General features: G+C 42.5%; 1 protein-coding gene across 1 annotated transcript; it reads right to left on the bottom strand.

Moving 5' to 3' along the window:
• Nucleotides 1-358: 358 nt before the first annotated feature.
• On the bottom strand, nucleotides 359-53,951 carry LOC124595524 (macrophage mannose receptor 1-like). The gene is made up of 6 exons (XM_047134293.1): nucleotides 53,883-53,951; nucleotides 41,554-41,715; nucleotides 32,196-32,226; nucleotides 12,641-12,892; nucleotides 7,617-8,009; nucleotides 359-742 (listed from the first exon to the last, which is right to left on the bottom strand). Exons 2-6 carry the CDS (start codon nucleotides 41,689-41,691, stop codon nucleotides 576-578), a joined length of 981 nt encoding a protein of 326 aa, XP_046990249.1. The 5' UTR covers nucleotides 41,692-41,715; nucleotides 53,883-53,951; the 3' UTR covers nucleotides 359-575.
• Between the last annotated feature and the right edge of the window lie 6,997 nt (nucleotides 53,952-60,948).

Here is a 60,948-nt window from a genome sequence, read left to right as displayed (position 1 = left end):
TATGTTTACTTCGGACATACAAATGTCAATACAACATCTAGAAGTAAAATAACATGTAGGAAACAGCAACAATGTTGAAAACAATTTGCTTAACATAGTGTCAATAAGATCTACGACTTTTATAAAAAACTTTTGATAGTAAAAGTCAAGCTGAAAGAAAATTAATTTTATAGCCTTTTTTGTTGGCAATTAATATCTTTATAGAAATACGGAGTGTTCTATGTGTGTTCGAGAGCGAAAACTATTACTTCTTCTTGAGAAATACACATAATATATCATACATACAATTCGTACTTTAATATTTCGACTTATATTTTATGGAATTAAAGAGGGGCAAAAAATATTAGTAAAAATGAGGTAGCTGATACAGCGGATTATATTTCACACAGTCGTAATATGAACACTGCACGCGATACACAGAGCTAAGAACGTGCTACAGATTACTGAGATATAATTATTCTCATTTCAGCTGTACAACTGTTCCGTCCTTCACTCGGCTTCGCAGCTTTACCGAGATCGGGACGGTCCCTTCTTTTCATTGGTGATATGACCTGTGTTCTGGAAACACCAACTTATTATACGGGCGCAATCTCACAGATGAAGAGGAACTTCTTGTCGCACAGTACGTCATTGTAGTAGCCTCTGCCCGTCAGAGTTAGGCAGTTCTCGGGTTTCCCACCGTCGACGTTGTTCGGCTCGTTAACGCCCCAAACCTGGAACTCCATGTCTTTTAGGTGCCTGCCTGTAAGAAGTAAACGAAGAGTCACAGACTGTAGTAACCACTTCAGTTACTGCACAAAGATGATATCACTAGGATGCTTCGAAAACGATTGTTATCTGAAATTTCATGAATGTACACGATACACACACACACACACAAAGTCAAGAACGGAAAGAAAGAGGAGCAGAGAAGAGCTATGAGACGACACGTATATTCTCACAGTAGCTACAGTCGAGATATTACAAACATCAATCTGCAATGAAATAGCAATTATATCATCACATTTAAAAAAGTATGGAAAAGTTATTCTTAGTAATTATAAAGTATTTAATAAGACAGGCAAGAAAAGCCATCCTGATGTATAACTGCATTAGATGAACTATGGGTGCCATCAGAGTTCTTTTCCCGTATTTCTTAAGTTGCTCTTCTTAGTGATCTTTGCAAATACTTCAAACGTAGCTTACTGTCTACTATCAGCGATGCAAGTAATAAGCTAATATTGGAGGTAATCGACATTATCATATTAAGACAGTATTAATTGCGAGTCGCGATAATGATTGATCGAAAAGCTAAATATTCCTTCTCATTCGCACAGTTACATACGTTATTACTGAAGTTAACTTTGGTCACTGGAGGTATGTTCAGTATTCTATGTAATTTCATACCTCTAAATTTATATAACCTCGATTCAGCAGTTACCTTATGGCCAACATAAGACTTATCATCAGTTTGTAGTATAAACAACAACAAATGTTGGTATGATATTTGTGAAATATTTTGACTAAGTTCGGCCATCTATGTCTGCTTATGTACCAATGAATTTGACACAAGAAATAACACGGAATATTTATACTTGCTCATGAATAATCTTCAACACATACGAATTTACAAGCATTATGAAATGCAAGTTGTCGTTAACATGAACAATGGCCGAAATTACGTACTTAGCGTTAATTATCGACTTAACATTAATTAACTGCTTATACTCCCAAAGAGATGCTTTCCTTAGTCGAATTAGTGACACAACATCAACGGCGTCGCAGAAAGCTTCAGATGTTCAACGAAAATAGATACTTAATAACGTATGGCACAATGTAACCGAAGGTACTCCTCCCCTGTTGAGTCATAATCGCTTTTTATATGTGAATACAATTATTACCGGTGAACTGTAGCGAAAGCCACCTACAGAGCTTGAACGATGTAGTTCATGCAAAATCAGTGTGACAACTAAAAGAATGAGCGCACTGTGGAAGAAGACGCTTGCAATATCCTTGCCGCTTCGATATATCCCGAAGAGATCACAACACGGAGAAGCCATGAAATATTTTTCAGCAGCTTACTGTAATGTGCCGTTGATATTCTCCTCTCCTTGTCATTGTCATGAGAGATGTAGAGACCCAGAGAAGACAGGGCTTATTTTGCCACAAACACACCCGATGACGAAAGGGAACCCGTTTGGAATGTCAGCAGCTTCAGACGAAGTACTACATGCTTTCACGTACGCCTTATTGATGTTAGATGTTTACTGATACCAAAGATCAAAAATTCAAATCTACAGTTACATATATGACATCGTATGTGAGAAAAAGACACAACCTCTTTATATTGTCTTGTATGCTAGTTGTAAAGCTTTTAAAGAATCTGCGAAACTATTAGTAGGATTTACAGTCCCTGTGCTCAAACAAACATACCGACATGCAGAGACGGAAATGCGTCAGAAAATGTAGTAAGAGACTTGAGTTTAAAAAAATCGTGTACTACTCGTGCGTGAATGATTTCATTTCCTGCTCAGGTGGACAGGGCGGTACCACTCTTTTGTAGAACATCAGTTCTACTTTCCCTGACCAGGAAATGACTGTGACAACTGTAATTCCGTTTGGGATAATAAGATGAATTAGAGATTCAGAAATTTCTTGACAAAGGAAACACTCGGATCGTATTATTTCATTGTGGATTTCCATTCCTCGCCGAATAGACAGGACTGCCCATTACAGCTCTTGATCTCTCTCTATCTCTTTTTTGTGTGTTTGTGTGTGTGCGTGTGTGTGTATGTGTGTGTGTGTGTGTGTGTGTGTGTGTGTGTGTGTGTGTGTGTGTGTGTGTGTGTATGAACTTAAAAAACTGAGAGCTAGGCAGTGGACTTACGAAGAAGAACTAATTGAAAAGGAATTTCATACGATGGCCATTACCTTCAAACCAAGTATAAAAACTAAAATTATCGTCAACTCGAAGATTGGCTTTAAGACGACAATGCTTTCCTAGGCGTAGTCATATTGCAGGTGGTACACCGTTATCTTCCTCTGACCTCTGACCTGACTTACGCAGCCAGTTGTAGGAGGAAAATACAGATTAACGTAGGCTTCAAACCACGTCCTGACTGGCAATTTTCCACATTAACTGCCATTTTCACAGATGAAAGATGCGATAAGTGACAAAAATCCTCGATTCACAGGATATCGAACACGAGACGTTTGCATCCGCATTCTGTTTTTTGCCACCATTCTCCTCTACATCTTTGGCATCACATACGTATTGCGTTCGTCGGCCTAGCCTGTGAGGGCTTACACTGATCACTGACAACATTATGACCACCGACCCATTATCGATATAATTCCGTCCAGGCAATGGCAGCGTCACCTGACGAGGAATTACTGCTAGTCAGACACACGCGCGGTGAATTTCCCGCAGTGTGAGTGAACATGCTGCTCTGTGTAGAGCGGGGAAGGGGCACGTTCTACCTGGTGGCCCGGAGGCTGGGCACGAACATTTCGGAAACTGCACGGTTTTTCGACTGTTCCAGGAGTGCTGTGGTGAGTATTTTCAACACATGGTGAAACCGAGATCAAACCACGTCCAAACGTCGTGGGGCTGGGCGGCCGCCCCTCATTATAAATGTCGGACGTCGTAGGCTCGGCAGACTGGTAGAACAGGACAAACAGGACAGGCTGCGAACTGTGGAGGAACTAGCATCAGATTTTAGCGCTGGACAGAGTACGAGTGTGCCTGAACACATAGTGCACTGAATACTCCTAACTACGGGCCTCTGCAGCCGAAGACCCATGCATGTGCCAATGTTAACACCATGACATCGGCAACTACGACCGATATGGGCATATGACCATAGGCAATGCATTTTGACACAATGGCAGAGCGTTGCATGGTGTGATGAATCCTATTACCTTCTTCGTCATGACTATGGGAGGGCGTGAATCCGTCATCTTCCAGGGGAAAAGCTCCTTGACACATATACTGCGGAACGGAGACAAGATGTCAACGGCTCCATTATGCTCTTGGGAACTTACACGTGGACATCCGTGGGTACAGAGGAGCTCATGCAAGACACCACGACGGCCAAGGAGTATCGCAAAGTGGTTGGGTTGCAGACCACGTACACCCCTTAATGACGATCATGTTTCCCGAAGGCAGTGGCATTTTTGAGCAAGGTAATGTGCCATGTCACAAGACCAAGAGTGTGATGGAGTGGTTCGAGGAACACAGTGGCGAGTTCCACTTGATGTGAAGGTCATCCAGAGTGCAAGATCTGAACCCGCTCGAACACATCTGTAATGTTGTAGAACGTGTTGTCAGAGCTCATCGTCCCCCTTCTCGTAATTCACGGAATTAGGTGACTTGTGTGTGCAAATGTGGGGCTAGCTCCCTCCAGCCACCTATCAAGGTCTCATTGCTTCCATGCAGCGACGCGTCGCCGCTGTTATCCATGACAAAGATGGACATACTGGCTATTAGTTAGGTGGTCATAATATTCTAGCGTATCAGTGTACCCTTCATTGGCGTTACCTGTGCAGTTATTCCATCCGTTAAGTCCTTGTATTGCTTAGATATTACGTAATAAATAAAAGTAAAATTTCATCTTTAAAACCTAATGACTCCTAGAAACTCAGAGGTCTCCTTAAAACGGTTGAAAAATAAAAGTTTTCGAGTAAATAAAATATCATTCGAAGATTTATCTTTGAGGTTTCGCTATGAAAATAACACTATATTCCTAAACATTAAGGGGAACTTTCGTTTATTTCCTTCTTTTGCTTGTGCCGTTTTTCCCGCGGATACGCAGGGTCGGCATGGTTATTCGGATATGGCATTGTTAGTTGAAGGGATGGCCGGATGCCCTTCCTGCCGCCACCACGTACACCCCCCCCCCCCCCCCCCCCCCGAAACCTGGACAGCAAGCTACACCGCGATGCAGAGCGCCTCTCTTGCAGAGTCTACCACTTGAGTTTGCTAGCAACTCCGTCACGCTATCACGCTTACCAAATAACCCTGTGACGAAATGCGCCGCTCTTCTTTGCATCTTTTCTATCTCCTCTGTCAACCCGACCTGGTACGGATCCCACACTGATAAGCAATACTGAAGTATAGGTCGAACGAGTGTTTTGTAAGCCACCTGCTATGTTGATGGACTAAATTTTCTAAGGACTCTCCCAATGAATCTCAACCTGACACCCGCCTTACCAACAATTAATTTTATATGATCATTACACTTCAAATCGTTCCGTACGCATACTCGCAGATATTTTACAGAAGTAACTGCTACCAGTGTCTGTTCCGCTATCATATAATCATACAATAAAGGATCCTTCTTTCTGTGTATTCGCAATTCAATACATTTGTCTATGTTAAAGGTCAGTTGCCACTCGGTGCACCAAGTGCCTATCCGCTGCAGATCTTCCTGCATTTCGCTGCAATTTTCTAATGCTGCAACTTCTCTGGTATGATTCTTTCCCAGGAAAGAGTTGTTTGTGTTTTGCATTTCTATCAAACTGTGTCAGACTCGTTCGGGAGCCAAGGTGTGCAAGGCAAACTTTGGACAGACTGTTCTTTTCTTCGAAACACAGTTGGAGAATTCGAACACTTCGCTTATAAATGTTGTTCCGTTGTGATTTTTTACACGACAACGTTGGCACACTGCAGTCACACGTCCACTGCCTGCTCACATCTGAGGGGTGGACCGTGTATTTGTTGTTCATACAGTCGTTAGTTCAAACTGCTGTAGGTACTGCGCTGACGTCTCTTCTGCTACAGGAATAAAATAAATCTCGGAACTATTTGAACAGACGGTGTACAATTCCCTGATCGTAATCTGGAAGATAAACTGATCTAGACGCCGTTCATTACGAGCCATGACTGTTGAGCAAGGCAGACTGGAACGTGGTTTATCGCGCACATCGTTTTCACCGCTATAGAAGTGCCATTTTGGAATCCTCTGCTGCTTCTGCTGCTGCTGCTACACTACACTACTGGCCATTAAAATTGCTACACCAAGAAGATATGCAGATGATAAACGGGTATTCATTGGACAAATATATTATACTAGAACTGACATGTGATTACATTTTCACGCAATTTGGGTGCATAGATCCTGAGAAATCAGTACCCAGAACAATCACCTCTGCCCGTAATAACGGCCTTGATACGTCTGGGCATTGATTCAAACAGAGCTTGGAGGGTGTGTACAGGTACAGCTGCCCATGCAGCTTCAACACGATACCACGGTTCATCAAGAGTAGTGACTGGCGTATCGTGACGAGCGAGTTGCTCGGCCACCAATGACCAGACGTTTTCAATTGGTGAGAGATCTGGAGAACGTGCTGGCCAGTGCAGCCATCGAACATTTTCTGTGTGCAGAAACGCCCGTACAAGACCTGCAACATGCGGTCGTGCATTATCCTGCTGAAATGTAGGGTTTCGCCGGGATCGAATGAAGGGTAGAGCCACGGGTCGTAACACATCCGAAATGTAACGTCCACTGTTCAAAGTGCCATCAATGCGAATAAGAGGTGATCGGGACGTGTAACCAATGGCACCCCATACCATCACGCCGGGTGTTACGCCAGTATGGCAATGACGAATACACGCCTCCAATGTGCGTTCACAGCGAGGTCGCCAAACACGGATGCGATCATCATGATGCTGTAAACAGAAACTGGATTCATCCGAAAAAATGTCGTTTTGCCATTCGTGCACCCAGGTTCGTCGTTCAGTACACTATCGCAACGGTCCTGTCTGTGATGCAGCATCAAGGGTAACCGCAGCCATGGTCTCCGAGCTGATTGTCCATGCTGCTGCAAAACGTCGTCGAACTGTTCGTGCAGATGGTTGTTGTCTTGCAAACGTCCCCATCTATTGACTAGGGGATCGAGACGTGGCTGCACGTCCGTTACAGGCATGCGGATAACACGCCTGTCATCTCATCTGCTAGTGATACGGGACTGTTTGGATCCAGCATGGCGTTCCTTATTACCCTCCTGAACCCACCGATTCCATATTCTCTTAACAGTCATTGGATCTCGACCAACGCGGGCAGCAGTGTCGCTATACGATAAACCGCAATTGCGATAGGCTACAATCCGACCTTTATGAAAGTCGGAAACGTGATGGTACGCATTTCTCCTCCTTACACGAGGCATCACAACAACATTTCACCAGGCAACGCCGGCCAACTGCTGTTTGTGTATGAGCAATCGGTTGGAAACTTTCCTCATGTCAGCACGTTGTAGGTGTAGCCACCGGCGACAACCACGTGTGAATGCTCTGAAAAACTACTCATTTGCATATCAGAGAATCTTATTCCTGTCGGTTAAACTTCGCGCCTGTAGCACGTCATCTTCTTGGTGTAACTATTTTAATGACCAAAAGTGTATGTCCCACGAGAACAAAACCAGCGACCAGATTAGTCCTGCACCGACATAATCTGGCTCGGACAATCAACGTCGACGCTAAACGTAGGAGGCATCGATTCGGGGTGACCTCTATGCGACAGAGGTTTTCATTTTAACATTTGGAGATGTAGATATCAAGAAACGAACAGTGTACGATGTGTGTTTATGGCAATAACTCCGATGCGACAACTTTAACGGACACTGAATGTGGTGCTTACCTGTTTCGGTGACGAAGTCGCCTTCAACAGCTTCATCCGTGAAGCCTATGAAGTAGCCATCATACTTCGGCTCGACGAGTCTCAGCAACGCCTCACCGCGGCGCCACGTGTCAGTGACAGCGAGCGTCGCGTTCTCTGAGTGACACACCTCTGCTGCGTCCGCATATACTCTTTTATCCGTGTGCACCTTGTAGAAGCGCCCTGCGTCCGCCGACCATGTGTAGCCATCGGGAAGGCCCACCGAAAGCCGGCGCTCACACAAGAAAGGCGCTGGATTCTCGCAATTCACGTCGTTCAGCAGTCCGTCGTTGCGGACGTCGACGCAGTCTTCTTCTATACCATTACCGTTGTTGGGCTCATTAGGCTGCCATGGCAGGTACGGCACTGGACGACCTGGTACAGTACAGGGGGTTCAATAAGAAACAGGATTAGGTTAACTATATCGTAAACGGATCGGCACGTACTGCATTAGAACCAGCCAAACTTGGGCACAGTGTAGAGCAAAAAAATAATAACGGTAAAGCGCACATATGGGAAAGTAGCTCATTAAAACTGTAAGTAGAGTCCGTTTTGCAGACAACGCGAAGTAAACATATACATATTGTTTGAAAAATATCGTATTATAGCCTTGAGTTTCAGTAGTTTCAGTAGTCTGGCCATCATCGGGTGCATAAGAATATTCACAGCATCATGTTAGTCAAAATATAATCATACACTACTGGCCGTTAAAATTGCTACACCACGAAGATGCCGTGCTACAGGCGCGAAATTTAACCGACAGGAAGAAGATACTGTGATATGCAATTGGTTAGCTTTTCAGAGCATTCGCACAAGTTTGGCGCCGGTGGAGACACCTTCAACGTGCTGACATGAGGAAAGTTTCCAACTGATTTCTCATAAACAAACAGCAGCTGACTTGCGTTGCCTGGTGAAACGTTGTTGCGGTGCCACGTGTAAAGAGGAGAAATGCGTACTATCACGATTCCGACTTTGTTAAAGGACACATTGTAGCCTACCGCGATTGCGGTTTATCGTATCGCGACATTGTTGCTCGCGTTGGTCGAGATCCAATGACTGTTAGCAGAATATGGAATCCGTGCGTTCGGGAGGGTAATACGGAACGCCGTGCTGGATCCCAACGGCCTCGAATCACTAGCAGTCGACATGACAGGCATCTTATCCGCATGGCTGTAACGGATCGATCCCCGAGGCAACAGATGGAACGTTTGCAACATAACAACCTTCTGCATGAACAGTTCGACGACGTTTGCAGCAGAATGGACTATCAGCTCGGAGATCATGGCTGCAGTTACCCTTGACGCTGCATCACAGACAGGACCGCCTGCGATGGTGTACTCAACGACGAACCTGGGTGCACGATTGGCAAAATGTCATTTTTTCGGATGAATCCAGGTTCTCAAAATATCCACGGGTGTGCTGCCGGTCTATAGTGTCCGACGGGCACAATATTTCGGCGATCAAACATGTCGCCATCATCAGGTGAACTGACGGACTGAGCTCCTGTGAACGTGCCGGCACGGAGATCCGTACGCTATGGCTGCTCAGAGGGAACTGGGTTCGGTCGCGGCGGCGGCCGATTTAAATACCCTCCGCCCGCGGCGTGCTCCCTCCGCCGTCCGCGCCCCGCGCCACGGTCGCGCGGTGGAACAGATTGCGAGCAAACGTATAGTTGTGACGACCACGGCGGACAGAGCCATCACACCGACGTCATCTCAGACGTCGTCGCAATCTGTTCCACCGCGCGACCGTGGCGCGGGGCGCGGACGGCGGAGGGAGCACGCCGCGGGCGGAGGGTATTTAAATCGGCCGCCGCCGCGACCGAACCCAGTTCCCTCTGAGCTGCCATAGCGTACGGATCTCCGTGCCGGCACGTTCACAGGAGCTCAGTCCGTCAGTTCACCTGATGATGGCGACATGTTTGATCGCCGAAATATTGTGCCCGTTGGACACTATAGACCGGCAGCACACCCGTGGATATTTTGATTATCAAATACGCCGGGAGAAACTCAAGAATCACAATCCAGGTTCTGTTTACAGCATCATGATGATCGCATCCGTGTTTGGCGACCTCGCGGTGAACGCACATTGGAGGCGTGTATTCGTCATCGCCATACCCGCGTATCACCCGGCGTGATGGTATGGTGTGCCATTGGTTACACGTCTCGGTCACCTCTTGTTCGCACTGACGACACTTTGAACAGTGGACGTTACATTTCGGATGTGTTACGACCCGTGGCTCTACCCCTTATTCGATCCCAACGAAACCCTACATTTCAGCAGGATAATGCACGACTGCATGTTGTAGGTCCTGTACGGGCCTTTCTGTATACAGAAAATGTTCGATTGCTGCCCTGGCCAGCACATTCTCCAGTTCTCTCACCAATTAAAAACGTCTGGTCAAAGGTGGCCGAGCAACTGGCTCGTCACGATACGCCAGTCACTACTCTTGATGAACTGTGGTATCGTGTTGAAGCTGCATGTGCAGCTGTTCCTGTACACTCCCTCCAAGCTCTGTTTGAATCAATGCCCAGACATATCAAGGCCGTGACTACGGCCAGAGGTGATTGTAATGGGTACTGATTTCTCAGGATCTATGAACCCAAATTGCGTAAAAATGTAATCACATGTCAGTTCTAGTATAATATATTTGTCTAATGAGTACCCTTTTATCATCAGCATTTCTTCTTGGTGTAGCAATTTTAATAGGCAGTAGTGTATATAAATACATCGGATTACAGTTTTGAGATGAATGAGTACACTACCGAGCACAGCTTTCATAGATTTACGACGTATTTTATGTTATCATGTAATGATAGCGTAAAATTCACCGTTTCATCACCTGACAACAACGAATTCATATTTCGCCTAACATGGTGCTGTGAATACTTGTATGAACCTGATGATGATTAGACTACTGAAACTGACCGTGAAAATAAATTATTTATTCAGTAGATCAAGGCTATAATAAGACGTTTTTCAATTACATAAGAGCTGCGGGGCACCAGTTGCTGAAACTGTATTGAGATACATTTACAATGACAGGAATAACGAGTACTGGGACATTTACCATTTGTCTTACAGAAAAAAAATCATTTGGAAAGGAACTCTCTATTCTAAGCCCGGATAAAATTGTGAAAAAATTATAAGGTTTTAATGTACCTTCATTGATGAGGTTGTAAGAAATGAAGCACATGCTCATATTAGACGAAGATGTGCCCGGAAAAAAGTCGTTTCCTTTTCGGTGGTACCATGCCGACATTCCTCTGAAGTGGTTTTGGGCGAGCGAAGAAAAACCCGTATCGAGGTGGTGGTACGAGGATTTGAACCCTGACCCTCCCGAACACCAGCCTCTTGTCTTAGGCAGTGGGCCATCTCGCCCGCAAAAAAACCGTATGAATTATGATCTCTATAGTAGGATTAAGAACAAAAGCCGTTATATTTGTGTTATTTCCCGAAAGGTGTTCGATATGCAGGATGAACATTAATAAAACCGACAAACTGCAGGGATGGATCCCTGGCTAGAAATAACGAATAAACGGCCCATGAACGTGTGTCCGGAAGTGCATCGTTGCCACGGTAAATGGCGCTGACGAATGACAGTTCTTCTGATCACGAGCCGTGTGTTTTTTGCGTACTCCAGGCTCAGTTATTGACGCAGCGTATTGTAGGCAGCCACATCTGGTAAAGGTTGCTTCGTCGGTAAAGAGGGCTGTCGACAGAAATCCCATTATTGTGACAGAAATCCGATATTGCCGGCCGGAGTGGCCGTGCGGTTCTAGGCGCTACAGTCTGGAGCCGAACGACCACTACGGTCGCAGGTTCGAATCCTGCCTCGGGCATGGGTGTGTGTGATGTCCTTATGTTAGTTAGGTTTAATTAGTTCTAAGTTCTAGGTGACTGATGACCTCAGAAGTTAAGTCGCATAGTGCTCAGAGCCATTTGAACCATTTTGAAATCCGATGCTGATGATCCTTGCTCTCATTGCAGATGATAGGTATTGTAGCGGTTGTGATCCAGGATACAAATCATCGTACTTTGGCTCACACTGTGCTGGCGGGCCACTTGCCTGGAACTTGTACTAGTGTTCGTCTCAACATGCTATAGAACCCAATGCTCCATATCTTGTGTACGTATAGTCCTCCCTGGGCGTTTGTCTGTCGGAAAAGAATCATGTTCACAAAAACGCCCAAAAAGGGCTTGAAATGTTGTGTGATTTTGTTGGTGTCTGTGAGGGTACCTACTTGGCCGTACACATACACCCTTTCGACTTGTTCCTGACATGAATATCGGACTATTCTGCTGCTTACAGTACACCGCGTTAGTCACACAGCCAGCAACACACAGGGAACACGCGGTACTTGGTTAGAGGAACTGTCATTCATTAGCTCCACTTACCGTGACAACGACGTATGTTCACAGGACGCATGGTCAAAGGATCTTTTTTCCTCCAGTTCCTGTCGGCTCTATTAATGTTCAACCTATACTCTTTATGAGCTACCCGTATTCAGGAATCTGATAACATCTTTTCAAATCCCAGAAACATTTTCTACACTAGCGAATGGCAAATGGAAATGATCGTGTGGCATTGTTAGCCGGGAGGCCCTATTCGGGGGACTTCGGTCGCCGTATTGCAAGTACATCTTAGGTGAGTCCGCATCGGCGACTTGCGAGTCAATGATGATGAAAATGATAATGAAGGACACACAACACCCAGTCGCCTGCCGGGAATCGAACCCGGGCCTCCTGCGTGGTGGACGGTAACGCTACCGCTACGCTACGGAGGCGGACATTGTAATTCATGTGATGTGACAATCAATTTTGACATGTTACTGAAGTGATCCGCACGGTTAAAAATGTATGGCAGAGTAACTCAGAAATAAAACACAAGAAAATATGAATTTACACCGAAGGAAGCAATGGTTGGATTTTAAGCTAAATGAGTAATTATTGTTTTTAAACATCAAACAAGCCAAATATAGAAATTAAACTATAAGTGATATTACCATCCATTCCTACGAATACGCCCTCGCTCACTCGATCTGAGATTCCAACGTAGGCGTACCATATCCCCTTCTCTTTGGGGAAGATCTGCTTCAGGCCGTCATAGGCGTAGCGGTCCGGTGGCACCGCCAGCTGCGCCCCCTCGTCTTCGCAGAACTTCTTGGCGGCCGCCCACGGTTTGAAGGTGCGGTACAGCCTGATGAGCCCGTAGCCCGGCACGTAGTTGTAGCCCGGTGGGATCTCCGGCACCTCGGCTGCAACAACACGTTCACCCTACTGCACAGAGGTTTACTTTGTTACGGAGAAACTGTCTTATTTGAGGCTGCGACCTTACTCGGAAACGATCAATATTCCACGGGTCTCCTAGTTACCGGATAATTAGCTTTTGAAGGATCCCTACAGCTGAACAAATGGACATTTAACTGGATGAATATTGAGTACGCCACTTAAGTACCTCATATTAGTCTCGGGATTGCTGCCGCATGACGTCGACTTCTTGCCACGGTATTTCGGTTAACAATAATTCAGCCATCTTCAGGTGAGTGTTTTGCAGTGCCACAAACTTGGCAAGAAGTCGACGTCATGCGGCAGCAATCCCCAATATTCTTTACTCTGGAAATGTTTCAAGAATCGCAGATTCGCACCTATCTGTGAAGCATTGCTAGCACAAGCTGATCATTTTAGTACCCCCATAAATCCAGGGATAGGCTCATATCTGGAGAACATAGAGATAGGATATTTCAAAAATTTTGCATAATGATCGTTAAACTAATGGGGAGGTGTACTGTAGACCTGGTTAACGGGAAACTGTAATTCCCATGGACTGCAGAACTGAAAATGTCAACGGATAAGCGCCTATTTCATTGCTCACTCTGAGTGTAGCTACAAAGTAAAGTTACTGCATACAGAAATGTTTCGAAATTCTGTCGTTTTAAATCGATCTCGGTAAGTAATGCGTAACGGTGATGCAAAGCACTTAATGAGGAAGCGATGTCATATGTTTGCGGACCACTGTGGCTTGTTGTTAAGGTGAACGCACGGCTACAAGTCGGCTGCAGCGACTGAAAATCAACCATCAACTAGAAACAAAAGGTAACGTAACGATTTGCGACTCGCTATGGCCACCTGGAAGAAGCCGACAACACTGCAAAGAAGTAAGGGCAGTGGTATCGCTTGCGAGGAATTGGGCTTGAGATGACGTAAGCCGTACTAACTTAACGTTTGCTGAAGACGTACAAGCTCACATCTACCGGCTTACTTGGTAGTTTCGCAGACAACTTCACAACTGATTACATCACAGCTCCTATAACTGAGGTATCTTAATACAAAATCTCAAGAGCCGTCACGTAGGAGGTAACTCGGTAAGTCATTTTTGTTGAAAAGTAAGGAAAGAAAAACATCCAATTCGACAGCAAGGTTAACAATATACGAAATATAACTCAAGAGCTAGTTCATAAACTATGCATCCACCATCTAAACATGCCGAAATTCTGCGCGCACTGATTAAAACATAACGCTTACCCACGGCACACATTAGAGTCAACCGTGCGCGGCCCCACTCTATCGCCTGCTGTGGTTCTGAATGGTGCCGATACAGTGTAATTAGCGCCATGGGCCGTAAGCGTAATGAGACAAAGCTGATCGAAAGAAAATTTATTCTGCGATTACATAATGAGTGCAAATCTTCTTACGAGATTGCTAAAGTAGTCGGTAGACGTAGATCGACGGTTTAGTCGATAATAGATCGATTTTGCTCAACAAAAACATTAAGAAACCAACTACGTTCCCGACGCCCTCACACTTTCACTGATGCATACTCAGACGACTACAGGCAGTAATAGCTGCAAAGGGGAACCCCACTAAAGATTAATTTTTGTAATTGAAATCATATTTTCAGATTGTAAATCAAGAAAAATATGAGTGGACGAATACTTTTTGAAGTAGCCCTTGAATAAACTCTCCATTTTGTCAAATGTGTTATCGCTATGGATGTATTTATTTCTTTGTCCATCAATAACAATGACATACCACGGTTTGTTGCATATGACTGGATGTTCATATTTTATGTTCCCGTCCTTTCACGTGACAAATACTTAGTTCTTTTAAAAAAATTACGACTAGATGACCACTTTTTATACTCACTGTATGTGGTGAGTCCTCTTAACACTGTGTAGTAACTTTGTCATTCGGAAAATTGTTCTTTTATTACTATTAGCATTTCTTTATTTCTATAAATGAGGCGTTCGGTCGTAAAACATGGTAACCAACAAAATGACAACTTACGGGAAATCGGCTGTTAAGTTTTGAGGAAAATATCAAATAGTTTGCTCTAACAAAACTCACATAATTATGTTGCGCAGATATTCTATGTGTACTGAAAAGTAAAATTCGTCTTAGCTGCTCCTCATAACATTTGGTTTGCGAATATAAGAACTAAAATCAGAGGAAAGATGCCCGTAGATACCATATTTTTCATTCACGTATGAGACATTGCTACCTTGTTATCTACCAGATACCATGTTTTACAACAACTGATGTTTACAGTGCAGTGGTGTAACATGATAATCACATTGGAAATAAAATAAAGTAGCCAAAAGTTGCATTACCAATTGTTTTGTTAGTAGTTTTTTGGTACAATAATTTTACATTTAACGCCCAGGAACTAAGCTCGTGTAATATCCGTGATATGCCTTTGGAATATACTTGAACAGGCTGAGGACATCGCGCAATTTTTCCTTATTGACTGGTATTGGTGTGTTATACAGCAGTGGAAGAGGTGCGTTCAATTTCTCCTGAAAATCTTCTGTAAGAGGACGACCTTTCAGCTTCAATGATATTTCTTCACAAAATCCGAAATATGATTTATAAACAATCTGGTTCTTCGCGGACCAACATAAGTTTGACAGACGCAGAAATTACATTCTTGGGTACTCTAAACAGTGCCTTCAGTGAAGAAACTTGAAAGAAATCTCCCTGCTGCATTCTGTACACATTAAAGGGAGGTGAGCGTTGGGCGTTTTTCAAGATCTGTCCCCATTCCTACGGGCAGTACACATACTGAATGTGATGCCTCACATACTGCTCTAGTCGACCGAAATCTCTATCTGAGGGCAACATAGTATGTCCAACTACTGGAAAAATATGTTCAACACGTTTTACACGGCCACTTGCCAATAATTTAAGCCAGAGAGCGACTATTGTCCAGTTTTTATTTTGACCACAGCAGTTATCTGCTATTACTAGCAATTTCTTGAACTGTATGTCATTCACGGTGAAGTGTTTCAATATGCGACTTGCAATTTCATCACTTCCTCTCCTAGCATTAGCCTCGTCCCAGTAATGAAGGTACCCACGTTATTGGAGCAATCATGAATGCTGAGGTTGTAGCAAAACAATTTTCTTTTGTAAAATGCAGGTCCAGTGGATAATTTTGGAATGGGCAACGCCTGTTGGAGATCAAATGTTAGAACAAGGGCTTCTTTGTCCTCTGGGGCAACTTGGCAAAAATATTTGGCCGGCAGCAGCATGTGGGTGGTGTCTCTCGATTTTTTGTCCAATTTCTTGGACTTTACCGTCATTTTTATCGTTTTCGGCTTGTTGCAGTTCAATTCTCATTGAGTCGCAGTCCTTACATGTGTCTGTCTTAGGAGAGTTGAATCCTATATTACATTTTTCCGTAAATATTCTTCTGAACTTGTCTGAAGATACAGGACTGCTACAACTTTCTGAACAGTACTGAGTATATTCTTCAAAACAACGTTTAACTGTGTATTCCATAGACATAAACATCTTATAAGGATTTTTGCACCTGGTGTAGTGACTTTCGTATTTGGGAAGTTTTGATATAAAAGTATGTAAATTTTTTATATCGTCTTCTGAATACTTTTTCTTGTGGTGCCCATGTGCACCTCTTTTATCTGATGATGGAGTATGAGCGCCATTGCTTTTTTTTAAACCAAAATTTCGACTCTCCCCTTACTTTTTTGCAGTCCGTGGATGTTGAGGAAAGCAGTTTTACATACTTCTTTCTTCGAGAGGGACTTCCACTCATTTTCGTACTTCATGCAGTTTTTTTAACATCTGTTAGACCAAATAGATAAGCGTTTTGGATGTTGCAGTTTCCCATTCTATTGAACTCTTCAAACACCGAGTGTCGTTCGTCAGCATCAATCTTTGAAAAACATTTTTTTCTTACAAAGGCAATCTGAGCCTGCTTCTCGAGGTGCTTGTGGATTTCCTTTTCCTCGATAAGACAAATACACTCCTGGAAATTGAAATAAGAACACCGTGAATTGATTGTCCCAGGAAGGGGAAACTTTATTGACACATTCCTGGGGTCAGCTACATCACATGATCACACTGACAGAACCACAGGCACATAGACACAGGCAACAGAGCATGCACAATGTCGGCACTAGTACAGTGTATATCCACCTTTCGCAGCAATGCAGGCTGCTATTCTCCCATGGAGACGATCGTAGAGATGCTGGATGTAGTCCTGTGGAACGGCTTGCCATGCCATTTCCACCTGGCGCCTCAGTTGGACCAGCGTTCGTGCTGGACGTGCAGACCGCGTGAGACGACGCTTCATCCAGTCCCAAACATGCTCAATGGGGGACAGATCCGGAGATCTTGCTGGCCAGGGTAGTTGACTTACACCTTCTAGAGCACGTTGGGTGGCACGGGATACATGCGGACGTGCATTGTCCTGTTGGAACAGCAAGTTCCCTTGCCAGTCTAGGAATGGTAGAACGATGGGTTCGATGACGGTTTGGATGTACCGTGCACTATTCAGTGTCCCCTCGACGATCACCAGTGGTGTACGGCCAGTGTAGGAGATCGCTCCCCACACCATGACACCGGGTGTTGGCCCTGTGTGCCTCGGTCGTATGCAGTCCTGATTGTGGCGCTCACCTGCACGGCGCCAAACACGCATACGACCATCATTGGCACCAAGGCAGAAGCGACTCTCATCGCTGAAGACGACACGTCTCCATTCGTCCCTCCATTCACGCCTGTCGCGACACCACAGGCTGCACGATGTTGGGGCGTGAGCGGAAGACGGCCTAACGGTGTGCGGGACCGTAGCCCAGCTTCATGGAGACGGTTGCGAATGGTCCTCGCCGATACCCTAGGAGCAACAGTGTCCCTAATTTGCTGGGAAGTGGCGGTGCGGTCCCCTACGGCACTGCGTAGGATCCTACGGTCTTGGCGTGCATCCGTGCGTCGCTGCGGTCCGGTCCCAGGTCGACGGGCACGTGCACCTTTCGCCGACCACTGGCGACAACATCGATGTACTGTGGAGACCTCACGCCCCACGTGTTGAGCAATTCGGCGGTACGTCCACCCGGCCTCCCGCATGCCCACTATACGCCCTCGCTCAATGTCCGTCAACTGCACATACGGTTCACGTCCACGCTGTCGCGGCATGCTACCAGTGTTAAAGACTGCGATGGAGCTCCGTATGCCACGGCAAACTGGCTGACACTGACGGCGGCGGTGCACAAATGCTGCGCAGCTAGCGCCATTCGACGGCCAACACCGCGGTTCCTGGTGTGTCCGCTGTGCCGTGCGTGTGATCATTGCTTGTACAGCCCTCTCGCAGTGTCCGGAGCAAGTATGGTGGGTCTGACACACCGGTGTCAATGTGTTCTTTTTTCCATTTCCAGGAGTGTAGCTTTTACCTAAATTTCTTAATTTTTTATTTTTTTTTCCTGTTGGTTTACCCCACGTTTCCTTTTTCTACCTTATTTGTTAGATTTTTCCTGATCATCTACAGTTTCCCTTTGTTCAAGAGGTACCGACGATCCTGCATAACGGACTCTGTTAGGCGGATTAGATTTTCCAGAAGCAGTAGGTGACCTTACAGCCGCATTGTTTTCATCATGACTATTGGTTGTAGACCTACTGGTACATCGATCCGATTCACAATCCTGGTTGATATTGAGTGCGGTCGATTTCTGAAACAAAACAAGGAATACTTGTATCGAAAAGCTCATTATCCTATTTTCTAAAAAAAAGTGCAAGGGATAATAATAAAAATATCGTGTGTCTCCCGATTCTGTTGCTAGTCTATCAACTTGAAGCCACTTGGGAGGTTCCCGTATCCCCAACCTGCAAGAGAAGGGATCTACAGTTCATCGCCTAAGCCGATCCGCGGCTGTATCTGGCGTAATTCGTATCTTATTGAAAACAATCGGTCCGAAGATTAACTGAAAACGCTTCCTCACATTTCTTCTGAAGAGCTGAGTTACACCATGACAACAGAAAAAATCCTGTGTGATTTAACCTAGTGGGTGTAAAACATGGTAAGTCTAGTAGATACCATGGTCACCTTCACACATATTTATAATTTGCGATTCAAAATGAAACCTATTTCGGTTATTTCTATATAATGCATTGTGTTTGAGTAATACGAAGTTTGGTTACCACGTACTCAGTTCGTATTTGATGAAAGGAACGTTCAGAATTTCCGGTTTTGAAAAGTTTCAATACGGAACAGGCAGTAAAACTTGGTAAGTGCAGTACATACCGTCTTTTACTTCAAACAGATTAAGAAATAAAGGCATCTGTTGTTACCTTTTTAAGGTGTAATTTGCATCCGGTTTGTTTGCACTCATAAACAGGGTAATTCTCTGGGCTTTCATCTTCGTCATTACAGGAAGAACTGTAGTCAGAATTATTGTTAGCGCTCGAAACTTTCGATTCAAGTTCCTCATCACTACGGAACAGATTGTGTCGGGCCGCCATGTTTGTTACTTACAATGTTTTACCTGCAATCAGCTGTCACTTACCATAACATAATACCAACATAATTTCTTACAACGTACACATCTCCCACAGATTCCTTCACCAGCCTATGAAATCAGCTGTAAGGGGTCCGACGTTGCCAAAAACACCAATTGGCAAAAATTGTTAGATACCATGTTTTACGACCGAGTGCCTCAAATAATCTCTAGAAACCTCTTAAAATATGAAGTACTTGTTAGTGAATCTAACGTTTCTACGTCAGTTGATCGGTTGTTTATTTTTTAAGAGAGACACAGGCAGGTTCAGGGAGCTCTTGTTTTAGCTACTGCTTTGTTGGAAGAAAAGTAGTTTATTAGGTTAACGTCCTGGTGACGACGTGTTCTTTCGAGCTAAGTTCATAGCTGTGATGAACAAGAACATATCCGAAAATACGTAATGACCCTCTTGGCAGAGGCACACCTGAAGTCTTCTGAGATGATTGTAGGAAGTTTTGGGAAACCAAATGAGACTGGCCTTACGGGAGTATGGGTCCATCCATAAATTACGTCACACGTTAAGGGAGAGGGAAGGGGTCAACAAAGTAGTTTGATATCGTGTTACAAGAGGGGGAGAGTGGGGGATGAGTCTTAAGCTTAGTGAGGCTACATATATATAGTTTTGTTACATATCACAACTCTAACGAATAACATTAAAACATAACAATTCTATCATTATTATTTATTAAGGTTTAAATTTGCTTGTACTACTTTCTGGCACACGGCGGCCACGCGATTTGGCTGTTGCTCACGTACACTGCATCACGGTGTAGCTCGTCGGCCGCCTTTGACATACGCCGAAAGGCCAATACCGCCTTTGTGGCTCTGACAAAAACCGCCACCGCTCTGATTAGGTCTATCCCGAATTGTTTATGTCATTCATTCAAAACTTGACTTTCGCTGAGCGACGGATGTTATTCTCTTGGTTCTACGAGTTTGACAATGTTGAAGATGACAGTGTTGAAGGTGAAGTGTATTCGACAATCGGAGAATTGCAAATAAAACTGAGGAAAAAGAAAATTACAACTACAGATTTTTTCCGAAAATTTCTTCGTCGTCAAAATAACGAAAACAATTTTAACCCAAAAGGTCACCTCCCTTAGTCTCGTTCACCACCTACTCTATGCGGCTTGTTTCGCCAACTAGCAAAGCTCAAGTCATTCGCAACCGTAATGACATTCGCAATTCGCTGTGCGTTTTTACTTCAGCCCCAAGGCCTCATTGTAGGTACGTAAACAACGTGAAAGGATATACGACCGCTTCACGCGAGCCACCGAGCAGCGCTTCTCTGCAGCGCACCCTGCCTTCACACAGCACTTCTGGAAAGAGAAGCGGCTGTTTTGTCTCCGCGATGCACCGATTTCATTTGCCATGCCGCCTTGTTTCAGTTCTGTCATGGAGTTCGATGAGTACGATACCTCTCTTTCCCTCCTATTTCTGAATAATAAAATCAAAAAGAGGTAATTTCAATGCAAATCCTGCGTGCCACTATATCTCGAAGGAAGAGTAGCTAAATGTTTACGAAATAGGTGGCCAATTTACCCAACTGTGTGGCGGCAACAAACGGTAAACATATGCATGTTAAAAAAGGCAGCTGACTGTGGGTCGTTTTACTGTGGCAACGAAAACATTTTCTCAATATTGTTTTTGGACATGTGTGATTCCCACGGCAGTCTCATGTTCTTTGAGGTTGAAGCACATATTAGATCGCCAGACAGACCTGTCTTCAAGAATTGATTGCTTCACAACAAGTCAATTGACAAGGAAAGTACATGACCTCAAAGTAGGCAGTTTTATGAAGGCTCTGATTACTTTTCTCTTGTTGTCGTCAAGGTTTTGGCATGCCATCTTTCTTAGTGCGTTAATAAGGAGACAATTTCCTCTCAAAGAGTTTTCAGTACTTTCTCTGAGGGGCTAGAAGATATGTTGAACCTGTTTTTGGCATTCTGGCAATAGATTGCAGAATTTTTGATCGGCCTTCGAATTTATCTCCAGAATTTGGTGCACATATTAAAATATTTGCTCTATGTTGCACAGTTTTGTTTTTGATCGAGACAAATACATATCTGAAGATATTCTGAGTACTTGTATGATACATGACACGTTAACACACCCCACACGAGCTGGAAGAAATCTGAGTGATGCTCACCAATCTTCGTCTTCTCTGAAGAGTGTTTGCCTCAACGTCCGGTGAATAATTTGCTGTAATTTATACGAATATTCCTCATGCTCCATGTTGCATATCAATGAATGTTTTTCAGCTTCACAGTTGAAGTCTTCTGTACTGCCATCTCAAGCAAACAATACTATCTACAGGACAGTTCTACGAAACAAAAATGAGTAGCAGTTGCAATACCTTATGAGCCGACTGTTAACATGCGGCGTGACCCACTGCTTGGGCGGCCAGCAGCGCCACCAGTTGCGTCGTGTAATGTTCCGCAATGTTCCGCAAACGGTGGTCCAGTGGCGCGTTTGTTCCCCACGGTGGCGGTAAGTTGTCACTGACACCCAAACCTCCAGATGTAAGACAACTCAGATCGGTACCAAACATTGTGTCAATAGAGTATCAACCAAAACACCGATTTAGTTTGTGCTGTGTGCTGCCGTCCAGTAGAAGATGCGGAAACGGTAATTAAAAGTAACGTCGGCACAACGGAATATTGGTAAACCATATCCGTAAACTCTGAATGTAGAGACGTATGGTAGGTGAGTTCAGCCGGTACGGTAGCTCAGCGTGATCGATCAGAGGGTTAGCTGTTTTCTGTAATAAAAAAATGCGTGAATAGATGAACGACGAATTGAACGGGTGTCATTGAACGTCTGCCCCGAGCAAAGGCAACAAAAATTAACAAACAAAATGGGATCAACAAAAATAAAAATAAAAATGGCAGAGCGTGAAATTATTATATGGGAGAACATTTTCAACTAACGAAGCGAAAGGAGACTGTCAAAAGAACATTGCTACAAACCCTGAAATGTCCTTTTACATGGCAGAAAAACGTTCTCCCATATAACAATTTCATGAGTAATCTGTTAAAAAAAATCGCCTTCAGAGGGTTTGCAACTTGCGACCCTTAGTAAGACGACCTGACGCTCTATCATCTCACCTACCACAGATCTTCAGATTCTGAGCTCACAGATACGGTTTGCCCGTACTCCGTAGTTCTGGTGTTACTTTTAATTAGCGTTTACGTATCTTCTACTGGACGACAGCAGACAGCACGAACTAAATCCGTGACTTGGTTCATACTCTGTCGACGCACAATTTTTGGTACCGATCTGAGTGTCTGACATCTGGAGGGTTCGGTGTGGCCGGCCGATGTAGCCGAGCGGTTCTAGGCGCTACATTGTGGAGCCGCGCGACCGCTACGGTCGTAGGTTCGAATCCTGCCTCAGGTATGGATGTGTGTGATGTGGTGGTGGTGGTGGTGGTGGTTAGTGTTTAACGTCCCGTCGACAACGAGGTCATTAGAGACGGAGCGCAAGCTCGGGTTAGGGAAGGATTGGGAAGGAAATCGGCCGTGCCCTTTCAAAGGAACCATCTCGGCATTCGCCTGAAACGATTTAGGGAAATCACGGAAAACCTAAATCAGGATGGCCGGAGACGGGATTGAACGGTCGTCCTCCCGAATGCGAGTCCAGTGTGCTAACCACTGCGCCACCTCGCTCGGTGTGCGTGATGTCCTTAGGTTAGTTAGGTTTACGTAGTTCTAAGTTATAGGGGACTGATGACCTCAGAAGTTGAGTCCCATAGTGCTCAGAGCCATTTTTTTTCGGTGTGAGCACCAAAGAAGAACGGTGGCGCTGCACGTCTGAAGGCGCTCATTTAAACCAATACCTCGTCTGCAGAAGCGCCACTGACAAGCACTTCTTAGAGGCTCAGTGTGCAGGCGGCCAAAATGATGTGTGTCAGAATGCTCATCGGTATATTTTCAAATAAAATGCTTGGTGCAATGAATAATCAATTCATTGTACTGCAAAAACATATGTTCCAAACATCAGCAGTGAGAGACTACATGTGACTTGGGTGCCCCAAGGAGTGTGTTGGGACCCTTTCTGTTCATGATGTAACGGGAGGCGCAGAAAGAACGCAGGGATTTGATTTGCGTAGTGGGAGTGGAATGGCGAGGTGGGGGAACCTGTCGTTTTGTAGGTTAGAGCGTCCAGTTTCAGTAGCAGTGGCCGCAGTTGAATGTGCATCATCGCGTTTTCGCAGTTGAACATTTCTTCAAAAGTAATGACTCGATGATTGCTGTACAACTACTTTGCCGTACATACTTGAATGTTCCGCGAAATGGTTCGATACCTGATTGCAACACAATATTGCGTTGGGTTGCTCTTTTCGCACAATTGTATCAATCATGAACCAGACATCGCCTGGACGTCCTAGCACGGAGCGAACGCAGAAAAATGTCGATGGAGTAAGAACATCCGTTTTTTAAGTCCACGCCGCTCCGCTAGGCGGCGTGTTCCAACATGAGCTTACCTCGTCGTTCACTGCAGCGCATCCTTCCTTTCAGAACAGTGATCGCGCAGAAGATTCACGACCGTGATTATGGTGAACGGGGGCAATTTTGTGAGAGAATGCTTGATGTTCTTACTGCTGTTGATTTGTTGATGATGAGCGATAAAGCGCACTGCCACTTAGATGGTTATGTAAACAAACAAAACTGTCGCTGTTGGGCAGTAGACAATCCAAAAGAAGTGCATCAAAAATCCTTGCACAGTGCAAAAGTGACAGTGTGTTGTGGAGTGTCGAAACTTGGAATCGTTCGGCCTTATTCTTTTTTTAAGAAGGCGGTGTTAGTGTAAGAGTGAATGCTGCACGTAATGTTGAAATGTTTCGCAATTTCGTGCGATCACAATTGGGCACTATAGGGATAAACATGATCTCACGTTATGGCGATGTCCACTGGCCAGCAAGCTCGTCGTGTTTGTCGGTTTGTGATTTCTTCTTAAGAGATTACCTAAAACGTAAAGTGTACTGCAACAAACCTCGTACACTCAATGTCCTGAAAGTTGCAATAAGTCAAGAAATCGCTGCCGTTTCACGTGACGCGTTGCCTAAAGTGGTGCCAAAATTCGAAGAAAGACTTTTAATGTGTATTCACGAAGTAGTCAGCCATCTGCCTGATGTTATCTTTAAAACATAAAAAACGTGACAATTCATGAATTTGGGACATTACCAATTCTAGTGATTAAGTATAGTATGTAATCAAAATAGAGCCAATTACACCAGACTGAAATCCATGTGGTCCTTTTGGGCCACCCTTTATATTAACACCCTTGTGGACAATATTGACAGTAATCTCACACTTTTTGGCGATGATGCAGTTATCTATAATGAAGTACTGCCTGAAAGAAACTTCATAAAAATTCATTAAGATCGTGGTAAGATTTCAAAGCGATGCAAATATTGTCAACTTGCTTCAAATGTTCGGAAATGAAGACTGTGCACATCACAAAAGAGAAAAAAAGTGTAGTATCCTGTGAATCGGTTGGGTCATACAGTATCTGAGCGTCCATGAAATGGAATGATCACATAGGCTCATTCGTGGGTAAATCAGGTGGCAAACTTCGTTTTATCGGTAGAATACAGGGGAAATGCAATCAGTTTACAAAGGAGATTGCTTACAAGACACCCATCTTAGAATATCGCACAAGTGTGTGGAACCCATACCGGATAGAACTAACATGGGATATTGAGCATATGTATTGAGAATGGCAGCACGAATGGTCACAGGTTTGATTGATCCACAGAAGAATGGCGTGAAGATGCTGAACAAACTTAACCATTAGACTCTAGAAGGTAGACGTAAACTTTCCAAACAAGTTTCAAGAAACATCATTAAATTATGGCTCTATGAATGTATTAAAACCTGCTACGTATCGCTCCTGTAGGGATCTTGAGGACAAGATGAGAGTAATTACAGCATGTACGGAGGCATTAAAAATCATTCTCCTCGAGCTCCATTTGTGAATGGAACGAGAAAAACTCTAATAACTCGTACAATTGGTACGTTCCCTTTGCCACACACTTCACAGTGGTCCGGAAAGTATAGGTGTAGATTTAGATGGAATTCAGTGACTTACACATGCCGATCCACGCTGAGACCATTGCGCAAAAAGAGTGACCCTCACTGTCAGAAGAGCACAAACTGTACCCAGCTTCCTGCTGACAAGTTCTGCTGTTGCATGACGGGGTGCGAGCGAAATGACAGGGCAATTGTAAACATACTACAAAGCTGAAGTACACGGGACAGCACGATTCTTGTGGAGGAAGAATTTGTGAAAAAGAAAAAAAGTAAACATCAGTGTTCTCCTGCGCGACAATGCAACACTCCACGCCCGCATCTCGTGGTCGTGCGGTAGCGTTCTCGCTTCCCACGCCCGGGTTCCCGGGTTCGATTCCCGGCGGGGTCAGGGATTTTCTCTGCCTCGTGATGGCTGGGTGTTGTGTGCTGTCCTTAGGTTAGTTAGGTTTAAGTAGTTCTAAGTTCTAGGGGACTGATGACCGTAGATGTTAAGTCCCATAGTGCTCAGAGACATTTGAACACAACACTCCATACGTCGCGCACATCGCAAGCTTCGCTTCAACGCTTTCGATGGGAGATTTGGAAACATGTTCCATACAGTGCACTGTGCGATTTCCAATTGTTCGGCTAGCTAAAGGGACACAGTGTGAAAGAGATTTGCCAATGATGTGGATGTTCATACAGCCATTCTCGAAAGGGTTCGTGGCCAATGTGCGAATTTTTCTCGTTGAGGGACTGAACGGTTGGTAGAAGGCTCAAACCGTTGTTTATTGATACTAGGCGACATTTTTGAAACAGGGTCGTGTGTCTATGTCAGAAACTCTTATTTGGCCTGTCATAATAATATGTAACTTACTTTTGAGATTCTTTCATATAAGCATTCATTGATTATTAGCCATTTCGGGAGTCTGTAAAATGTAACTTAATGATTAAGAAATGAGTGAGGAATGAAGACCTCACCAATAATCACAGCCAGCTTTTCAGTCACATATTGTTTGTGGCGTTTGTGACAGCTTCGCGTTTTTCACAGTGCGAAAAAAAAAAATCTGTTATTACATACTGACAGACTTTCACATTAAATTGTATGAAGTGACTGCAGGAAACCGTGAAATAGTTAATCATTGATCGGTCTACTGTGTGGGACGGAACTAGAGACGCAGAGGGAAGTAGACTGAGGCTGTTACTCTCGAACGTAGGGCCAACTCTGTACGAGGACGACTACAAAAGGTGTTCAAAAGCTGTTTTGGTCACAGTGTACATTGTCAAAATACAGAAAAATGTAAACAATTTACAGAACAATGAGGGACAGCGAAAAGTATGCGTTTGGGGCGAGAGTCTCATTCAGTGCTAGTAGAACCAACAATGTGGTGTAACTGACTAATCGCTTAAAAGTTGTCAACTTAAACAAATGTCAGTAATGGACACAAATGGTTGCACGTGTTAGCCATTGCTGCACACGTGTCACGGGTAATGAGTTACCACTGGAGGAAAGCTAGTTTGACTGGTTAGGCACAGATGATACGCCATAGTTTGGCATCTGATGGTTTAAACTTTGAGTAAACATCCGTGGCCTACGTAACAGAAATCTGTGCTTGTACTGAGTAGATCTGTACGTGACAACGACTGATCTGTTGTACCAGTCGAGAAAAACAAGATTTCACATGCTGCTTGTGTATTCTGTGTGTTCGCCAAAATGGTTTCTCTTTATGCGAGACGAAATCGCACAAATCTGTCACGCATGTCCTCTTAACATACGACTTCTCTTTAGTGTTTTTGGAACCACTCAGTGACTCATAGACTCGCTACATAGGTCATCAACATCCATTACCAAATAGAACAAGAAGTCACAAAATGCAGTAAGGTCGCAAAAATCAGATCTACAGCTATAAACGGATCCCAGCAGCGCCACGTCGACTGGCTGCTGTATGACAGTGAAATGAAAAGCTACACGATACCAAACACTATTAACTTATGGCACAATATATCCGTATGTGCTTCAGTCATCTTGTCCCGACCTCGCTTCCTTTTTTATCATGTTGTTGTTGTTGTTGTTGTTGTTGTTGGGAACTTCAGTCCAAAGACTGGTCTGAGAAAGCTCTCCATGCTACTGTCATCTTCTCCGAATAGCTATTGTAACATGCATCACTTTGAATATGCTTATTATACTCGTCTCTTTGTCTTCCTCTACCATTATTACCGTCCACACTTCCATCCAGTACTGAATTGTTGAGCCTTTGCAGTCTCAGGATTTGGCCTATAAACTCATTTCATGTAGTCAGGTTGTGCCACAAATTTCTTTTCTCCCCATTTATGTTCAATACCACCACATTACTTACGTGAGTTACCCACTTATCTTCAGTATTTTCTGTAGCAATACATTTCAAAAGCCTCTGTTCTCTTCTTTGCTAATCTGTTTATCGTCCAAGTTTCACTTCGATACAACGCTACACTCCAGACGAATAGCTTCAGGATGATTCCCTAATACTAACAAATGGTTCCAATGACTCTGAGCACTATGGGACTTAACTTCTGAGGTGATCAGTCCCCTAGAACTTAAAACTACTTAAACCTAACTAACCTAAGGACATCACACACATCCATGCCCGAGGCAGGATTCGAACCTGCGACCGTAGCGATCGCGCGGTTCCAGACTGTAGCGCAGAACCGCTTGGCCACCCCCTAATACTATATTCGATGTTAATAAATTTCGCTACTTCAGAAACACTTCTCCTGTCATTGCCAGTCCACATTTTATATCATATTTATTTCAACCATCATCTGTTATTTTGCTACCCACGCAGGAAACCTCATCTACTACTTTAAGTGTTTCGTTTCCTAATCTAATTCACCCAGCATCGCCTTACTTAATCCGTCTAAATTCCATTACGCTCTTGCTTTTGTTGAAGTTCATCTTTTATCTTCTTTTCAAGACACTGTCCGTTCCATTCAGCCGCTGTTTACATTCTTAAGCTGTCTCTTCACAGAATTACAATGTCGTCGACCAACCTCAACATTTTTATCCCTTCTCCCTGAATTTAATTTCTACTCCAAATTTTATTTCAGTTTTCTTTACTGCTTGCTCAGTGTACAGATTGAATAACATTGAGGTCTTCCGTGTGGTTTCTGTACAAGTTGTAAATAGCCTTTCGATCCCTGTATTTTACCCTGCTACATTTAGAGTGTGTTCCGGACAACATTGCTTTGAACATAGTTTTGACTCTCCTTAACTTATCTCCTAAGAGAATTCGTAGGGTCAGTAATTCCTCGCGTGTTCCTACATTTGTCCAGAGTCCAAACTGATCGTCCCCGAGGTCGGCTTCTACCAATTTTTTCACTCTTCTGTAAAGAATTCGTATCAGTATTTTACCCTCCCGCCTGAGGGTCTAGTCCTCCCTCGGGCATGGGTGTGTGTGTTGTTCTTAGCATATGTTAGTTTAAGTTAGTATTAGTAGTGTGCAAGTCTAGGGACCGATGACCTTCGGAGTTGGTCCCTTAGGAATCCACACACAGTATTTTACCTCCACGACATACTCATAGGCTCTGAGTAATAATATTCACAGCTGCCAGTACCTGCTTTCTTTGGAATGTTAATTATTACATTATTCTTGAAGTGCGAGGGTATTTCGCCGCTCTCATACATCTTGCACACCATGTGAAATATTTTTTCATGGGTGGCTCTTCCATGGGTATTAGTAGTTCTGACTCCTGGGGACTTATATCGACTGATGCCGTTCAGTGCTGTCTCAAATTCTGCTTGCAATGTATAACTTCCCATCTCATCTTCATCGGCTTCCTCTTTCCTTTCTATAATATCGCCTTCAAATCCATGTATCTCGTAAAGCTCCTCTATAAACTTCATCTTTCAGGTTTCCCTTCCTGGCTTAGTACTGTTCTTTTTCTATCCATGCTCTTTATATGGGTACAGTAGCTTCTGTTTTCTCCAAAGGCCTTTTTAACGTTCCTTTAGGCTGTATCTATACCTCCCATAGTTACGTATGCTTCTATATCGTTACAGTTGTCTTCTAGCCATTTGGCAGTTCCTGTCAGTCTAATTTCTTTAGATGTTCGTGTATCATTTCACTTCCTTAATTTGCTGCATTTTAATATTTTCTCTTTTCATCAGTTAAATTCAATATGTCCTGTGTTATCCAATAGTTTCTATTATCTCTTCTCTTTTTATCTATTGTTGATCCTCTGTTGCTTTCACTATTTCATCTCTTCTACTGTACCCTTTTCCCTTGTTCTGGTCAATTATTGTCTAATGCACCCACTGAAATTCTCAAAAACCTTTGCTTCTTTCAACTTAACTGAGACTCACCTCACTACTTTCTTACCTTTTTTCAATTTCTTCAGTTTTAATCTGATGTTCATAACCAATAAATTGTGGTCAGAGTCCACACCTGCTCCTGGAAATGTCTTACAGTTTAAATGTGATTCAGAGATTCTGCCTTACAGTTACATAAACTATCTGAAATCTTCCGATGCCTCCAGATCTTTTTCATATCTACATTCTTCTTTCATGGCTCTTAAACCAAGTATTAAAGATGATTATGTTAGGGTCTGTGCAAATTTATATCGCTCGGCTTGCTCTGTTTTCATTTCTTCCCCCGATTCTCGAACTACTTTCGCTTCTCTTCCTACAACTGAATTCCAGTTAAATTTTCTTCTCCCTTAATTATCTAAAATATCCCTTTTGTCTCATTTTTTAAATCTCTTCATCTATGGAGTTAGGTGGCATATAAACATATACTTCTGTGGTGGGTTTTGGCCTTATGTCTATGTCGGCTACGAGGCTGGCTTTTAAACCTGTACTATAGTGATGGGTGTTAGCTTTGTATCTGTCTTGTTTACGATTAATGCATGGACTATGTTGCTCATAGGAGCTCACCCGCGTTCCCATTTTCATATCCATTATTAGAACCAAAGTCCTATTTATTCTGCCACCACCGACAAATCCCCACTATGTGGAACTTCAGTCTGTCCACTTCCCTTTTTAAAATTTCTAACCTTTCTGCAACATTAAGGAACTAACATTCCATGGTCGAACCTTGGAGTGGCAGTTTTGTTTTTCCTGATGACGACACAATCCTGAGCAGCCCTCAACCGGATATTTAATGTGGGACTAATTTACCTCAGGAATATTTTATCCAAGAGAATGCCAGCATCATTTAATTATACAGTATAGGTAAATACCCTCAGGAAAAATTGCTGCGTTTGTTTCCCCTTGCTTTCAACCATTCGCAGTACTGGCGCAAAAAGCCATTTAGGTTGATATTACAAGGCCACATCAGTCAATCGTGCAGACTGTTGCCCCTATAACTACTGAAAAGGCTGCCGGCCCTCTTCAGGAACCTCAGGTTTGTTTCGCGTCTCAACAGATGCCGCTTCCCCCCCCCCCCCCCCCTTCCAACCCCCACCCCATCCCACTTTGTGATTGCACCTACGTATGGTTGTCTAATCGTAGACAAGTTCAAGTTGTGCCAACGCTACTAGGTCCATGGTTCATGGTGGGGAGGGACTTTTGGCTTAAGAGTCAGCATATTTTAATATACAGCAGTCAACGTAGAAATAACTCAGCTAAATGGTTGCAAATAAATTTGAATACATTGTTTATTACAAGGTATACGGACCAAACTCTGAAACTATTTAGTTTTTTACTTGAGCATGTGTGCTCATAGTTTTGACTATGGACAGCTCGCAATATAACTGTACGGTTGTTAAAATTTGGTGCTGATGAAGACATTCTTAGAGATGTCGAAAACTAGGTCAATGTATTAAAAATTATTTGCAACCTGTTGGCTGAGTTATTTCTCCGTTGAAATTTGTATACAGTTGCTGAGAGACAGCCATGTTTAAAATTGTATATACGGCATTGGTCATATACCCTTGGTAATAGATTCAAGTTTCGGTTTTTATCAGTATTTTGTCTTCTCCTAGAAAAATGGGAGCGTGTGATACAAAACACGCGAACAGTAGATACAAACGGATTCAAGTCCATTTGTATGAAATTAGGTTTGTAATGGAAAAGAAATGCATTTGTTGCATACTAACATCACAAGGTCTTGCCATTTATGGACTGTTTTCGAGGACGAATATTTTCATTACATTTTCTTGTCCCATATTGTTGATAGCAAAAGCGTTTCACTCTTTTAATCAAATTGAGAGATTTTTGGCAGGTTATACAGTTGTTTATGCTATCACACTGTACAGGACGAGTGTTTAAGAGTGATAGTGCAAGTCACAGAAGGCTTCAGTTATTTTTGTATTAGCCGACTGATGTCAGAACACGGGACTTCAGGTATGAGAAAGTGTACAAGAATGTGGAAGCACACTACATAAGGAAATAAGAATAACACCTTGGATAATGAAGCTAAAAAATTACTTCAATAATAATTATTTGCTACAGTAACTTAGAAAAGCAGTACAGTGAAACAGTCGACAAGGAAAATGGCTTGTTCCTTACATTTACATAGATATAAGTAAGCTTGCTTAATCCTATGATAGTCGACAATTTGTTGTTACTTCTTGTGACTAGGAACATGCTAACGTTACAGTTACCGAAAGTATTAATCGTAAACAATGTTGGAAAGAGATTTGAATAAAACCCAAAGCGCTTACCTATATAGATATTATAAATATTGAGACTTACCTAAATATCACAATTATAGAGAATATCACCATTTCATCGTGACTGTAGTCGTGTTATTATATGAAATATTGTCACAAACTTGACTCACCTTTTCCGCAAGAAACACCAGAGGGCTCATTCTGCAAAAAGTACAAAAATACAATGAAATTTAATATTGTTTGTTTTCTTGCAAACTGGTTCACATAACACTACAGGCAGGGATTACAGTGTGTTTCTGAGTTACACTCACATAAATGAAAGCTTTTAATCGGGCCACAGTAGTATAAGTCTGTACGGAATTAATGTCCAGAAACCTACCGGTACCGTACTGCAGGAAAGATAGTGAAATGACGCATCCAACTATTTCGTGTCAGCTGAATGATATACGTTTGACAATTCACTGTTTGATTTGTTTGTTATCAATAACTTAATTTAATGTCAGTTTCTGTTTTATTAGTAAACCCATATTTTTACATGATCTGTACAGTAAAGCGTAATAGTAAATAGAAATCTGCATTAAGTTTAATTCCATTACCATAAATGGTAATTTACAGTAAAAGAGAAAATCTACGATAATAGTGTAAGTTGAACGAATTGATTAAATTTTGTGCCATGACTGGGACTCGCTGACCATTACAGCACTGCAGCGCTATGGGTAACATTCCTGCATGGACTACCCAAGTCCAGTGCAACTCGAACTTCCATTCATATCTTCAGCTTATTTTCTCCTAAATTGTCACTATTGCCAGGACTCTCCAGGACTGGAACAACAGCCATTGTTGGATATAATGGGGAAATCCTGTACCTCAGGTGATCGTATAGATCTTACAATTACATTTTCCTCAAGGCATTTAAGTCTCATCTTTATCTGCGGAATGGTGCAGCCTGAATAAATGAATTAAATTTGTGCCATGGCCGGGGCTTGAACCAAGGTCTCCTTGTTTACTTTTAATTCATATATTCAGCATACACCAGCAATAATGACGATGAAAGGGGAAAACAAGCTGAAGATATGAAATTTATGTTGGGGAGGGCATTGGACTGTAGTAGTCTGTGCAGCAATAGCCATAGTGCTGCGGTCGTGTCATGGTTGCCGGTACGGTAGATCAGCGTGTTCGGTCAGAAGCTTAGCTATCCTCTGTAATAAAAAAAACTGAATGAACGGATCAACGACGAATCCCAACGGAATTCAATGAACAGTATAGAACAAAATTAGACAAAAAAATAAATGGTCAGTATTTCTGCTTAGTAAGCAAAGAAACTTGGGTTCAAGTCCTGGCCATGGCACAAATTTTAATTCATTTACTCAGCTTACACTATTACCGTATAAAAAGATGACACTTAAATGTCTCAACGAGACTGTAAATATACTATTTCTTCATGAGAAAATGTTGAACGCTGCATCGGCACTAGAAACAACAGTGGTATATCAGTGGCCAGAAGAAAAGATAAAAAAGAGGAAGAAGTACAAGAGGGTATTTTGCACAATCATCTGAGAGAAGTCATCTGGAAACTATTAACGTGGCTCAGGAAGAATAGGGTGGCGCACTCAGTCAAAGACGTTTTGTTCCTCACCCTTTGATTTAATAAAGCAGGTCTTCATAGTGAAAATAATGGGGAAACTAGACCAAGTAAGTGAAACATGTTACAATCACACTCACAATCTTGCACATAGAATTAGTTAACATTAAGCATAACCATAACATTCCCAACTGCAAAAAATTTCGAAGAAAATAACTGTGCTACATTAAATTCTATATGGTCTCAGATGACAAACAGGAAGAAAATAACTACAATAAAAAACATAAAAATCCAAGAAAACTACAGCATCTAGTAACAAGTCATATATATATGTATATATATAAAATTTTGTATCTTTTCAAATTTGTAAATTCAAATACCAGATTTATGTATGTACAAATAGTAAAGAGCATTTTTCCTGTTTTATAGACAGATAATAAAAGGCCACTGATTATGCTGAAACTTTAGCGAAACTTGCTGGCGAAATATAAAGAGATAATATAGTGGTTTATTCAAGGCAGACCTTCTCTAAAAACAAAACTGTCGGAGAAAAACTTTAGGTGACTGAATATTGTCAGTTTCCCCCAAGTTAAACGATTTAAGCAGCAAACGCCACTTGCCGGAGGACTTCAGCGTCTATAAAGGGTGATCGAAATGAGCAAACTCAACTCGCTAACAATACGAGCCCTGCAACAAAGGCGCCGCCCTTTCGCGGCCGCTGACGTATCGGCGGGCCGGTCCAGCCAAACCGCCGCAAATATCAAGAGTCCTACAGTAGCTCCACAGAGATTGACCCCTACGTTGAGACAGAAGCGAGCAAAGAACTCACGAAGGAGAATCTACGTATTTATGTATAAGTATGGATTATCATAATCATGATAACAACAATAATAATAATTATAACAATAACGATAATTTCGTGTGGCTGCATTCCCCGTGCAAGTCTCTCAATTGGACGTCGCTTTCGCGACTAAAGTGCGCGTCATATATCTTGGCGGCCGAGTTTAGGTTCGTTCTGCGCATCTCACGTCACAAAACACAGTCAGCCAATGAACAGAGAACGGCGTGGCCAGATCTCGACAGCAGTGCAGAGCACGGACGAGTGTCTTCAGTTTTAGAAACGTTCAGTCATAAATAAAGTAATAGAACAAAAGCAATGTCTTGATAGCAGACTTTCTTTTACAGAAAGTTTGGAAAAAGCATTCTTTATACCAATTGCTTCATATTCTATTAATTAATTAATCGCCGGCCGCGGTGGTCTAGCGGCTCTAAGCGCTCAGTCCGGAACCGCGCGACTGCTACGGTCGCAGGTTTGAATCCTGCCTCGGGCATGGATGTGTGTGATGTCCTTAGGTTAGTTAGGTTTAATTAGTTCTATGTTCTAGGGGACTGATGACCATCGATGTTTAGTCCCATAGTGCTCAGAGCCATTTTTTTAATTAATTAAACCAAACAAGCAATAAGACTCCTAATTCAGGCGATAGCAAGGAAAGGTGTTTGTTTCAATCTCATGAACTGCTTTTTCGCAATAAAGAACAGCGGTAATTGTTTATTTCCTATTGTACTTCGACGAAGCGTGAGTAATTCATAGTGATACCAACAGTGTTTATAAGTAGTTGCGTGAGGTGTTAGAGTCCTTATGGAGATACACTGTTCGATGAGTTGAGGTAGCGGAACGGTTAAAGTGTTGGGCTGCCAAGTGAAAAGTTAAGAGTTCAAACCTTGTGCGGTATTTAATATTTTCATTATTTAAAAACAATATTGGAGTGCCTTACTTCACGAATTTTATTCGTTTGAATGAAATTTCTAGTGGTTTGCCTCTTCATTAACTTTTTCGCTGCTGCAGACACGTGCTCCCCGCATTCCGCGCTGTGCGCGATTTTGTCATCACTGCACTTCTCGCCTGTGCAGACACATGGTGTTCCCACTGCTTTGACACCCTTATTATTTCACAAAAACTATTTGGCAAAAAATTTGATTTTTACACGTCTTCTTGCCTGATACCTTCCCCCCGTAAGTGACTTAATTTTGTTTTGATGTGCAGCATTAAATGTAGTAAACCATTGCACGAAATTTTGAAGAGTTTGCAGAGGTAAAAGTCCATAGCGTATACTATCCGTATGGTCGATTTTAGTTGCCACAATGTTGAGAATGAAATGTGGACAAGATACCTAAATTTCATATAATATTTACTGTATAACAATATCTCATTTAATTTAAGTACCACATAGGTGTCGTATGTAATATTGAGAAATATTCCGTCTTTCGCGACTGTAATAAAAGTTTTATATACACACGGCGCGTTTGGCTTTATTTTAAAGCACTTCCATCGGTGAAAGGTATGGCACATACACAATGGTATTCATGTTCTATTTCTTGTTTTTGTTCCACAGTCGCAGTTTTACCAATGGTATTGAAATATATCCCTCTTCTGCAACTGTAATAAGCGACTTATTTAGAGCAGACGCGTTTCTCTCTTTTCAAGCATCATAAGAGGACTGTATTTTGTGTCCTCCATTGCCAAGTCACCTTTCGTAGTTTTGTGCTGCGGTAGCACAATATTCAACGTTTGTGTTGGCTCATCAGTGTTTTAGCAAATAAATGCTGTTTGTGTGTGGCACACACAAAATTATATTTGACATAGCTCTGAGCACTTCACTGACAGACGGTATATTCAAGTCCTAATGTTTTTGTAAGTCCACAGTTTTGTTTAATGTATTTTGTCTACTTCCTTTTGATTGATTGAAGTGCTTTAAAATAAAGCCAAACGTGCCCAGTGTAAGTAAAACTTTTGTTACAGTCGCGAAAGGTGGAATATTTCTCAATATTACATACGATACTTATGTGGTACTGAAATTAAATGAAATATTTAGGTATCTTGTCCACATTTCATTCTCAACATTGTGGCAACTAAAATCGACCATACGGAGAGTATACTCTATGGACTTTTACCTCTGCAAACTCTTCAAAATTTCGTGCAAAGGTTTACTATATTTCATGCTGCATAATAACTGCGTTGAACATCGAAACAAAATTAAGTCATTTATGGGGGGAAGGTATCAGTCAAGAAGATAGGTAAAAATCTAATTTTTGAACCAAATAGTTTTTGTGGAATCGAATGATAAGAGTGTCAAAGCAGTCGGAACACAATGTGTCTGCACAGGCGAGCAGTGCAGTGACAAAATCGGCCACAGCGCGGAATGCAGGGAGCACGTCTTTGTAGCAGCGAAAGGGTTAATACGGCCGTGGTGGCTTTACCTCATGAACTGCGCGCTCCCCCCTAAACGTAAGCTTGCGAACTATGCTATACTATGGCGCTGCTTCTCTTGACGCGTGCGTCGTGTGCAACTGGCAACGCAGCAATCTCAAGCGTCTGGGCGGGCTTGCGCGAGCCGCCAAGGTAAAAAATTGAACTATAGCGTCTCCGTACCCAGTTATCCAACAGGGAAAAGGAGACCTACAGCTGAACGTGGCCTCCAAAACAAGTTTCGTTTCTGGCAATTCTCCGCCATCATTGAGAGGTGTTTGCTAGGTTAAAAACAGGCACAGAAGTCCGTTGTCCTACGAGGATTCGTTCCCGCGATCTTTCAGTTGTCGGGCATGACTAGACCACCAGGACCGACTCGGATTCTGTTCAAGCCTCGGTGCTGCTATCCATCAGCCCTAAAACGTTTGTTGGAACAATTAGAATCTGTTGCTGCTGCGAAAAGCTGAAGTATTTAGCGCGATCACAATTACCATCTTTCGTTGGGAGTCTCTGGCCCCAGACCTGTGTTCGGGAGAAAGTGCTTTTCGTATCTTTCTTCAATGGTGTGAACACTATTCTAGCTGATTTCTTAGATGAAGTCCTGCTGGACTTTCATTTTCTACATCATAGGTATTTAGTCAGTGGTGGATCTGCGATTTACTATTCCTTCTAATATCATAAGAACTGAGATGCGAGAACAGCCCCTACCTTGGCTGACTGTCGAACAGCGGCAATGTGGCGGAGCTTAGACATGATGCGCAGTGCGTAACATCGCACAACGAATTTGTATGCGCTAGAAGCGAAAATAGACCAGCAAATCTGCTTTACCCATCGTGTGAAGGATAACACAGAACTATTGTCTCTAAAGTTCCAAAACTGAAGTTCGGCAAATATTCCTCGCATCTAAGTTTTCTTAGAGGTTCACGATACGAAAGCTAGATATCTAAAAATTAATATACACAAAAACGGGACAAAAATATGCTGTTCTTGACATTAATATTTCCTGTATATTAAAGAAAGACTCCATTCTGACAACAGTTTGAAGATTAATTTGTACAAATAAAATGACCACATGTCTGGTAACACGGGGTAAATTGTAGTGAATGCCAAGCTTAGTAATTGGAGCTAAAAACTAATGCTCTTAACTGAAAACTTAAATTGTTTTTACCACAAATAATTTACAATTTATAGTGACAACGTAAAGCTCATAATATTTATTAGAAATGAAGGTCGCTTGTCTCAATGCAGTTCTAACAACATATTCCATTGCCAGAACCGAACACTTCGCTCGGCTGAATGTACACGTTGTTTTTGCTGACAGGAGAGTTATTATTGCTCCGTCAATATTACCCACAGTGTATTCGTCGACTTGTACATTTCACAAGGTGGTTGACGAGTGGGGGCCGAAGCGTGCAATAGCCCTGGGTTCGGTGTGGGGCGGCGGTGGGGTGGGTGGACTGCTGTGGCCTGTTGTGGGGTGTGAAACACCGAGGGCTACGGCGGGACGAAGCCTCTCCGTCGTCTCTAGGTCCCCAGTTCAATACACAATACACACAACAACAGATAAAAATAAAATGTTTATGAACCCAAAAAGAGTCATGCCATAAGTTTAAATAAACGCAATCAACAATACAACAAGAATCAGCTTAATTTTTCAAGCAACTCCTCGACAGAATAGAAGGAGTGACCCATGAGAAAACTCTTCAGTTTCGATTTGAAAGCCCGTGGAGTCTGCTAAGATTTTTGAATTCTTGTGGTGGCTTATTGCAAATGGATGCAGCAGTATACTGTACATCTTTCGGCACAAGAGTTAACGAAGTCCGATCCAAATGCAGGTTTGACTTCTGTCGAGTATTAACTGAGTGAAAGCTGCTTTTCTTGAGAATAAGCTGATAATGTTAACAAGAAATGACAGTAAAGGATATATATATATATATATATATATATATATATATATATATATATATATATATATATTGAGAGGCCAATGTCAAAATACCCAGACTAGTGAACACGGGTCGATAAGAGGTTTGCGAACTTACACCACTCATAGCCCGAAGTGCCCGTTTCTGAGCCAAAAATATCCTCTTAGAATGGAAAAAGTTACCCCAACTGTACGGCATAAGCAAATAAAATAAGCAAAGTAGACAAATTGTCGTGTGGAACGATCACTTACTTCAGATACCGTTTGAATAGTAAAAATGGCAGCATTAAGTTTTTGAATGAGCTCCTGAATATGGCGTTTCTACGACAGTTTACAATCTGTCTCAACGCCTATAAATTTGAACTGTTCAGTTTCACTAATCATATGGTCATTCTGTGAAATTAAGACGTCGGGTATTGTGAAATTGTGTGTTAAAAACTGTAAAAACATAGTATTACTGTGATTTAGCGTTAGTTTATTTTTTACTGCATGTTCTACACAACATCCTTCACTAATAAGCTAGCGCCATCAGCTAACAGAAATATTTTAGAGTTACCTGTGATACTAGAGGGTACATCATTTATATAAATAAGTAGCAGGAGTTGACCCAACACTGATCCCTGGAGCAGCCCCTATTTGACTGTACCCCACTCAGACCACACATCACAGCCATTCTCGACACTGTGAATAATGACCTTTTGCTGCCTGTTGCTAAAGTATGAAGTGAACCAGTTGTGAGCTACTCCCCATATTCTGTAATGGTCCAACTTCTGGAGCTATATTTTGTGATCAACACAGTCAAATGCCTTAGTTAAAATATGCCTAGCGTTCGAAAGCTTGTGTTTAACCATCCAGTACCTCACAGGGAAAAGAGAGTATAGCATTTTCAGTTGTTAAACCACTTCTAAGGCAGAACTGTACATTTGATAGCAAATTGTGTGATATAAAATGATCGAATATCTTTACATACACAGCCTTTCCTATAACTTTAGCAAACACTGATGGCGTAGAAATAGGTCGAAAATTGTCTACATGATCCCTTTCTCCCTTTTTATAAAGCAGCTATACTGCTGAGTACTTTAATCGTTTAGAAAATTGATCATTCCTAATGGAAAAACTACAAATATGGTTAAATACAGGGCTAACATGTGCAGCACTGTACTTTAATATTCTGCTAGGCACTCCATCATATTTCAAGATTTTAAACATGGCTGCAACAGCAGCTATTGAAATTCTCCACGATAAAGGATGACAGCCAAAACAGTTGCAGGATAAAAAATTTTATTAAAATTCTTGACCAAGGTTTCGGTATATATAAATATACCTTCATCAGAAGTAAAAAATCTAAAATTACATCATGCAATGGAGATTAATAAAACAATTGCGCCAAAGGCGTCGTCAATCATTATCTATGAGAGTCCTTAGTCTTCAGAGATTTAATTATTGACTCCGTCTCCCCCCTGTATCACCTTGGAGTATTTCTGACATCAAACTCGGAAAGGCATTTGCCAAGAGACTTATATGATTCCCTGTAGAGACTAAATTTTTATTTAATTCATCAGCAATGCTGAGAAAATGATTGTCAAATACTGTACATAGATCTGATTTATCAGTAACAGAACTATTTTTGCTACGAACTGACTTTATATCACCAACCTTATGTGGCTGACCAGACACTCAAAGAATATGAGTAATGTGTTAAAGAAAGCATTATATTTGTCATGTATGTTATTGGCACTACAAACATACTGCCACTATTAGTCCTTGACGTGGTTTAAAAAACTCTCAATTGTCGTTGGATTAACTTTTCTACATCGTTTGTAATTATATGTGGCATTTGTTTGAGTACAAAAGCATTTTAGTTTTAAAATATGTGCATCATGGTCTGAAAGACCATTCACCGTTTTACTAACAGAATACCCATCTAGTAATGAAGAATGACTAAAAATATTCTATACCGCTGTGCTACTGTTCCTCTGCACCCTAGTTCGAAAAAACACAGTCTGCATCAGATCATATGAATTTAGGAGATCTACCAACATCCTTTTTCTTATACAAAGTTGATACTGAAGTCACCACATATAACTAATTTCTGGTACTTCCTACAAAGTGAATCAAGAACACTCTCTAGCTTGAGCAGAAATGCTCTGATGTCAGATTTAGGGGACCTATAAATAACAAAAATTAGAAGTTCAGTTTCACTAAATTCAACTTCCCCTGCACAACATTCAAATATCTGTTCAGTGCAGTGCCGTGATACTTCAGTGGACTCAAATGGAATACGGTTTGTTTTTTTTGCGTACATGGCCACTCCCACACTCGACAAGGAAATTCTTGAAAAACAGCCAGCTAATCTGTATCCTGGTAAATATGCCTCTGAATTGTCAAATTGCCCGGCCGGGGTGGCCGAGCGGTTCTAGGCGCAACAGTCTGTAACCGCGCGACCGCTACAGTCGCAGGTTCGAATCCTGCCTCGGGCATGGATGTGTGTGATGTGCTTAGGTTAGTCAGCTTTATGTAGTGCTAAGTTCTAGGGGACCGATGACTTCAGAAATTAAGTCCCATGGTGCTCAGAGCCATTTGAACCAATTGTCTAATTATTTAAGTGGTGCTCCGATACAACAATAATTTCAGTCAACATCTATAAGCAATTCACTAACTTTATTTCTAATACCTCTTATATCTTGATGAAATATGATAATTCCTTCTCTGCTTTGACACTTGTCCTCTGAAAGTGATCTCTTAGTTAGAGGGGCTTCCTGCAAGCAGGTGTACCTTGTTTCTGGTGCAGTGGAGGGCATACGTCCAGTCCTGGTGGTGCTGCACTCGGCAGCCGCAGAACAGGTCCACATCGGCCAGGCCACTCGGCACTGCCGTTGCCGCCAGCACTGCCCACACCGCCAATAGCTGCATCTCACCGATCCACTACTACTACTCCTGCAACGACACACGTCCTCTTAATTAACTCATTTTTAATTTTACCAAATAGACAGCTGCAACCATCCAAGAAATCAAAAATGTGTGTTTCTACTTATACAACAACCAAAATGCTATGCTTACACTGTCCACAACATATTCGTTTCCTCTCGATGCGCAAAGGTTGTCTTTCTCCGCTGATGTCATTTGATGTTGATGTGATTTTCTCGGTGCATCATCCTTACCAAGTTATTTTTAAAACTCAAGCCTTTTGTTTGTTGTTACGACTGACTTCATTGTAACGAGACAATAAATTTGAATGGTGCATTGTACTCTTTAGAACAGAATATTCCCCGAGGTCTTTTCTGCCACTACCAGGTGTTCTCTAAAGCTTGAATTTTAAATTAATCTGATGTAGGTAATATAAGAGCACTTTATATCAGTGGTTCCTGCTGCGAAAACTCAATGAGCATTTCTTATGACTCGATATTTATTGACTTAACTGGTTTCTTGATGAAAATAGTAAATAATTACGCAAAACAACATTTTATAGCAGGCCGATGTGGCCGAGCGGTTCTAGGCGCTTCAGTCTGGAACCACGCGACCACTATGGTCGCAGGTTCGAATCCTGCCTCGGGCATGGATGTGTGTGCTGTCCTTAGGTTATTTAGATGTAACTAGTTCTAACAAGGGAACCTCCCCATCGCACCCCCCTAAGTTGGCACAGTGGATAGGCCTTCAAAAACTGAACACAGATCAGTCGAGAAAACAGGAAGAAGTTATGTGGAACTATGAAAAAAATAAGCAAAATATACAAACTGAGTAGTCCATGTGCAAGATAGTCAACATCAAGGTTAATATGAGCCTAGGAGCGCCGTGGTCCCGTGGTTAGCGTGAGGAGCTGCGTAACGAGAGGTCCTTGGTTCAAGTCCTCCCTCGAGTAAAAAGTTCAATTTTTTATTTTCAGAGAGTTATCAAAGTTCAGGCACTCACACATAATCAACTTCGCTCTCCAAAATTCCAGGACATGTTCAGATTTGCTTGAATATATGCAGGATTTGACGGTCTACACATGGAAAAATTTGAAAACGTTAAAAACATATGTTTTGACAGAGCCCAGGGAAAACTGTGCGACCGTGAAACTGTTGCATTCATTTGTTGCAGTTTATGTGACTAACTCTTATGTTTTCATCACTTTTTTGGGAGTGATTATCACATCCACAAGAAAACCTAAATCGGGCAAGGTAGAAGAATCTTTTTACCCATTCGCCAAGTGTATAAGTTAGGTGGGTCGACAACAGATTCCTGTCACGTGACGCACATGCCGTCACCAGTATCTTGTAGAATATATCAGACGTGTTTTCCTGTGGAGGAATCGGTTGACCTATGACCTTGCAATAAAATGTTTTAGGTTCCCATTGGAGAGAGACGTCGTTTCGTCTACTAATCGCACGGTTTTGCGGCGCGGTCGCAAAACACAGACACTAAACTTATTGCAGTGAACAGAGACGTCAATGAACGAACGGACAGATCATAATTTTGCTAAAATCCTTCTTTCTATGTATTCGCAATACATTACATTTGTCTATGTTAAGGGTCAGTTGCCACTCCCTGCACCAAGTGCCTATCCGCTGCAGATCTTCCTGTATTTCGCTACAATTTTCTAATGCAGAGAAGTTGCTGCATTAGAAAATTGTAGCGAAATACAGGAAGATCTGCAGCGGATAGGCACTTGGTGCAGGGAGTGGCAACTGACCCTTAACATAGACAAATGTAATGTATTGCGAATACATAGAAAGAAGGATCCTTTATTGTATGATTATATGATAGCGGAACAAACACTGGTAGCAGTTACTTCTGTAAAATATCTGGGAGTATGCGTACGGAACGATTTGAAGTGGAATGATCATATAAAATTAATTGTTGGTAAGGCGGGTACCAGGTTGAGATTCATTGGGAGAGTGCTTAGAAAATGTAGTCCATCAACAAAGGAGGTGGCTTACAAAACACTCGTTCGACCTATACTTGAGTATTGCTCATCAGTGTGGGATCCGTACCATGTCGGGTTGACGGAGGAGATAGAAAAGATCCAAAGAAGAGCGGCGCGTTTCGTCACCGGGTTATTTGGTAACCGTGATAGCGTTACGGAGATGTTTAATAAACTCAAGTGGCAGACTCTGCAAGAGAGGCGCTCTGCATCGCGGTGTAGCTTGCTGTCCAGGTTTCGAGAGGGTGCGTTTCTGGATGAGGTATCGAATATATTGCTTCCCCCTACTTATACCTCCCGAGGAGATCACGAATGTAAAATTAGAGAGATTAGAGCGCGCACGGAGGCTTTCAGACAGTCGTTCTTCCCGCGAACCATACGCGACTGGAACAGGAAAGGGAGGTAATGACAGTGGCACGTAAAGTGCCCTCCGCCACACACCGTTGGGTGGCTTGCGGAGTATCAATGTAGATGTAGATGTAGAAAATAAAAAAATAAGCTTTTCACTCGAGGGAAGACTTGAACCAGGGACCTCTCATTCCGCAGCTCCTCACGCTAACCGCGGGACCACGGGGCTCCTTGCTCACACAACCCTTGATGTTGCCTATCTTCCACATGGACTACTCAGTTTGTATATTTTGCTTATTTTTTTCATAGTTCCACACAACTTCTTCCTGTTTTCTCGATTGATCCGTGTTCACTTTTTCAAGGCCTATCCACTGTGCCAAATTATAACTAAATCTGTGGGGGGTGCGATGGGGAGGTTCCTTTGTAAGTTCTAGGTGACTGATGACCTCAGATGTTAAGTCCCATAATGCTCAAAGCCATTTGATTTTAGCCACTATTTTATAACTATGATTCACAAAATTTTATTTTACATGCTCTAGGCTATAATGCGTAAAATACATTTTTAGTATTATTCTTTCACAGATGTTATTCACATCCTCTGAAGTAATTTGAAACGAAGAAATTACGAAAACTCTTTCAGAATCCCGAAGTTCTTCCAGCGTTCAACAGGGGAATGAAGTGAAGATGTGAGGCACTGACGGACTACTATGTAAAAGGCTGTAGGTTTATTGGTTAAAAATAACGTTACAACACAATATTGAGAATAGTTTGCTCATTCCTAAGTAGCTGATAGTTAAAGAAGCTTTTCGTAGTATCTACGGTTGGAGTTTGGTTACAAATTATTTACTGAACATTACGGAATGTGTGGGAGAGGGGAAGAAAACAACCCAGTTCTCCCTTTAGCTGTTTCCGCATTATTTGGACGTGGCGAGAAAGAATGCTCCGTTTGCTCGTCCAGTTGTAGTTCCAATTACTTTAATTTCAACTACAATGCTTCAAACTTTGATATCTTAACAATGCTGTAAAAAGGTGGAGTAGATATAGTACAATTTCCAGCATGTTTCATTTTCAGGCCTAGGTTAACAGCACATGTATTTGGAGAAATGCTTAACACAATGCTGGCTTGTAATTCGTATGTATTGCAACCGGTTATGGTCTTTGACCATCCGTCACGTAAGAATGAACATCATCACAACATTACATGTCATACATGCCTTCACGTACGAAGAAAAATCTAGACCTATACAAAAAAACAGTTCCAGCGTCATTCACATTTATTTTGTCTATACGCGTTTCGATGGTTCACGTCGTTATCTTAAGGCGGAGAACTATTTAGTTACATAGCTGGTGTTAGTGAAAAGAACAGATCCATTCACACAGCAACAGACCTAGTGAAAGGGAGGTTACGATGCACCCTGGATTAGGAAGCGCAGTGTTACAGATAAAAAACAGCAATTTTTGGGAACAAAGTATAGTTAAAACGAAATACAGTCGAAAAAGGATAGTCCCTTCCTGCTTGGGTTGCAAGTACTCTCCACTGTACATTATTTTTACAGTGTATCTTTAAAGATGTTAACGATATCAGAGATATTGAGTACAAAATTAACTGAAAGGTGAAATTGGTGGATTGGCCATTTGTTACTGTACTTCACAATTCCAATAATTTTTTAAATTGATATAAACGTAAGTATGTTTATGTTTCATTTAAATTATATGCATAGCCTACAACACAATACAGACAAGGGCACGAATCAATTATTATATTAGATGGTCAGCTTCAAATAAATATGTTTTCCTCTTATTTAAAAAAATATAATAAGTTCCAACAGAATCCAGTATTTATGTTGCAGTGCTTGTACATAAATCAGATTTCATACAACAGAGGGGCGTTCAGTAAGTAAAGTGACACTTTTTTTCTGAAAGCGGGTTGGATTTTATTCAGGTTTTTAATATACCATGTACTGAGGTGAGAAACGTCACGTTATTCCTCCTCATATCGTGTCGGACATCATTTTGTCCAGTATGCTCAACGTGGCATGGACTCAACAAGTTGTTGTAAGTCCTCTGCAGAAATATTGACCGATTCTGCCTCTATAGCCGGCCCTAACAGCGGAAGTGTTGCCTGTGCTGGAATTTGTGCACAAACTCAGGCTCTATTTTGTCCCATAAATGTTCTATGGCATTCATGTCGAGCGATCTGGGTCACCTATCATCCGCTCAAATTGTGCAGAACGTTCTCCAAACAAATCGCCAACAGTTGTAGTTCGGTGAAGCGGTGCATTAACATCCATCAAAATTCTATTGTTGTTTGGGAACGTGAAGTCCACGAATGGCTGCAAATGCTCACCAGTTAGCCGAACATGACCATTTATAGTCAATGATCGGCTCACTTGTACCAGAGGACCCAGTCCATTCCATGTAAACACAGCCCTCACCACTGTCGAGCCACCACCTGCTTGCACAGTGCCTTCTTGACCGCCTGGGACCATAGTTTCGTAGGATCGTCGCCACGCTCGAACCGTACTATCAACTCTTACCAACTGAAATCGGGACTCACTTGACCAGGCCGCGGTTTTCCAGTCATCTAAAGTCCAACTGATATGGCCACGAGCCTAGGAGAGGCGCTGCAGGCGATGTCATGTTGTCAGTAAAAGCACTCGTTTCGGACGTCTGGAGCAAAATCGTGTACGACCGCCGAGTTCTCTGCAGGCATGCACGATCTCGCCGCCGTCACCACCATGTGTATCGCACTGCGAGTACAGATCCTTGAAGTACCGGTAAACTGCAGTAAGAACATCACTCTGTCGGGTCAAACGGAGTCCATCATCTGCGTCCAGCTCCCCGATAAAAGCTCGCTTGCGATCGGCACGATGTTTTATAAGGTGATACAACGATGCAAATTCGTCCTCTTGAAGCGATTTTGCTTTAGATCTGATCTCCAGTCCTTCAAGCTTCGACTTTATTTGTTTGCTGTGTGTTGGTGACACAGTCGCATACAACTCTCGCAGAACTGACTGGTAAAAATCAGTCGCGCGTTTGACATCTTGCGCCCGTTGCCAGCTGTAGTTTTTTAAAGGATAATCGCATTTTTCGTTTGACCACAACATTCCACCAGGCTTTCTTGCTCGGATATCTGCAGCATTGATTGAGACAGTCCGCCCATGTCGTGGAGATTACATCTCGTAGGCGAGAATAGAAACATTTAGGCTCCACGGAATCCTATGCCGTTTAGTATGCTGTTTGGCCAGATTTATCGTGACACAGAGGGCGCAGTGGTCGGAGAAAGTAGCCGGAATGACATCGGCGTCCAGAACATGTTGGCAAATATTCTCAGAGATGTACAAATGGTTTAGACGGCTACATGCGATGGAGGTAAGGTATGTATACTTTACCAGGGTAAGAAATTTTAGTTCCCACGTATCTTTCACCTGCAGGTGAGGCACCAGATCATGTAACCCCCTACAGTAATTAAAGTTTGGCGATTGATCTTGCCTCTGGATCACACAGTTAAAATCACCACTAATTATCACCTGGATTGGGTTGTGGCGTAACAAGCAGATGATGTCTTATTTAAAGAAGTTAGCTCTTTCTGATTTTAGAGTCGTTCCAGTTGGAGCATAGATATCGACGACGGTGACGTCAAAAATTTGGCAACATTTCGATATTGCTCACTGGGATTCCGTCTCGTGATAGAATGGCCGTACCTGTACCCTCGTCCGCTGCGGTGTTTACGGTACTACGCGGAAGTACCGGCACGTCCGGTCGCTGTCGCGTCCCAAGCGGAACTAACCATTGGGCTATCCATACACGACAGACCGCACACGAAAATTTCCATATGTCATCAACCATTTGTCAACAACCTGTACTCGTGCATCCATTATGTGTATTCCCCTACGGGCGAGACATTTTACTTGAAAGTCGCTTGCTCGGTGTCGGGGGATGCATGCGACAGTGCAGTACCTGTGTTATCCCGAATGTATGCATGTCCAAAGGAACCTTGCATCGTATTCGAAATAACACAGGCACAGCAGTATCGTGTTATCTGTTGGTTTCTGTATCGGTTTCTTCGGCCGATGTTAGTTTGGCGATTTTTCCGACGGTTCGCCAGCACGAGTGGCAGGCATCGTCAGCGTCTCCCTCAACCTCCTCCACCAGCAATGGTTGGTGAAGTTTTTACAATGCCAGCCACTCGTGCTGGCGAAATGTCAGACAAATCGTCAAACAAACGTCGGCCGAAGAACCCGAGACAGAAGTCAATAGGTAGTTTGGATTTACACAAACCAGAGGATGAATATTTATCTTGTCTATTTTTTAGGATGTGAAGAAGTCTGTGCTAATTTTAAGGCAGATTTTCGTACCATATTTTCCCCGGCTCGAAGTTTATCGCCAGCTCACTAGGAGCAATACTGTCGTTCTCTGCTACATTATCGTAACATGGGCAGTACACTGGTTATATTTTAGTCTTCTGTGGCCCGCACTAACAGAGCATCGGTAACAGAGCATCTCGCTTGGTAGGGTTTTCCGTGTTACTGTATGTTGAACTCATTGCTCTTCCTCAAAAGACGATTTACTTAACGGATGATACGCGCAGTGTGGTTAGCAGTCCGCTGTTTCTTATCCCGCACTGCCTCTCCGCGGTTATTCCCCAGACGCGGTCACGTGTGAAGGTCGCTGACAGCAGTTGGCAGCGGATCCGCAGCAGGGCTTTCTAAACAACAACGTGTGTCTCCCAGTTTCTCCTGTAAGTTCGCCAGAGAGCCTCTCAAGTCCACGATACACAAAGCGAATGCTTGGCTAGTTATGTTTTATTTAGTGTTTCATCTAGTAAAGAGTTTAAGTCAGCGGGCAGTCTTGTCGTGTGGGGAATTGTAGGACGCTTCTTAAAACGTGGGGCGTGAAGCGTATGCGGGAAGCGGCTACCAGGTAACACAGAACATATGGGTTTAAGAAGGACATAGAAATTCTTCCACTGGCCCAATATATTACGTTTTGATTTCAAAGGGAGATAAATTTCGGCTTATTAATAACACATAGTTGAATTCGCCGTAGCAGATCGGGGCAGGAGCGTCCAAGGAAAGGAACCAGAACTTGTTTGCTTGTCTCGTGAGCTCTTAGCTCACGTAGTACTAGAGGAAGAATCTGGATGAAACAAGATATTACAGCAATAACAGTTTGTATCGCAGAGATAATTTGGCTGCCTGTGGTAGAGATGTGTTTATAGCCGTAATTAATGCAGTAGCTTCTTCTGAGGGTAGGTTAGAATCTAAGTATTAAATAATTTGGACCGTGTTAGAGAGGGTCAACCATTGTAATCACATGTCCTGCCTCAAGGGGAATAGCGGCAGATTTGAGGGAAATCTTACAGAGAATTGTGTGTCTTCCTGATCATGTTGTAGTACCTGGGTGAGATTTCAGCTAACCCTTCGTAGATTGGGAGACTCAGGTGATTTTTGGTGGGTAGTAGGGACAAAGAATCGTGCGAAATTTTTCTAAACACCATATTCTAATGTTACATTGAGAAGTTAATAACAGAACCGTTTCGCTATCATAACAATTTGAACCCTCAGATTACGAGGGTCACTCCAAAAGAAATGCACTCAATTTTTTTTAAATCCATCTTTTATTCTACAAGTTTGAAAGTTTTACAGTGTGTAGATACATCCTTTAGGAACAATATTTTCATTTCTCCACATAATAACCCTCCCTCTCAACTGCCTTACGCCATCTTGCAACCAGCGCCTAGATACGCGAACAGTAAAATTCTGGACCAAATTGTTGGAGCCACTGTTTGGCAGCGGGCACAAGGGAGTCATCATTTTCAAACCTTGTTCTACGAAGAGAGTATTTCAGTTTTCCAAAGAGATGATAGTCACATGGAGCCAGGTCATGACTGTAAGGCGGGTGTTTCAGTGTTGTCCATCCGAGTTTTGTGATCGCTTCCACGGTTTTTTGACTGATGTATGGCCGTGCATGGTCGTGCAACAGCAAAACATCCTGCTTTTGCCGATGTGGCCGACACGACTCAGTCGAGCTTGAAGTTTCTTCAGTGTCGCCACATATTCATCAGAATTTATGGGGGTTCCTCTTGGCATGATGTCCACAACCAAGAGTCCTTTGGAATCGAAAAACACCGTAGCCATAACTTTTCCAGCAGAAGGTGTGGTTTTGAATTTTTTTTATTGGGTGAATTTGCATGATGCCACTCCACTGATTGCCTCTTGGTCTCTGGTGAAAAATGATGGAGCCATGTTTCATCACCAGTCACAATTCTTCCAAGAAATTCATCTCCACCATTCTCGTACTGTTCCAAAAGTTCGCTGCACACCGTTTTTATTGTTTCTCTGTGAGCCACTGTCAACATCCTGGGAACCCACCTGGCACAAACCTTTTTTAACTCCAACACTTTCAGTATTCTGCAAACACTTCCTTCCCCTGTCCCAACCCAGCGTGACAATTCGTTCACTGTGATGCATCTGTCAGCAGACACCGATTCGTTAACTCTCTGCACATTGTCCGGAGTGTGTGCAGTACGAGGCCTGCCGCTGCGAGGACAATCCTCAATATTGCCGTGTCCGCTTTCATCACGTAACCTGCTTGCCCACCGGCTAACTGTACTGCGATCGACAGCAGCATCTCCATACACGTTTTTCAACCTGTTGTGGATGTTTCCCACTGTCTCGTTTTCACAGCACAGGAATTCTAAGACAGGCACGTTGCTTCTGACGAACGTCATTGTAGCAGCCATCTTGAAGACATGCTATGACGGCGCCACTCTCGGGAAAAGGTTGAACTAAGTTTGAAAACAAGCAGGAAGTATGTATCTATACACTGCAAAACTTTCACACATGCAGAATGAAAACTGTGTGCATTTCTTTTGGAGTGACCCTTATACAAACAAACTTTCCCACTCAGTGAATGTAGAATAGCTAATCCATTGTTGCAGGACTGTTGTAGCATAACTGGTTACGGGTGTCCTTAGGAATGTAAAAGAAAAAGTAGGAAGGAAATTCTGTTTTGTAAGTGCAACGAGAAGCAGTTTTCAATGAACCAGACAGTCAACACGAAACATTAGTCTCTGAGTGTGAAAATGTTCTGTATAAATGGAAGAAGTTCAACAATGTCGTGCAATAACTCCTAGACACCTATGTACATAGCAAAATTTTGTGAAGCACCCGAAGGTCTCGCCGTCGATCGACAGCTGTATGAGAAAGCCGCTTCACAACAGATTGAAACGTAGCCAAAGCCTCAGACAAACAAATACTGAACGAAGCCAACTTGTGCGTAATGACAGACATGCATGAAGCGTTAGACAAATTCGAAAGTCAATTTCTACCTCACAGTCTGTCAGAAACTGCTAAGCTGTTTCGGAATTTTAATAAATTAATAAAGGGATCAAAGCCATTTGTCCAGTGATCATAATGGCATCAAGACGGGGAACGACTGACAGAATATGCTAAATTCCTTTTTCCAAAACCATTTCATCGAAGAAAATCGGACTGCGGCTCCCCTTCTCAAGCGTAACACCAATGCAAAACTCGCAGATACAGAAACAAGCGATCATGGGCAGGAAATAGAACAGAAATTTCTAAACAGAGGAAAGGCCACTGGACCTGATGTGACACTAAGATGAATCTACACAGAGTACGGGAAAACGGTAGCCGGAGGAGCGACGCGTTCCTACTATAGGAGAAAATTTGCAGCTCCCTACTGGCCTTCTTCCAGCCAGCGGAGTGTTCGGTAAAAACTGGGGAAGTACTGCGCAAAGTACCTTCCGCCACATATCGCAAGGTGGAATTTAGTGTAAACGACTTGCTCTTAGCAATTTTGCAAAAAGCGGAGATTGATGACGAAATACCACAGTGCGGCATATATTGATACTGAAAGCGCCAGTGACGAAGACTGCGTGTCGATCCTGTTTTGTGACTTCAATCAAGTATTTATTCTCACATGCGTCTATTTCAGTACTACCTTGAAATACGTATCTGTTTCACAATTCTACAAAAAGCTCCTTTCAATGTTTGCATTGGTGAAAATTATACGCCGTTCAACTGGTGACTTATATTGACATGTCCCTTCCCCTGTGTCTGTTATATTGTAGAAATGTCATCACCTGACAGCTGAAGCTGCTGTTACATTTGTTATTAATTGTGTGACCAGCTTCGACCAAAGACAAATATCCAGTACAGAATTTTGTTAACAGCGTGAGTTTATAACACAGTGTCAAAATTTTAATTTTTGTGAATGTTATAAGTCACTTATAAATATTAAGTTTGACATTCGCTTGGCCTCTTCTAGCAGCTAACGTTAGTAAACCTGATGACAGGTTTACTGTTTCCCGTAGCAATAAAAAAGAAAAAAAAAGAAGATTCTGCTCATGACAACCTTTTTTTCAGCAATGACTACAAAACAATTGTGCTGACATTGCTCGTTAACAGACTGTTTATGCTAGAGCAGTGGCGAGCTTGGTTGCACAATTTTGCCATATTGTTACTATCCGAATGTTTATAGAAGATATGTGACCAGAATAGCAAATAATATGCAAACCAAGGTCTTACAGTGCGCTGTGAAGACCACAAAATGTCGATTAACAACTCTGCTTACACTTCTCTGTTCAGTTTCAAATTGACAGTATATCTAGTACTATCCTGATTTGCAGATGAAGGACATACACTGTATCGAAAGACGGGCTAAATCATTTGTAAGGTAATTAATCGAGACCGCAGTAAGTCTAGAGAACTGACTGCCGAGATCACAACGAAGTACTCGTACGCACCCGAGCAGTCGACTGGTTTTCTACTAGATGAAAGTAATAAAGAAAAAGGGTATGGTATGAGTGCAAACAATAAGTGACAAATGTTGTCTTCAAACGTTCCTCTACGTTTATGAGCTGAATTACATATTTCACATACCAGATGCTTCAAAATATTATGCACAGATATTAATTTTCCTGAGGCTGATCAACGTACAGGTCTGGTAAATTAGACAAAAGCTGTATTAACGAAACTTTCTTTTCGGTATCATGTGATGCCACTAGGAGCCATCAACGACAGTTGCAGATTTAATTTGGTAACTGCAGACAGAAGATTCAGACAAGTAATGTCAAAAAGCAAATCAGTTCAAAGACATAAGCGAGACAGTAATACCGGGTAGTTTTGGTGCGTGTCTTGAAATAATTCTACACAACATTTTTCTGAAGCAAAAAAGAACAGATGTAATGGAAATGGCCGGGATTCAAACACAGCAGGCAATCGCAAAGCGCTGAAAAAATGGTTCAAATGGCTCTGAGCACTATGGGACTCAACTTCTGAGGTTATTAGTCCCCTAGAACTTAGAACTAGTTAAACCTAACTAACCTAAAGACATCACAAACATCCATGCCCGAAGCAGGATTCGAACCTGCGACCGTAGCGGTCTTGCGGTTCCAGACTGCAGCGCCTTTAACCGCACAGCCACTTCGGCCGGCCGCAAAGCGCTGAGATTTGTAAACACGTTCTTTGTAAGGATGTTTTGTTGGGTATCTGGAACCTAATGCCATACAGGTGTGTTGCCATTTGTGCACTATAATCGCAAAGTGAAGAAACAGACAAAACAAATAACTGCCACAGCTCTATTTGATAATAAGTCGTCAGTGGTCAGAATGAAGAAAATTATTGTTTTTTCACACTTAGTCACAAATAGTTTGCAGAAGCAAAGAGCGGTGCTTTGAAGAAGTGATGTTTACAACTGTACTGAAAAGACGCATTGCTAAAGAAATAAACTCTGATGCAGATGAACGCTGAAGACAGATGTGAGAAGCCGCCGCTCGCAAGACGATGCAGCAGCGCGAGTGAAAGCGGCCTGGAACGGTACTCACTTGCCAGTACGCACCGCAGCGATGCCCTCCAGTCGTCGTCTGCTGGCCTCTCCGTTAGGACGTGCTGACGCGCGCTGCGGTTGCCCCCCCCCCCCCCCCCCCCCACTCTCCCGTCCCTACATCATCCCCGCCGCGCCGCGCTTATCTCATCCACGAGTATTCCGCTCTTGTCTTTGGTCACAACGCATTCTGTGAACTTTAACGACCAGCCACTTCCGTTGCCGAGTGGGAAGCACCTGTGCTTCGTGGAATATTTTCTCCGACTCCGTTCTATGCAACGCTGGTGCGTGAAGCGGTCGTTAACAGGTGTTCACTTGCCTGAATAATGCTCGCGTCAAAGACGCGTTCATTGACATCCACTGGAAACGTACCAGTATTGTTCAGTTGCGTGTTTAAAATTCTCGAATCGTCCATAATACTGCATGCTTTAACGAAATGTTTTTTAGTCAAGGAACAACAGGGCGTTTTAACACGTAGCTACACAAGAGCCACTTCTCTGATTTTGCTCGTTCTGAAAATAGCCGCGCTAAACAGCATAACACTCAGCACAATTCATTCTTAGCCATTAACATCGTATTTGTACAGCCAGTAACTGAGGTATCGACGTTGATTTCCAGTCACTTCAAACAGTCTACGTATTTAAGACACCTCTAGGTCCCTTGTCACACTATTCGAAGCACTCCTAGGCCTGTTATTTCTGAGGATAAGGAGGCTACATACCGAACATTTCTGGAAAAAACGAAAATCGATATGCTGATCAACCTCCAAAGCTCTCGTACTGTTTAATTGACTAGTTTCACTCATCAGATACCCATTGCTCTAGCGACATCACGTCATAGGTTTAGGCACGATAGTCAACACGTAGCGGTGCGAGTTAGATCTCAAATGTTTAATTCCAACGAGCGGAACCTGATAATTAAATTAAATGACGCGTGGCGGCTTCAAAAAATTGTTCAAGTGGCTCTGAGCACTATGGGATATAACACCTGAGGTCATCAGTCCCGTAGAGCTTAGAACTGCTTAAACCTAACTAACTTAAGGACATCACACAAATCCATGCCCGAGGCAGGATTCGAACCTGCGACCCTAGCGCTCGCGCAGTTTCAGACTGTAGCGCCTAGAGCCGCTCGGCCACCCCGGCCGGCGGTGGCGGCTTATTTGTAAATTATCAGCACTGGTTGCAGCGTTCCCTCAAGGTGTTGTCTGCGTTTGCTAAGAAACGAGAAGTTAGTCATGGCGTCAAAAGTGTTGTAACCTCATCACTATATTCTTTTCTGTATAAAATTTAGCCCAACTGTACCTCCCGCTCTATAAAATTCTACGTGTTACCTAAACTATGTACCCACAAAGTGTTATCCAACTTAAACTTGGATGCTAACCTTCGACTAAACGAACCTAATTTGAACTGAACTGGTCTGAATACAACTTGCCTTCATATTAAATGCGCAACTGAAATAAAACAATTATCTGGCCCTAATCAAAATTTCTACTTACCTTGCGTCTTGAGAACATTGTGGCAGATTTCACGAAAGCGCAACAGCGACCAGCAAACAGGCAGCTATTAAGCTACGTAGATTTATATTTCTAGATAAAATTTCCAATTGTTGTATACAACATGCGGTAATATGTAACGATAGACAATGGGGTCGGGAGAGTAACTATACCTATGAAATGATATTCCAGGATAATGATTTTAGATTGAAGTATATTGAAAAAGACAGAGTACAGCTTCTTGTGAATTTCACAAATAACATTGATCTGAATAATAATATGCTTAACAAAGTGAACAATGATTTAAAAAGGGTACTACGTTGACAGAGAGTTCCTATGAAAACGAAACAGCTTTATCAGTTTATATGTTAATACATGACTCAGGGCAGTGGGGTGGTCTTTCTCCTGGGGTGGTCTTTCTCTCAGCTCTGAGCAAGTGGTAAAAGTTAACTATGTCCCAATAATCATTTCTACAAATTCGGTGCGCAGTGCTGCAGTCTTATCTCAGACTTCTTCTCTCCAAATATAATAACATTATCCAAAATTTATATTCTCCTTGCTTTCTAATAAAGGGTGATTAAAGAAGATATGCAAATATTTTAATACGTTATTCTACAAGTAAAACTAAAGAAAAAATTCATATAAACAAAAGTCCACAAATGTTCAGTTACGGATTTTGCCTGAAATTTAGCAACTTCGCTAACATGAAACCATCGCGAAACTGTACGAGGTTAATTTAAAGCACGATTTCCATTATTTTGTTGTTATTGATGTGGTGAATCTAATAAAACATGTCCCAGACGTGTATCTGCAGTAGTTTTCCAGAACATCCAGAGAAGCAAAGATTATTATACACACATCCTTGCTTTACACCGCTACAACTGCGAATGCTTCCGATGCCTTACCGATAAAGCAGATTTTTGCCTGCGGTTTCTCATGGAAAGGGATTGTTAAGTGGGCATCTATTCTTCAGCAGCATCTTAAATAGCTCATTTGGTTCACGAAATCAGACTCATGGCACTTCTCTTGCAATTGTCGCAGAGAGATCATATCGATGATAAATCGGCAAGATCTGAAGCCACATTAAGATTCTGGGTAGAATTTGGATGCTAGGATTTGTAGTCGCATTAGGATGACTCTTGCATATGCCATCCTGGCTGCACTTAGGAGTGAAATGTCTCGGTAATTGTTCAAGTCACTTCCCATCCCTTTCTGTTTATACAGAGCAACAGTCTTCGAATTTGGCTTAATCATTGGGACGTACCGTCTTCTCAGCTGGTTGCGAAAAATGAGTTTAGGTGTTTGAGAAGGACAGGCTTGTTATACTTAATAACCTCTGCAGGGATCCCATCTTTACATGGAGTCTTTACATTAGCAGTATAACCTTTTGCTTCACTCAGTTCTTCCATAGCAGGCACTGCATCTACTTCTTCCGTAACTGACATTTGTTTCATGGTGTCAAGTGTATCCCTTCTAACGTCATTCTCAGCTGCATACAATTTGAGGTAGTGCTTGCCTTCACCTGTCTTGGACTTCAGAGGAACTGTTTTTCTGACAGTTGGACCAATTGCTTTCTTAATTCCATTATGCATAGCCGTAGTGTCCTCAGAATCGGCAGCTTTATGTATACCTGCTCATGAATTCAGCCAGTAGTTACCTACGCATCTCCTGGAAGTTTGCTGTGCCCTGTTCTTTGGTTCTCGCCAGTCACCCCGAGATCTTCCATCTGGGTTTCTTTTGTAAGAAAGCCAGACTTCCCGTTTAGCTTCAATGACTGGCTAAATCTCTTCCAAAATTTGATCGTACGAGTCCTTTTACCTGTTTTCATTTATTTCATAAGCCAATACTGCCAGTTTGTAAATAACGCCAGCAAGTTGTGCCAGTTTGTTATCAACTTCCTTTCTGCTTTTCCTAGTACAGCTGTTTCAGAATTACTGTCAAATTCCTGTTTTCGATGTTAGTCATGCGCTTGATTTGCGCTGATACGAAGGGGACTCTCGGTTTGATGTGGTGATATTTCTTAGAGGTGACCCTCTTTATGCACGCCACCAGAGCGTAGTCAGTGTTTCAATCAGCACTGTGATAGCTTCGCGTCAGTAGGACATTTTTGAGATCTGCCAGTGATGAGGGCGGGGCTCTCTCCAGGACACCTTGTTCGATCCTTAAGTTGAAAATATGTGTTTGTATTGCATAATCCATAAAAACAGCAGGCTTTCAGCTGTCTCTCGCCATTTTTATTCATTTTACTACTCCATGATCACCCAGGCAAGTTGGCTACATGTCATTATCTGATCCAACTCGAATATTGAAGTCCTCTAGAGTATTTAGTGACTCGGAGCCGGGTACTTCTGCTATTCTGTCATTGAGTAAATCGTGAAGCAGATCGTTCTCTTTCATGTTACTTGATAAAGTGGGAGCGTACACATTCCAGATGTTGATAGTGTGACTTGGAAACCACATACATAAAATAAGAATTCGATCTGTTTCATCAGATGGCGAACAATAGAATTCAGGAAGGCGTTTTTAGCTGCGAATCTTACTGTGTGAAGTCTGGCTTGTCTTAAGACTTCGTCCGCAGCTCGTGGTCGTGCGGTAGCGTTCTCGCTTACCACGCCCGGGTTCCTGGGTTCGATTCCCGGCGGGGTCTGGGATTTTCTCTGCCTCGTGATGACTGGGTGTTGTGTGATGTCCTTAGGTTAGTTAGGTTTAAGTAGTTCTAAGTTCTAGGGGACTGATGACCATAGATGTTAAGTCCCATAGTGCTCAGAGCCATTTGAACCATTTGAACCAGCCTACGACAAGTGGAAGCAGGGGGAGGTGGACGAAAATTTATTGAGACATGGAAAGGTGGAATGGGATTTAATAAAGCAAGATACAATATAGCAAAGCGTACAATGGCCGTCATTTGAAGAGTTTTAAAAAAAGGGTCCAAATTTAGAAGACCTAATAATATGGCAGCAGAGAGAGCATATAATTAATTTGGAGTTCAATTTCTTTGAGGTAATTATTACTGAATTAAGGAAACTTGCTACCAGCTTGTTGAAACGTTTCATCTGCCATATCGCTTCAATAAAGAGAAACAGGACGCGGTTTTATACAGTGCGTGTTTGTTTTTTGTTAAATTTGAGGAAATACTAGGCGAACATAAGTTTACCGCCGACCAAATATATAATGTGAATGAAAACACATTGTCCAGAGTTCACAAACCTTGTAAAGGATTGCCCCAAAAGGGATACACCAAGTGGGTGCCATCACAAGCGGAGAAAGGGGTCTTCCAATTACCTGCATATGAGCAGTGAATGCAGCAGGCGAGTTTACACTTCCCACGTTAATAATTAAGCGCACCAGAATGAATGACGTTTTGCAGAGCCGAGCGGCATTAAATACAGCATTGGGATGCACAACAGATGGCTGGATAACATCATAACCATTTGTCCGATAGCTAGAATACTTGACAAAATGTGCAGAATTAGTAAAAAGGGGCCAGAAACATATTGTGCTGTTACTGGATGGACATAGCACACACACTAAAAATTTAGAGCCAGTTCATTTGGCTCGTGATTATGGTACAACCATGCTGTCATTTCATCATCTACAGCCATTGGACAGACACTAAGAAACAGCTACAATGAAGCGGCAGCTTTACCTCTACGTTCAAATTCTAGCACTGCCGTAAAACAAGCTAACGCTGCAGATTTCCTGCGCAATATGTATGGACACAGCACTAAACTGTCTTAGGCGACAAGCGGTTTTATACAGTGCGTGTTTGTTTTTTGTTAAATTTGAGGAAATACTAGGCGAACATAAGTTTACCGCCGACCAAATATATAATGTGAATGAAAACACATTGTGCAGAGTTCACAAACCTTGTAAAGGATTGCCCCAAAAGGGATACACCAAGTGGGTGCCATCACAAGCGGAGAAAGGGGTCTTCCAATTACCTGCATATGAGCAGTGAATGCAGCAGGCGAGTTTACACTTCCCACGTTAATAATTAAGCGCACCAGAATGAATGACGTTTTGCAGAGCCGAGCGGCATTAAATACAGCATTGGGATGCACAACAGATGGCTGGATAACATCATAACCATTTGTCCGATAGCTAGAATACTTGACAAAATGTGCAGAATTAGTAAAAAGGGGCCAGAAACATATTGTGCTGTTACTGGATGGACATAGCACACACACTAAAAATTTAGAGCCAGTTCATTTGGCTCGTGATTATGGTACAACCATGCTGTCATTTCATCATCTACAGCCATTGGACAGACACTAAGAAACAGCTACAATGAAGCGGCAGCTTTATCTCTACGTTCAAATTCTAGCACTGCCGTAAAACAAGCTAACGCTGCAGATTTCCTGCGCAATATGTATGGACACAGCACTAAACTGTCTTAGGCGACAAGCTTGTGGTCAAAAAGAAAGAAATGTCATCAAAGAAGAAGACTTGTAGCCACTACTGGTGTGTACTGTTGATCAGTCAGACCAAGAAACGGTTGATGGCACTGAAGCAGCAATTCTAAGATCGGTAAAGCCGCCTAACGTTGCAGGGCAGCTCAGTGAACAGTGTGGACCTTATACAATGTCTCAACAATGTGGACCGGAAAACAATATTGCAACAGTTGCCGACATTAACAGTCAATAAATAATGTTTATCTTGGACACCTTACCTCCTACCCCACGTGTAACAACAGTTAACAAGGAAAATCTGAAACGACGTAAACCAGTTCTGCAATAATCATCAAGTCGTTCCAGGAAGGCAATATCAGCCAAAAAAGCCAAATAAAAAGAAGAAATCAGTGCGGAAACCTATATAAAAGAGACAGTTAGATAAAACCTTAACAAGAACAATATACATATATATATGACAGAGTTGGTTACGTGAAATATCTAAGGAAGATCGAGAAGAAGACATGATTCAGTGTATGAAATGTAAAGGTATCTGTGGAAGTTTATAGTTTGTAATTTGTTATTGTGACCTTTCGTTACGTTATGCCATGGATTTATTATGTCGTTTCAGACTTCTTACCCAGATACGACTTAGGCTATTGGGGATACGGATTAAATACCATGTGCCTTAATCGTACCAAAGACACAGATTTGGAATGGGATTCAAATTCATTTTGGGGAAAGATTTTTGCATTTGTGTAGGAGCTGGTTGATAGCTTTAAAAATAAAGATTCGGTGTACCTAAAACAAATTGCGTCATTTACAATACACCATTAAATACAGCAACTCTCCCTTAACGTACTCTGCGACGAAGGTTGTTGACATCAACAAGCCCGCCTTCATAAATCACAGATTTCAGGTACAGCGTCTCCCCGACCAAACCATTTGGAAGGGAAAGAATTGTCCATAAGGCATCGCACTGTGCCGTTGAAGTGAGGATGGGGGATTCCACCATACTTGTTCTACAGTTTCATTTTTTTTTGAGTCATCAGTCTTCTGCCTACTTTGATGCGGCCCACCACGAATTCCTCTCCTGTGCCAACGTCTTCACTTCAGAGTGGCACTTGCAACATACGTCCTCAATATTCGCTGGATGTATTCCAATCTCTGGCTTCCTCTACTGTTTT

Source organism: Schistocerca americana, chromosome 2 (genome assembly GCF_021461395.2).
Source record: "Schistocerca americana isolate TAMUIC-IGC-003095 chromosome 2, iqSchAmer2.1, whole genome shotgun sequence".
In the NCBI taxonomy this organism is placed as follows: domain Eukaryota; kingdom Metazoa; phylum Arthropoda; class Insecta; order Orthoptera; family Acrididae; genus Schistocerca; species Schistocerca americana.
The sequence above is the reverse complement of the archived record's forward strand: the minus strand, read 5'-3'. Positions and strand labels throughout refer to the sequence as shown.

Excerpts from the sequence above, each read along its gene's own strand:
- LOC124595524 (XM_047134293.1), bottom strand. The coding sequence starts at position 41,691 with ATGCAGCTATTGGCGGTGTGGGCAGTGCTGGCGGCAACGGCAGTGCCG. Across the intron at positions 8,010-12,640 it reads CGTATTCGTAGGAATGGATG|GTCGTCCAGTGCCGTACCTG; the intron begins GTAATATCACTT and ends GTACTGTACCAG. Across the intron at positions 743-7,616 it reads CGACTTCGTCACCGAAACAG|GCAGGCACCTAAAAGACATG; the intron begins GTAAGCACCACA and ends TACTTCTTACAG.